Below are 72,089 nucleotides of genomic sequence, written 5' to 3' on the forward strand. Positions count from 1 at the left end.
GAAGCACCGTTTGGTTATTACCTGAAACCATTTTGGGGATGGTAATGAGAAGGTTAAGGCAAGCTTGTGCTGCCATATCTCAATTCAGTTCTGCAGAGGGTAGCTACCCCACCCTGTGGGCATGCTCAAGGTTCTGCAACATTTGAGTCCTCTTCCATTTTTCTTTTATAGATACACGTTTTTATCTTGATATGAGCAAGAGTCTCATTCAGATGGCTTCCCTTGTGCTATAGGTCTCCTCCAACATGCTTCATGCTTGCTCCTGTGGACTCCAAGTAAATGAGTCCATCCTGGGACTTAGGTTCTAGGGCGTAGAGTCTGACTTTGGTGCTTGGTCAGTTTTGAAGATTGGGAGGCCCTATATCATGATTTCTTGAGATGCTAGAGGAACTCATATCCTTGCTGTTGTAGACTCCAGACATAACTTTGGCAGGGTTGCGGGTGTTCCCTATGAGATTTCCTTGGGTGGCACTTTTCCTGGTCAGAAGCGCCCTGATTGGGAGGGAGGACCATAAACATATGCAGGACATGGAGTTCATTCCCTGTCTCCTTTTTGAGACCTGTTTCTTTCTTGGCCTTTCGTGGTAAGATGGATTGGGGGATACTTGTCTTACTCCGGAGTCCAGATGGCTTTTGTAACTGTCACGACAATAGACTATAAAATAGGCCATGGATAATGCTACACTGACTCGCTTCTCAAACTGACTTGGTGAGAGACCCAGGCGGCTACAGTATTAGGTGGAGCTGTGGATCCTCTTGGACCACTCATGTCTATGAGTTAATTTCCACTTCCCCTTTCTAGACAAATAGAAAAGAAAATGATGTACAGCATACTTTTTTTTTAGGCCAACATTTCTCCAGAGATGGCAAGGTTTTCCTATTTCCACTGTAATTTCTAGAGATCTCAATAAACTGTGAGGCCCTGGGTATCATCAGCTCTCTGTGATGTTTGTCATCCTGTGGATAACAGAGTCCTTGCTCAGCATCTTTTACCTATGGGTCAGTAATGACTACAGGACAGGAAGTCCCTTTTCAAGGATAAATGTTAGAATATGTATGTATTATGCTGTCTGTGTCCTCATCTCCTCGTGTTAAGAAACACTATTCATAAGGGATTAGGGCTCTGTCTACCTGGCTTTACCTTGGACAGCTTTTCAAATGCTTCAAGAAGATTGACATTCTGCATGATAACTAACCCTTAAGGAAGAGCCCATGAGAGCACTCCTTGTCATCTTAGTTAACTCTACCTGCTGTGGTAATGGGTATAGCCATGTTGACTACTTCTCATTAATAAGAGGAAAATGAACGGCTTATATGGATGGCCTGCAAGTCCCAATAGATGAGAACTGTGGATTGAGTTGCATTGCCCTCACAAGGACTATTGGATAAAGAAGGTGCTGTCCACATTGGCAACAGAGTATTCCTCAGCCATCAGAGAGGATGAACCCCTGGTACTGGCATTGACATGAATGTCACAGGATGCCAAATGAAAAAGGCAAGGATACAAAGGGAATTATAAATATGGCTTTTCTCATATGTGCCTCAGGATGAATACCATGGGCCTTAGTAGAAAGAAGGAGAAATGGAAGGGGTAGAAGTAACAGAAGGAGACAAACCAGAAGTGACTCAGTACTCTGGGTTACAGAAAAGAAAGACATGCAGGAAATGAGGGAACTGGCTAATGGGTGTTGAGGAGTTGTGGAACATCTTAGAGTTTTAGGATGAACTCTAGGTCATATACGGAACTAAAGCATCCGTGAATACTTGTCAAAATCGAATGATGGTTGATAGGCCTATTTCCTCAACAGAACAAAAAATTAAAATAAAAACAAACTGGCCCTTTCAAAATCAGGTAAAGATAGACAGAGAAAACAAAAAAAAAAAACATATATATATTATCTTTACTTATGAAAATGGCATGGAATTTGTTTCCTATAATGTCCTTATCTGTATTGGGTCTTCATACTTGAAAATTACAGTCTACCCGCCTCCTCCATTTGTGGATTTGATGAGAAGAAACGACATTGCCTTCATCAAATGTCTAGAAATGTTGACCAGAAAAATGATTTGGATCTGACCTTCTGTGTGTTGGGAGGTGTTGGATTACTGCTTCAAACGCTTTAGTCACTACTAGAGAGCTAAGGTTTTGTAGGGTTCCTGACTTAATATGTGTTCCTGATTTGATATGTGTCTTGGAATTTAGCCTTTTTCTCAGTGTTGGAATTTTATCCTTTTTCTCAGTGTTGGATTTGCTGGAATAATTGTGTAGATGTGTCATTTCGGGTATTTTTTTTTCCTTTCTATCAGTTGTCATATGATCTCATAATTTCATCTGTTTGCTAGTCGCCCTGTTTAATCCAGGTAATGGCTATTCCCATTTCTTAAAGTTTTCAAAACTGACAATTGAGTTCTCCAGATTTTTTTCTATTGTTTTGTTTGTATTTCTTTTATTCCAATGATCATATATATTATCTCTCTTTTTCTGTTCACTTTGGATTCCATTTCATCTTTTTCTAGTTCCTTATGCCATCGGTTAGGTTGCTTTTATTCGGTGCTTTGAATTTTTTGAAATAAACGCATTTAGCCCTATATTCTTTCCCCAAAGAATGTTTTGGCATCATCACATAAATTTCTTTACTTTCCTTTGTTGAAAGTACTTTATGACTTTCCTTTTGATTGTCCTTCTTTGAGCCATTGATAGTTTGGGAGTGTTTGTGTTTTCCACCTAATAGTGTGTGGCTGTGTTTCCCATTCATAAGTGATTTCTTTCTTTTTTCATAACTTTGTGGTCATAAGTATGCAGGAAAGGATATGAATTCTCTTCTATTAATTATTACTGGGTTTTTACTTCTGCACAGGATCTGATAGACAATGTTAGGTCTTCTCTTGGGAAGAACTTCTTTTATGGTTCTCCGAGACACAATCTTTTTTTTTTTTTAATTTTTTATTTTTTATAAACATATATTTTTATCCCCAGGGGTACAGGTCTGTGAATCACCAGGTTTACACACTTCACAGCACTCCGAGACACAATCTTATGCATGTTTCTCCTATGCTCAGGTGGTCTAGAGAGCCCATGATGACGTCTGTTATTCCTTCCCACCTATCCCTCTGCATGATTTGTCCTGTGCTAAAAAGTGGATATCATCGTTCTCAAAATATTGGATTGTGGTCCCCAACTCCCTTCTGTTCTGCTAATATGCTTCCAACATTTAGATACAACCAAGTTGGTGGTGTATATGTTGGCAATTCTTCCAAGTTTCTGAAGTTTTGATGCTCAATCAAGACAAAACACCTTCTGGTAATATTTTGTCTCTTGAAGGCATAAAATTTCTCTATCTGCCATAGGCACCAATGGATTGGTTCTCTTATTTTTGCCAATTGTACTACCTATGTTTTCCCAAATCCATAACTTCCAAGCTATTGTATCTTTACAGTCGAAGGATATCCTATGGCTAATATAAGGTCGAGCTGGTTTTGTTTTGTTTGTTCGTCTGTTTGTTGTTTTCTTGTTGGACTTTTTTGCTTTTTTTTTTTTTTCAATTTTCATCCTTCCAACAACGTGTTTATGGGAATAGGAGTATTTAGTCCTGAATACTTCAACTAATTATTGATGGGTACAGACTTAACTTTCTCATTTTCGTTGTTTTTTTTGTCTTGGATTCTCAGTGCCTTTCCCATTTATGGTATTTTCCTTTCGGTTTGCTTACTTCCGTGCGTTTCCTCCCATCTTCCCCATCTTTTGTGTGTCTTATTTGTGTGTGTATGTGTGTGTGTGTATGTTGTCTGTGTGTTTCACATAACATTTATAATGAAATATCAAGTAGTTAGATTTCTTTCCTTTATGGATAGCAATTCAATTTGATATGCCTTGAAAACTCACATTCCATCACTTTCAGCCACATTTCCTGCAAGGAATGTCCCATTAAGTCCTCTTTTATAAACACATATTCTCACTAACTTGCCTTCAAAAAAACACCAAATTTTAAGAGCCTGGTTAGAGTAGTATTGTTTGTCCCCTTTTCCCTTGCATATTCACATGCTTCTTGACTAACATGAGAGAGGAAAATCGTATGTTATTTGTCTTTCTGAGATTGATAGATGTGACATAGCCCTATGCTTTCCACAATTATGCTCCATGAGGCAAGTGGAAAGAATTCATTCTTGCTTATGGCTGGGCAAGAGTCCTTGGTGCTTTTGGAGGACAGTGAGATGTTAGTAATGTCTGGGAACTCCAGGCTTGTCTTTAGCCAGCAACACAACTAAAAGATTACTATATCAAGTGCAACATGGAGGAAGAGGACCTGAAGGCTACAAAGTAAATGCCACAGCAAAAGATAAAAGAAGTCACAGAGACTTTGGGAGAAGACTAGAGACATGGTTAGGGGAGACAGGGTATCGGTGCTTCAGAGGGCAGTGATATAATCCAAGGAAAGAAGGCACTGGAGAGTGCACACTGGCAACCCAAAAGGAGCATGCATCCTTATGCCAGTGGTTTCGACCAGCAGAAAGTCTGAATGGCACGAGTTTTTGCTAACAAATGGTCTTGAGTGCGGAGTATTTAGATCATTAGAATTGGAAGACATCGACTCTAGAGAACACTGTGTTTATCATGGAGAGTACCTCAGCAAGCAACCATGTGCAGACAGCCTGGAAACCATGATAAGAAACAATCAGAGGAGACACAGTGGGAAGAGGGTGGGTTCTGGCAGGGTATCCGTGAAGCAGTGTTTATGGAGATGACTCGATGGGAGTACACGAAATTTTGGGCTCTCGTACCAGCAGCATGAAATGGAGGTACTGGCCAAAGACAGGATGGTGATGACATTAGCTGCCGAAACTGCAAACATGAAGTCCTGACCATGAAAAACAGGGGGTACTGCCGTCCTCAGACCACGTAGCTTTTTCCCAGAATAGAATCTCCCATAGGGGGCTAGAAGAAAGCCCTGCCCACATGATTTCTCCTGACCACAGCATTCTATAGGTCTTCATTCTATTGTTTGGGTTGAAAGTCTCATATCACTGACACACCAGAGCCCACGATGCTAAACCTCACCATATTCATCCATACACCAAACACTCCAAATGACAGGCAAGTAGAGCCTCTTCAGATAACTGGTTTCAAGGATTGGGGACAGCCACAAAACAACAGCAGAGGGCATGCATGCTACACAAATCTGAGACTGCCACAAGGGCCAGACCTTGGGCACTCCATGATCTCGTCATCTTAAAGAATTTACTCTCAGGGTAGAAAACAGAAAGGACTTTTTGAATAAAGAGAATAAGACAGATGCCTAGATCCAATGCAAAGATGGAAGAATCATTTGACAACAAGGAAAAAGTACAAGAAATGATCCTGTCTAGGCAATCAAAGTGAAACGTCTACATGGAACACACCCGGATATGCAGCCAGCATACTCACTGTACATCAGAAAAACACGGAAGACATCAGGGAGTCTCGAACCACAGAGATAAAAGTGATTTAAATAATAAAATGAGGAGTCCCTGATGAAAAGTTTGGAAACAAACGGGATACAAAGGCCAGGAAGGTGGCAGAAGCAGAGGATCAAATTGGTAATCTAGAAGACAAATACTGGAAAATACAGAAGCAAATACAGAGAGAGAAAAATGAATGGTGGAACTTGACTATGAGCTTAGGGAAGACATCAACTCCTCAGAAGGGAAAGAGGTGCCTAATTTAAGAGAACTAAGATTGAGAGAGTAAAAGGAGTGCTGAACATGTCTTTGAGAAATCAGAGCTGAAAATGTCCCTCATCTGGGAGCAGAAACAGAGATCCAGATTCAGAGACACAGAGTGTCCCATCTCTGTCAACGGAAGCAGTGCATCACAAGACATAGTGTCATTCCCCCTGCAAAATATAGCAAGGGAGGTATTCTCTTAACCGAAATATGCTCGGGAGAATAGTTTGTCCATAGCCATGTCACGGTCTTCAAGAAGACAAGATATACCCATTCTTGAATGTGGTTGGATAGAGCATGCAACACCAGCCCAAGGGAAAATATGTATCCCCTGCATTTCTATACTATGACAGAGCACTGGTTCTAGTCTAGAAATAGGATGTATGAAGAAGACAAAGATTGGGTCCTGTGGTGTGTCCATCAGTACAGAGGCCGCCTTCAGCTCAACTCATGAGCCCAGGATTATGGAATCGACTCTGGTCTCAGGTTCCCTGCTCTGGGGCAAGTCAGCTTCACCCTTCCAGCTCCATCCCCTATTGTGATCTCCCTGTCTGTCGGTCGGATACATGCATGCCGATATTTTGGCAAAAAACAAAAACAAATTAACAAACAAAAAACAGTGTACAAGTATTGACTGGGGCCAGGGGATGGTTTATTTAATTTGGATTTAGGTCCCTAAAGAATGAAGCCAGGTACAGAGCAACCCCCACCATCCTGAAATGCCAGACCGTCACTCTGAGCCCCCCTGTTCATTCTGTTATTCTTTGTCCTCCTGTATCTCCTCACCAACCTGTAGCATTTGCTGTCTGTCTCACTCTAGTGTCCCTTTGTTTTCACATTGTTCATCCTCTCCTGGTTCCATTAGAACATGCCCATTTTCCGAAAGAGGCACTGTTTGTTTATCGCATGAACTATTTGGGGGATGGTCATGAGAGGGTTAAGGCAGGCTTGTGCTGCCACATCTCCATTCAATTACCCAGAGGGCAGATGCACCAACCTGTGGGAATGCTCAAGGTTCTGCAACATTCAAATTCTCATCCTTGCTTCCTTTTGGAGATACATGTTGTCATCCTGAAAAGCACGAAAGTATTTCAAATGATTTCACTTGGGTTATGGTTCTCTTCCAACAAGCTCTGTACTTGCTCCTGTGGACTCCAAGTATATGAGTCAGAACTGGGCCTCAGGTTATCGGGTGTAGGGTCTGCCCTTGTGCTTGGTCACTTTTGAAGATTGGGAGACCGTTTTGGCACGGTGTCTGGAGACACTAGATTTACTCGTTTCCTCACTGTTGAAGACTCCAGACGTGTCTTTGGCATGGTTTTGGGTGTTCCCTGGGAATTTTACTTGATGGCACTTTTCCGGGTCAGAAGCTCCCTGATTGAGTGGGAGGACCATAGACATGTGCGGGGCTTGGAGTTCCACCCCTGAGTCATTGATTGACGACTGAATCTTTCTTGTCCTACCATGGGTAAGATGGAATGGTGGATTCTTGCCTTTCTCCAGTGTCCAGAGGCTCGCGGTGATAGTCATGACCAAAGACTACGAATTAGACCATGGAAAACATGACACTGATTTACTTCACAACTGCCTTCGTGAGAGATCCAGGCAGATCCTGTGGTCTGGGAGGGCTTGGGATCCTCTAAGCCCACCCATGACCACTCGATCCTAGTATAGTGATCATGGGTGGGTTGAAAAGGAGTGGTTGCTTTGAGTTTAAACCTTGGTGACATCACAGAAGTTGGATTCACTGAAACAGCAGTCCCTCTCTCATGACATTTGAGTCCTATGGCTTTAGGGACTAAGACCCGGGAAGGACAGAAAAAGAGCCCTCTTAGATTAGTCCAGAACTTAGGTTGTCTTGTGTGTTAGTTTCCCACGTCCCCTTTGTATACAAAGAAATGAGAAATGATGTTAGGTGTAGCATCATTTAGACTAACATTTCTCCAGAGATGGCAAAGTTTTGCTATTTCCATGGAATTTCTAGAGATCTCAAGAAACAGTGAGGCATCTTGGGTATTATCAGCTCTCAGAGGTATGTCATCATGTGGGTGATAGTCCTTTCCCAGCATCTTTTCCTTATGGGTCAGAAAAGACTGACCCATACAAAAAGTCCCTTCTCTATCATTTTACTGGTCAACATTTCTAGACATTTAAGGAAGACAATGTCGTGTCTTCTCATTGATTCCAGAAATGGAGGACTCAGTTAGACTCTAATTTCATGTCATTTTAATAAGTATAGATAATAAAATATAATTATTTCCTTTTCGCTGTAGGTCTTCAACTGCTTTAATGGCCAGTTTTGTTGTTGTTGTTGTTTATTTGTTTGTTTGTTTTTTTAGAATTGTTGATTTATTTTATTGTACATCCAAAACTGATATAACACTGTATATCAATTATATTTAAATAAAAACAACAAAAATAAAATGGGAAGGTATACTAGAATTTTTGGTACACAGATTTTATTTTTATTTAAGTTACCAGTTTATTGTTTACTTTCTATTTTTTTTTAATTTCTTTTCAGTGTGGCGGTATTTATTGTTTTTGCACTACACAAAGTGCTCGATGCAATCCATGCCCTCTCTAATACCCACCAGCTAGTATTCACAATTACAAATCCCACACCCATTCAAAACCCTCAGATTGGTTTTCAGAGTACATAGTCTCTCATGGTTCACTTTCCCTTCCAATTTACCCCAATTCCCTTCTCCCCTACATCCTCCCTTGTTCTCCATGTTATTGGTGATGCTCCACAAATAAGTGAAACCATATATAATTGACTCTCTCTGCTTGATTGTCTCCAGCATAATCTCTTCCTGTCCTGTCCATGGTATTTTGATAGTTGTGTATTCATCCTTTCTGATGGAGGCATAATACTCCACAGTCCATATGGACCACATCTTCCTTATCCATTTGTCCATCTTGTTTCTTTCCACAGTTTGTCAACCGTGGCCATTGCTGCTATAAACATTGTGGTACAAACGGGCCTTCTTTTCACTACATCTGTGCCATTGCGGTAAATACCAAATAGTGTAATGGCAGGGTAATAGGGATGCTCATTTTTAATTTCTTAAGGAATCTCCACACTGTTTTCCAAACTGGCTGCACCAACTTGTATTGCCACCAACAGTGTAAGAGGGTTCCCCTTTCTCCACATTCTCTCCAACACATGTTTGTCCTGTGTTGCTAATTTGGGCCATTATAATTGGTTTAAGATGGTATCTCAATGTGGTTTTCCTTTGAATCCCCCTGAGGGCTAGTGATGATGAACATTTTTTCATGTGTCCGATAGTCATTTGTAGGTCTTCTTTGGAGAAGTGTCTGTTCATATATTCTGTCCATTTTTTACATGATTGTCTGCTTTGTATATGTAGAGTTTGAGGAGTTTTTTATAGATCCTGGATATCAACCTTTTATCTGTATTCTCATTTGCAAATAGCTTCTCCCATTCCGTGGGTTGCCTCTTTGTTTGTTGACTGTTTCTTTTGCTGTGCAGAAGCTTTTAATTTTGATGAAGTCACAAAAGTTCATGTTTCCTTTTGTTTCCTTTGCCTTTGGAGACATATCTTGAAGAAGTTACTGTGGCTGATATCGAAGAGATTACTGCCTATGTTTTCCTCTAGGATATGATGGATTCCTGTCTCATGTTGAGGTCTTTTATCCGTTTTGAACTTGCTTCTGTGTAAGAGAATGGTCGAGTTTTATTCTTCTACAAATGGATGTCCAGTTTTCCCAGCACCATTTATTTATTAAAAAGACTGTCTTTTTTCCACTGTAGTTTTTTTCCTGTTTTGACGAAGATTATTTGCCCATAGAGTTGAGGGTCCATACATGGGTTATCCTCTTTATTCCATTCATCTATGTGTCCGTTTTTATGCCAGGACAATGCTGTTTTGGTGATCACAACTTTGTAGTAAATCTTGAGATAAGGTAGGCAATGTCCAAGTTTTATGTTTTTTTTTTCAACATTTCTTTAGAAATTCTGGGTCTCTTCTGATTCTATACAAATTTTAGGATTATTTGCTCCAGCTCCTTGAAAAATACCGGTGGAATTTTGATAGGAATGGCATTAAAACGATAGATTGCTCTAGGCAGTATAGACATTTTGACAATGTTTTTTCTTCCAATGCGAGATCATGGAATGATCTTCCTTTTTTGTGCATGTCTTCTTCAATTTCTTTAATGTGTTTTCTGTAGTTCCTCAAGTACAGCTCCTTTACCTTTTCAGTTAGGTTTATTCCCAGATATCTTATAGTTCTTGGTACTTTAGTAAATGGAATTGATTCTCTAATTTTCCTTTATTCATTTTCCTTGTTAGTGTATAGAAAGCCACTGATTTCCATATATGACTTTGTGTCCTGCCATGTAGCTAAATTGTTGTATGAGTTCTAGACATTTGGGGATAGAGTCTTTGGGGTTTTCCATATAAAGAATCATGTCATCTGCAAAACGAGAAAGTTTGACTTCTTCATTGCCAATTTAAATACCTTTTATTTCTCTTTGTCTGATATCGAAAGATAAAAAGGGGGAAAGAGCCAGCAGAGTCTACCGATTGGAAAGTAATGCCCCAATACAAGAGTTCCCTGTGTCTTGGGACCATCATTAACTTGGACTCATGTTGAAAGCACTCAAAAACAGCAAAGGATCACGGGGTTAAACTGTGACAATTGAGGCAGCTAAGGACAGGGGCTTATGACCCGGAACAAGTTTAGAAATTTCTGGTGCTGAGCTAAAGAGAGTGTGGCATATTAACCAGCTCTTTGTTCCTGATCCACCAGTGCACCTGAGGTGTGTTGTGTCCAGTTTCTTTAAGGGGTGGGAGCCACACCATACAGCAAATTGCCGAGCCTTGCCTGAGACACGTGCACCCCTCACCTTCCCCTGCCTGAACGCACAGCTTGGTGCTCTTAAACCCTTGACATACTATCAGTGCCTGAGAGGCGCCTGTGACCTACACCCTCCCCTATGAAAGGTGTCACAAGCCTAACACTCTTAGACCCAGAAAGACCAGGTGCTCCAAGACCAGGCCAGTGGGAAAATCTCAGTGTGCAATCACTTCTTGGAACCACTCTGGTGGTCTGGAGCTGCCCACACTGCTGCTGTTGTTTCTAGTAAAAGAAAAAGATCCTGCATCCCCTGGGACCGTATCTCAATAAAAGAACTGCCATTGGCCAAAAGGAATTTATATGTGCCCTGCAGAACCTACAGAGGAGCAGATAGAGGCTTCTCTCTGTCAGAGAGTTCAGGCTGCAGTTTACTTTCCTCTAAAACTCCAAGAACCATGAAAAGCAGTCAAGGCGAGAGAGAAAAAGTGAACAAATATAAAAACCTCCAGAAAACAAAAGCCTGAAAAAACCGGTTTCCTCAGAACCCACCCCCATGAGCAGGGAGGGAGGACTTAAATCAGGTAACATCATTGACTGAAAACACACATGGCATGCCCTTCCCTCAGAAATAAAACCAGCAAAGTAAAAAATTAAAAGACTACAAGAGAACAACCACCACTATTTCATAGATACAACTTTAATTTTAATTCATTCCCAATATTCTGGTTTTTTATATAGATTTTTTAATTAATTTTTTTTTGATTTTCAGCATAACAGTATTCATTATTTTAACACAACACCCAGTGCCCCATGCAAATCATTCCCTATATAATTGCCACCACTTGGTAGCCGGACCTCCCACACCCCCGCTGCTGCAAAATCCTCAGCTTGATTTTCAGAGTCCATAGTCTCTCATGGTTCACTTCCCCTTCCAATATCCTCCATCTCCCTTCTCCTCCCTATCTCCCCATGTCCTCCATGATATATGTGATGCTCCACAAAGAAGTCAAACCATAGGATGATTGACTCTCTCTGCTTGACTTGATTCAGTCAGCATAATCTCTTCCAATCCCATCTATATTGCTACAAAAGTTGAGTATTTGTACATTCTGATGGAGGCATAATAGTCCGTAGGGTATATGGACCACATCTTCTTTATCCATTCGTCCATGTAAGGGCATCTTGGTTCTATCCACAGTTGGGTGACCGTGGCCAATGCTGCTATAAACATTGGGGTAGAAATGGCCCTTATTTTCACTACATCTGTATCTTTGGGGTAAATACCCAGTATTGCAATTGCAGGGTAATAGTGAAGCTCTATTTTTAATTTCTTGAGGAATCTCCATACTGTTCTCCAAGGAGGCTGCATCAACTTGCATTCCCACCAAAAGTGGAAGAGGGTTCCCCATTCTCCACATCCTTTCCAACACATGTTGTTTCCTGTCTTGCTAATTTTGGCCATTCTAACTGGTGTAAGGTGATATCTCAATGTGGTTTTCATTTGAATCTCCCTGATGGCTAGTGATGATGAACATTTTTTCATGTGTCTGATAACCATTTGTATGTCTTCATTGGAGAAGTGTCTGTTCATATCTTTTGCCATTTTTGATATGATTGTCTGTTTTGTGTCTGTTGAGTTTAAAGAGTTCATTATAGATCCTGGATATCAATGTTTTGTCTGTACTGTCATTTGCAGATACCTTCTCCCATTCCGTGGGTTGCCTCTTTGTTTGTTGACTGTTTCTTTTGCTGTGAGGAAGCTTTTGATTTTGATGAAGTTGCAAAAGTTCATATTTGCTTTTGTTTCCTTTGCCTTTGGAGACATATCTTGAAAGAAGTTGCTGTGGCTGATATCGAAGAGATTACTTATGTTCTCCTGTAATATTTTGATGGATTCCTGTCTCACATTGAGGTCTTTAATCCATTTTGAGTTTATCTTTGTGTACGGTGTAAGATAATGGTCCCATTTGATTCTCCTACATATAGCTGCCCAGTTGTCCCAGCACCATTTATTGAAGAGATAGTCTTTTTCTATTGTATATTTTTTTTCTGCGTTGTAAAAGATTAATTGACCATAGAGTTGAGGGTCCATATCCGGGCTCTCTACTCTCTTCCACTTGTCTATGTGTCTGTTTTTATGCCAGTACCATGCTGTCTTGGTGATCACAGCTTTGTAGTAAAGTTTGAAATCAGGTAACGCAATGTCCCCCATTTTATTTTTGTTTTTCAACATTTCCTTAGCGATTCTGGGTCTCTTCTGAGTCCATACAAATATTAGCATTATTTGCTCAGCTCTTTGGAGAGTATTGGAGGAATTTGTATCAGAATAGCATTGAAAGTATAGATTGCTCTAGGCAGTATAGACATTTTAGGAATGTTTATTCTTCTGATCCAAGAACATGAAATGCTCTTCCATCTTTTTTGTGTCTTCTTCAAATGCTTTCATGAGTGTTCTGTAGTTCCTCGAGTACAGATACTTTACCTCTTTCGTTAGTTTTATCCCCAGGTATCTTATGGTTCTTTGTGATATAGTAAATAGAATCGATTCTCTAATTTCCCTTTCTTTATTTTCATTACTAGTGTACAAGACAGCCACAGATTTCTGTAGTGTGTCTTTGAATCCTGCCACTTTGCCGAATTGTATGAGTTCTAGTAGTTTGGAGGTGGAGTGTTTTGGGTTTTCCATATAAAGAATAATGTCATTTGCAAAGAGAGAAGGTTTGACTTCTTCATACCAATTTGAATACCTTTTATTTTTCTTTATTTTCTGATTGATATTGCTAGGAATTTTAATACTATATTGAAAAAGAGTGGTGAGAGTGGGCATCCTTGTCGTGTTCTTTATCTGAATGGGAAGGCTGCAAGCTTTTTCCCATTGAGGATGATATTCACTGTGGGTCTTTCATAGATATATTTTATGAAGATCAGGAATGTTCCCTCTAATCCTATATTTTGAAGCATTTTAATTTGGAACGGGTGCTGGATTTTGTTCAATGCTTTTTCTGCATCAATTGAGAGGACCATGTGGTTCTTGTCTCTTCTCATATTAATTTTTTCTATGACATTGATTGATTAGCGAATGTTGAACCATCCTTGTAGCCCAGGGATGAATCTAACCTGGTCATGGTGGATAATCTTGTTAATGTCCTGTTGGATCCTGTTTGCTAGGATCTTGTTGAGAATCTTAGCATTAATATTTATCAGTGATATTGGTGAAATTCTTTCTGGTAGGGTCTTTGCCTGGTTTGGGGATCTGGGTAATTCTGGCATCAAAAGAGTCTGGAAGTTTTCCTTCTGCTTCAGTTTTTTTTTTTTTTAACACCTTCAGGAGAATATGTGTTATTTCTTCTTTGAAAATTTGGTAGAATTCCTCAGAGAATCCATCAAGTCCTTGGCTCTTGTTTTTTGGGAGGTTTTTGATCACCACTTCAATCTCGTTACTAGATATCGGTCTATACAGGTTGTCAATTTCTTCCTGGTGCAATTTCAGAGTTTATAGTTTTCCAGGAATGCATCCATTTCATTTGGTTGCTTAGCTTATTGTCATTTAACTGTTGATAATGACTTATGAAGATTGTTTCTACTTCCTTGGTGTTCGTTGTGATCTCTCCCTTTTTATTTATAATTCTATGAATTTGAGCTTTCTCTATGTTCATTTGGATTAGTGTCACCAATGATTTATCGATCTTATTGATCCTTTCAAAAAACCAGCTTCTAGTTTCATTGAAACATTCTACTGTATCTCTGGTTTCTAACTCATTGATCTCAGCTCTAATCTTGATTATTTCCCTTCTTATGTGTGGAGTTTGTTTTATTTGTTATTGATTCTACAGTTCTTTAAGGTGTACAGACTTTTGGTGTGTTCTGAATTTTTCAATTTTTTTGAGGTATGCTTCGATGGTTATTTATTTCCACCTTAGAATCGTCTTTGCTCTATTAACATATTTATCATCACAGTGAGATGTCCAGAACATCTAATTATATAATCACCTTCTAATCTGAACTTTTGGTATATACACCTGTGTTCTCTTTCGCATTTTTTCTTTTTCTTTTTTCTTTTTTTAATTTGAGGTTAGTTTAGTCCAGTTTGTTTCATTATAATTTTTATTTTCTAATATAAATATAGAGTTTAACATCATGGCAATCCCCTTTCTCCAATCAATGCTACCCCTATAGGTAAACCAATTTTTAATCCCACTATATCTTAGATAAGTTGAGTTTTTTTTTAACAAAGTTATCAAGATACATCCAGGAAGAATCAGCACAATCTTCCTCGCCCACACTGAAAACTTATAACCAACTCACACCATGTTTCTCTGCCAAAGATTTCATGTTTTCTTGTTTGTCCTAATAATATATAAATCTTATATTTGGGGTTCTTTTCGCCGGGTTTCTTTCTTTATTTGCTTATAAGTTTATCAGTTTTTTGTTTGTCTGTTTCTGTTTGTATACTTCACAAATTTTCCTTGTGGCCCATTTGGGCTGAGCCTTCTCTTTTATCTTTCTATCTCTCTCTATTCTTTCTCTTTTCATTTTTCTCTTGTTTGGGTCGGGAATTCTATTGCTCAAAAGCATCCCAGGGTGTACTTTCACTACACATGGTCGATACATGCACCTGCATCCGTTCAGTCATCTCTCACAAAAATGACTTGGAGGAGGAATGCACAACAGAAGAAAAATGGATGGGCCTTCTGCAACTGACCTAATGGCTATCAACATATTCAGTATGTCGGAAAGAGTATTCAGGCTCACAATAGCTAGGTTGCAGAAAGCCATGCATAATCAAACAAAATTGATTAGAGCAGAACTGAAAGCCACCAGGGATGACTTTCACAATGTAAGGGCAGAACTAAAACCACCAGGGATGAGGTTCACAATGCTCTCAATCAGCTCCAATCTAATCTAAATTCTCTAAAAGCTAGGGTAACCACACAATAAGATAGAATTAATGATCTGTAGGAAAAACAGACAGAGAAAGTATCAGGAGGAAGTCTGGCACAAATTTAGAAGCTACAAAAACAGAATCTGGGAAATAAATGATGCCATGAAATGTACCAATGTCTGAATTATTGGAATTCATGAAGGGGAGGAGAAAGAAAGAAGTCTAGAAGATATAGTGGAACAACATCTTTATAAAAATTTTCCTAATCTCATGAATGGAACCGGTGTTCATGTTCTAGAGGCAGAAAAGTCTCCCCCTAAAATTATAAATTCAAAAAAAAAAATGAAAGGGAACTGATAGTAAAATTGAGAAATCATAAGAATAGCATTGAACAGAAATATAGAAGAAATATACAGAATAAAATCTTCAAAGAAATGCTATGTCAATAAAAACATATCTATCAAGAAACACTCTCCATGTGAAGGGCCTACATGTGCCCATAAAATGACACAGGGTTGCAGATTGGATTAAACGACATGACCTATCCATATGGTGTGTACTAGAGACCCATTATGAACCTAAAAATACACCCAGTCTGAAAGTGAAAGGATGGAGAAACATCTTTCATGACAGTGGCCTCAAAAGATGGCCGGGGTAGCGATTCTCATATCAGATAATTTAGATTTTAAACTAAAGGCAGTAGTCAGAGATACAGAAAGACACTACATCATTCCTAAGGAGACTATCCACGAAGATGATCTAACAATTGTAAATATCTGTGCACCCGATATGGGAGCAACCAATTACATGAGAAAAAAAGGTTAGTCAAGATAAAGAGTCATATTGATATGAATAGATTAATAGTAGGAGATCTTTACATGTTTCTCTCTGAAATTGACAGAGCATCCATGCAGAAAATTCATAAAGAAACAAAATCATTGAATGACACATTGGACCAGATGGACCTCATAGACATATACAGAACACTCCTCCCTAAAAGAGCCAAACACTCGTTCTCAAGTGCACATGAAACCTTCTCAAAAGTAGACCATATACTGGGTCACAAATCAGGACTCCACTGATACTAATCAAAACCACAACGAGATACCACCTCACACCAGTCAGAATGGCTAAATTTAACAAGTCAAGAAATGACAGAGGGTGGTGAGGAAGCAGAGATAGGGAACTCTCCTGCTGTCTTTGTGGGAATTCAAGCTTGTGCAGGCACTCTGGAAAACAGTGTGGAGGTTCCTCAGAAAAATGAAAATAGAGCTAACCTATGGCACAGCAATTGCAGTATTGGGTATATATCCTAAAGACAGAAATGTGGTACTCCAAAGAGGCAAGTGCACTCGAATGTTTATAGCAGCAATGTCCACAATAACCAACCAATGCAAAGAGACTAGATGCCCATCAAAAGATGAATGGATAAAGAAGATGTGGTATATATACACAATAGAATACTATGCAGCCAGCAAAAGAAATGACATCTTGTCATTTTTGACAACGTGAATTTATCTAGATTTATCTACAGCAAAAAAAAAAAAAATATCAGAGAAAGACAACTATCATATGATCTCCTTGATATGAGGAAGTGGAGATGGAATGTGGGGTGATGGGGGTAGGAAAAAAATAAATAAAAGTACATGGGATTGAGAGGGAAACAAACAAAAAAAGACTCAATCTCAAAAAACTGACTGAGGATTGCTGGGGTGTGGGGACTGGAGAGGGTGGTGGGAAAATAGATATTGGGGAGGGTATATGCTAGGATGAGTGCTATAAAATGTATAAACCTGGTGATTCACAGACATTAAACACTGGGGCTAAAAATATTTTATATGTTTATTAAACAAATTAATTTATTATTATTTTTTAAAGAATGCTTGGATCAACCAGGGGATCAAAGAAGAACTGAAACAATTCATGGAAACCGATGAGAATATAGACACCTCAGTCCAAAACCTATGGGATACAACAAAGGCGGTCTGAAGGGAGAAATACATAGCCATTCAAAATTTCCTCAAAAAAAAAAAAAAAAAAGAAAATATCCACAATTCATCAGCTGTCTCTACATGTTAAAGTACTGGAGAATCAACAACAGATAAAACCGTCTCCACACAAAAGAAGAGAAATAATCAAGATTAGAGCAGAGATCAATGAGGTAGAAACCAGAGATACATTAGAATGTATCAATAAAACAAAAGCTGTTATTTTTTTTGAAAGAAGCAATAAGATCGATAAACCATTGGCAACACTATACAAAAGAAAAGAGAGAAAGACCAAATTAATAAAATCATGAATGAAAAGTGAGAGATCACAACTAACACCAGGGAAGTAGAAACCATATTTAGAAGTTATTATGAACAGTTATATGGAAGGATGCTTTCCATGGAAACTATAAAGTCCCAAAATTGAACCAGGAAAAAATTGACAACCTAAATAGACCAATATCGTGTAATAATATTGAAGCAGTGATCAAATACCTCCTCAAAAAATAAGAGCCCAGGACCTGACGGATTCACTTGGGAAATCTACCAAAATTTCAAAAAGAAAAAGAAATAACACCTATTCTCCTGAAGCTGTTTCAAAAAACTGAAGCAAAAGGAAAACTTCCCAACCCTTTCTATGAATGCAGCATTACCATGATACACAACCAGGACAAAGATCCTAACTAAAAGGAGAATTTTAGACAAATATCACTGATGAAAATGGATGCTATGATTTTCAACAAGATATTAGCAAACAGGATTCAACAACACATTAAGAAGATTACCCACCCTGAGCAGGTGGGATTCATCTCTGGGCTACAAGGATTGGTCAGCATTCAAAAATCAATCAATGTCATAGAACAAATCAATAAGAAAAGAGAAAAGAACCCCATGGTCCTCTCAATTGATGCAGAAAAAGCATTTGACAAAATCCAGCATCTGTTCCTGATTAAAATTCTTCAAAGTATAGTAATAGAAGGAACATTCCTGAACTTCATCAAATCCATCTATGGAAGACCCACAGTAAATATCATCCAAAATTGGTAAAAGCTTGTAGATTTCCCATTGAGTTCAGGAACAGATGGATGCCCACTCTCACCACTCTTATTAAACATAGTATAAAGAGTTCTAGCAACAGCAATCCAACAACAAAGAGAAATAAAAGGTATCCAAATTGGCAATAAAAAATTTAAACTATTTTCCTTCGCAGATGAGATGATACTTTATAAGGAAAACCCAAACACCCCACCACCAAACTACTAGAACTCATACAGCAATTCAGCAAACTGGCAGGATACAAAGTCAATGTACATAAATCAGTGGCTTTCTTATACACTAACAATGAACATGCATAAAGGGAATTTAAACAATGTATTCCATTTACTATAGCACCAAGAACCATAAGATAAGTGGGAATAAACCTAACCCAAAAAGTAAAGGATCTGTACTCAAGGAATTGCATAACACTCATGAAAAAATTGAAGAAGACAGAAAAAAAGGAAGACCATTTCATACTATGGGATCGGAAGAATAAACATAGTGAAAATGTCTATACTGTCTAGAGCAATCTATTTTTTTAATGCCATTCCGATCAAAATTCCATCGGTAGTCTTCAAAGAGTTGGAGCAAATAGTCCTAAAATTTGTATGGAATAAGAAGAGACCACAAATTGCTGAGGAAATGTTGAAAAACAAAAATAAACCTTGGGACCTCACGTTAACTGATTCCCGGTTTTACAACAAAGACGTGATCACCAAGACACATTGATACCGGCTTAAAAACGGACACATTGACCTTTAGAACAGAGTAGAGAACCCAGATATGGACCTTGAAATCTATGGGCAAATAATCTTCCACTGTATAGTGGAAAAAATACAGTCTCTTCAATAAATGGTGTTGGGAAAACTAGACAGCTATATATAGAAAAATAAAATTCAATCATTCTCTTACACCCTATACAAAGGTAACTCAGAATGGATGAAAGACTGAAATGTGAGACAGGAATCCATCAGATTCCTAGAGGAGAACATAGGCAGTAACCTCCTCGATATCAGCCACAGCAACTTCATTCTATATATGGCTGCAAAGGCAAAGGAAACAAAGTGAAAATGAACTTTTGGAACTTCATCAAGATCAAAAGCTTATACACAGCAAAGGAAAGAGTCAACAACAACCAAAAAAATGAGGCAAAACGTGGAATGGGAGAAAATATTTCCAAATGACAGTACAGAAAAATGGTTGATATCCAGGATCTATAATGAACTCCTCAAACTCAACACACAAAGAACAGACAATCATATAAAAAAATAGGCAGAAGATATGAACAGACATTTAACCAATGAAGACATAAAAATGGCTATTAGACACGTGAAAAAATGTTCAGCATCACTAGCCATCAGGGAGATTCAAATAAAAACCAATTGAGATCACCAGTTCGAATGGCCATAAAACAAGATGGGAACAGCATGTGTTGGAGAGGATGGGGAGAATGGGGAGGCCTCTTACACTGTTGGTGGGAATACACATTATTGCAGCTACTTTGGAGAATGGTGTAGAGATTCCTCAAGAAGTAGAAAATAGAAATTCCCTATGACTCTGCCATTGCACTACTGGGTCTTTACCAAAGATACAGATGTAGTGAAAAGAAGGGCCATTTGTACCCCAGTGTTTATAGCAGCAATGACCATGGTCGCCAAAATGTAGAGAGACCAAAAGTGCCCTTCAATGGAAGAATGAATAAGAAAGATGTGGTCCATTTACACTAAGGAGTATTATGCTTTCCTCAGAAAGGATAAATACCCAAGTTTTGTAGTAACATGGAGGGGACTGGAAGAGATTATGCTGAATGAAACAAGTCAAGCAGAGAGAATCAATTATCTTATGGTTTCACTTATTTGTGGAGCATCACGAATAACATGGAGGACAAGGGGAGATAGAGAGGAGAAGGGATTTGAGGGAAATTGGAAGGGGAGGTGAACAATGAGAAACTATAGACTCTAAAACAATCTGAGGGTTCTGAAGGGTCGTAGGGTGCGAGGATGAGGGAACCAGGTTGTGGGTATTAGAGAAGGCACGGATTGCATGGAGCAAGATAGGGTTTGAATTCTCTTCTATTAATTGCAATTAATTGCAATTTGGAATACAGCATACGATATGTAATAGACAATGCTGGGTCTGCCCTATGGAACAACTTCTCCTATGGTCCTCAGAGATACATCTTATGCATGTTTCCCCAAAGCTCAGGTGATCTAGAGATCCCGTGATGATGTCAGTTATTCCTTCCCACCTTTCAGTCCCTATGATCTGTCCTGTGCTTAAAGTGGATATTGTAGTCCCCAAGAATATTGGATTTTGGTCCCCATCTCCCTTCCTTTCTGTTAATATGCCTCCAACATCTAGATACGCCCAGGTTGGTGGAATATATGATGGAAATTCTTCCAAGTGTCTTATATTTGGATGCTCCGTCAAGACTAAACAGCTTCTGATAATTTTTGTCTCTGGAAGGCATAAAATCTCTCTATCTGCCATAGGCACATTCGCTATGGCTGTCTTCTCCTTGATAATTGCATATCCTATGTCTCCCCAGTTCTTCCCTTTCAAGCTATTTGCATCTTTATAGCCAAAGGAAATCTCCTATGGCCAACATAAGGTCAAGGTTGGTTTATGTTGTTTTCATGTTGACCTTTTTTGCATATTTTAAAAATTTTCATCCTTACAACAATCTTTTTATAGGGATAGGAAAATTTAGTACTGAATACTTGATCTAATTATTGATAGGTAAGGAGTTAACTTTCTAAGTTTGGTTCATTTCTGACTTGTATTCTCTGTGCCTTTCACCTTTATGATATTTTCTTTGGGATTTGCTTCCTTTATTGTGATTCCTCACTTGCTCCCCATCTTTTGTGTGTCTTATCTGTGGGGTGTGTGTGTTTTGTCTGTGTTTGTTTCATATAACACTTAAAATTAAATTTCAAGAGTTAATAACTCGGTCAATAATGCATAACAATTCAATTTGATATGCCTTGAAAACTCATATTCCATCACTTTCAGCCAAATTTCGTACAAGTTATGTCCCACTTATGCCTCTTTAATAAACACATATTCTCACTAACCGGCCTTCAGGCAAACACACAACTTTGTGTGCCTGGTTAGAGTCATATTGTTTGTACTTTTCCCCCTGATTTTTCAAATGTTCCTTGACTACGATGAGATGGTAAAATTGTTATTTGTATTTCTGAGACTGAGAGATGTGATGTAGCCCAATGCTCAACAAAACTCTACCACATGAAGCTAGTGGCAAGAATTCGTTCTTGATTATAACTGTAAGAATCTGTGGTGCCTATGGAGGACAGATTTGGTAGTATTTTCTGAGAACTCCAGGCTTGTCTTCAGCCATGAACACAAACTGCAGATTACCACATATAATGAAATATGGTGGAAAATGACCTGAAGCATACCAAACTCCACAGTAAAAGGAAAAGTAATCACAGAGTATATGTGAGAAGATTTGAGACATGGCTTAGGGGATATGTTGTCGTTGGTACATCAGAGTGCAGTGAGCCAATGGAAAAGGTAAAGCCACAGGAGAGAGGAGTACACATTGGGAACCCACATGATGCATATATCCCAAAGCCATTGCCTTTGACCAGCCGAGGGTCTGAATGGCACAAGTTCTTGCCAACAAAGAATCTTATTGCCCAGAGATTTCAGATCAGCCTGCTTGGCAGACATCGACTCAATAGCACATTGTGTTTCTATTGGACAGGACACCACCAAACTACCAGGTGCAGACAGCCAAGAAACGATGATCAGAGACAATGCCAGAAAACATAGTGGGAAAATGGTGGGTTCTGACGGTGCATCCATGAGAGGCAGGGTTTGTAGAGATGACCTGATGGGGGCATAATAAATTTTGGATTCTTGCACCAAGAGTATAAAGACTGAGTTAATGGCCAAAGACAGGACGGTGAGGACATTTCCTGCCTAACCTTCAAGCAAGAATTTCCAACTGTGGAACACTGGGGGGACAGCCTTCCTCAGTCCAAGTTGCTTAGTCCAAGGGGAACAGACTCTCCCATAGAAGACTAGAAGAAAGCCCTGCCCACATGCTCTCTCATGACCACAACATTCTGCAGGCTTCATTCTGTTGTGTTGGCTGAATGTTTCCTTTCACAGGCACACCAGAGCCCACCAAGCTAATCCTCACCCTATTCAGCCTAGACTTCAAACACTCTGAACATCAGGCAGAAGAGTCTCTGCGTATGACTGGCTTCAAGGACAGGGGACAGCAACAACACAACATCAGAGGGTATGCATGAAACACCCACCTGAGACTCCCAAAAGGGCCAGCCCTTGGGCACTCCATGATCTCTTCTTTTAAAGATATTACGCTCAGGCTATAAAAGAGAATGGGCTTTTCAAATTCTGAGAAGAAGACAGAGACCTGTATCTAATGCAAAGATGGAAAAATCAATTGATGACGAGGTAAAAGAACAAGAAATGACCATGTCCAGGCAGTCAAGGGAAACATTTGCATGTAATGTGCATGATGGAGGATTGATAACAGCAGCCAGAATACTCACTATACATCAGAAAAAGCAGAAGTCATCAGGGAGTCTTGAACCACACAAATATAAAGTGATAAAAATAATAAAATAAAATAAAATAAAATAAAATAAAATAAAATAAAATAAAATAAAATAAAATAAAATAAAATAAAATAAAATAAAAAAGAGTCCTGGATGAAAAGATTGATAGCAGATTGAATTGAATTCAAATACGTAAAGATATGTAAAGATAATTAAAATACACTTTTTTCCTTTTCTCTGTCTGTCTTCATCTGGTTTTGAAAGGTACAGATTGTTTTTCTTTCAATTTATTTGTTATTTGAGGAAGCAAGCCTATCATCCATCATCCGTTTTTCACAGAATATCATGAATGCTTTCATTCCATATACAACCTAGTGATCATGCTAATATATGCCACAACTCCTCAACACCAGTTCCCTCATTCCTTACATGTCATTCTTTTCTGCAACCCTCAGCTTGGTTCTCAGAGTCCTGAGTCACTGCTGGTTTGTCTCCTTCTCTGACTTATTCCCCTTCTGGTTTCCCTTCCTTTCTAAGGGCTATGGCATTCCTCCTAGGGCTCATGCAAGAGAAGTCATATGATATTTCCATTTGTCTGCTTGCTTTTTTCATTTTGCATCACCCAGTCATGTGGCATTCATGTCAATGCAAGTACCAGGGTTTCATTGTCCCTGAGGGCAAAAGAATACTGTGTTGTCAACATGGCCCACACCTTCTTTATCCAATAGTCATGCAAGAGCATTGTGGCTCATTCCACAGTTCTGCTAGAGTGGGCATTGCATGCCATTGATATAGACCATTCCACTTTCTCAGATTAAGATATTTGGTCAACATGGGTATAGCCAATGCCACAGCAGATAGAGTTAACTAATGATGACAAGGTGTGCTGTCCAAGGCTCTTCCTTAAGCGTTAGTTCTCATGCAGAATGTCACTCTACTTGAAGCCTTTGTAAAAGTGTTTAAATTAAAGCCGAGTAGACAGAAGCCTATTCCCTTATGACTAGTGTTTCAGAACACTAGGAGATTAGGACAGGCATCACAATACATCCATGCCCTAACATATTTTCTTGAAAACAGATTTTCCGTCTCTTAGTCTTCACTGACTCATAGGGGAAAGACACAGACAAAGGACCCTTCACGCACAGGATCACAAACCCCACGAAAGGCTATTGATAGCCAAGATGCTTCACTGTTTCTTGAGATCTCTAGAAATTGAAGTGGAAATTGTGACACCTGGCCATTTCTGGAGAAATATTGGCCTTAAGGATGGTATACCGAAGATCATTATCTTTACTCTTTGTCTAGAAAGGGAAAGTGGGACATTAACACAAAGGCAACCTGAGTTTTTGATAAGGCTCAGAGGACTGTTTTTTAGTTCTTCCCGGGCTTCCTACCTAAAGCCATAGGACTCAAAGGTCATGAAACAGGGACTGCTGCTTCAGTGAAGCCAGCTTCTGTGATGTCACAAAGCTTTGAAGACATAGAAAACACTCCTGATAACTACACTTTCCTTTAGTAGTCATGTGTGGTCCAAAATTATCCCAAGCACTCACAAACCACTGGAGCCGCCTGGGTGTCTCACCAAGGCAGTTTGCAAAGCGAGTTGTTGCATGGCCGAATTTGTAGTTTGGTCATGACTATCAGCACCGGCCCTCTGGACTCTGAAGAAATGCAAGGATTCAGCATTCCATCTTACCCATGAAAGACCAAGAAACAATCAGGCTGCAATCAAAGCCTAAGGGTTAGAACTCTGCACCCTGCACATGGGTATGTTCCTCCAACCCAATCAGGGCACTTCTGTCCAGGAAATGGGCCACCCAAGGAAAGTTTAAATGGAATGTCTGCAACCATGCCAACGACAGGTCTGAAGTCTTCAACAGTGAGGACTTGAGTACTTCTAGCGTTTCAAGAAATCATGCTAAAACTACCTCCCAAACTTCAAAACTGACCAAGCACCAAAGACAGACTCTACACACTCGGACCTTAGGTCCAAGAAGGACTCATGCACTTGGTGTTACAGGAGCAAACATGGAGGATGTTGGAAGAGAGCCATAGCCCTATTAGAGCCATCTGAAAGACTTTAATGCCTGTTTCAGGATGACAACTTGTATCTCCAAAAGGACACATTGAATAGATGTCGAATTTCTAATGTCTAAGAATCTTGAGCATTCCCACAGGGTGGTTCAGTTACACTCTGGGGAGCTGCATGGAGATGTGGCAGGTCAAGCCTGCCTTAACCCTCCAATTACCATCCAACAAATGGTATAAAGTGATTAGCAAACAGTGCCTCTTGCAGAATATAGGGATAACCTAATGGATCAAGGAGAAGAGGAACAATGTATAAACAAGGGGCCATTACACCAGGTCAGACTACAATGCTACAGGTTTGTGAGAAGATACAGGAAGACAAAAACAAAACAAAACACACACACACACACACACACACACACACACACACACACACACACAAACAATAAGAACAAAAAAGCTCAAAGCCAAAGTCTGGCATTTTATGATGGTCCTCTGTACCAGGCTACATTCCATAGGGACCTAGGTCCAAATTAAATAAAACCTCCTCTGGCCCCATTGAATCCTTGTACCCTGGTTCTGTTTTTGTTTTTCCTAATGATGCACGTGCACGTATTTGACAGAGAAACAGAGAGATCAGAATTAGGTGGTGGAGCTTGAGAGAGAGAACCTGACTTGCCCCTGAGAAGGGAACCTGAGACCAGAGTCAATGCCATGGCCCTGGGATCATGAGATGAGAGAAGGCCATCTCTGAAATGATGGACACACTCTGGACCCAGTCTTTCTCTTCTGAATACCTCCTAGTTCTAGGCAAGAACCACAGCTCTGTCTTTTTCAGCAATTCAGGGGATGCAGATTTTGGCTTGGGCTGGTGTTGCTTGAGTTTTCTGACCTGCTTTGAAGCTGGTGTAGCTTTTTCCCTTGAAGTCAGTGATTGACTATGGACAAACTACTCTCCCACGCATATTTGGGTACATAAAATTCCTCCATTGTAGATTTTTTTGGGGAATGATACTATGTCTTGTGTTGCTCTGCTTCAGTGGATGGGAGTCCTCTTTGCCCCTGAATCTGGATCACTGCTTCTCATCCCAGAAGAGGGACATTTTCTGAGTGATTTATCAAAAAAAAAAATGTTCAGCCGTCTTCATTTCTCTTGCTCCTAGTTCTCATAAAATAGGCACATCTGTCCATTCCTTGGAATAGATGATTCCCCTAAGCTCATTGTCATGTTCAATCATTCTTCCTTCTCTCTTTGGATTTGCTTTCTTATTTTCCAGTATTATTCTTTCAAGTCAATAATTTTATCCTCAGATTCTGTCAGCTTTTTTGACTTTACATCCAATCCGCTACCCATCTTTTCATCATGAACTCTTTATTTTATCTTTTTTTAATCAGTTTTATCTCTGTGGTTAAAGACTTCCTGATGTCTTCTGTCTTTTTTTTTTTTTTTATGTACAGGGAGTATCCTGGCTATAGAGTTCGATCCTCCATTGGGCGTGACACTTGTAGAGGTTTCACTCGTATTGCATGGCCATGATCATTTTTTTGTTCCTTTTCCTTAGCATCAATTGATACTTCCATCTTTGAATAGAATCTAAATCTTTGTCTTCTTCTCTGTACTCAAAATCAAATTCTGTTTTCTAGCCTGAGAGTAATTTATTTAGGAAGAAGAGGTGGTGGAGTGCCCAAGGGCTGGCCATTGAGAGAGTCTAAGGTGTGTGTGGCATGCATGCCCTTTGATGTTGTGTTGTTGCTTTCCCCCTGTATTAGAGGCCAGTTATCTGCAGGGGCTCTAGTTTCCTGCCATTTGATGTGTTTGGGGTCTGGGCTGAATATGCTGAGGTTTAGCTTGCTGGGCTCTGGTGTGCCCGTAAAAGGAGACATTTATCCAACTCAACAGAATAAAGGCTTACAGAGTGTAATGTCCATAAAAGAGGTTGAGGGCAGGGCTTTCTTCCAGTCCACTACAGTAGAGTCTGCTTTCCTGGGACTAAGCACTTGGACTGAGGAAAGCATCCCAAAGTGTTCCGGTGCTTCAGATTTCGTGTTTACAGGTTAGGCAGCTAATATCCTCACCGTCCATTTTCCCACTGTTTCTCCTGGTATTGTCTTTGATTATGGTTTCCAGTCTGTCTGCATATGGTTCCTTGTTGGTGTCCTCTCCAGGAGAAACCCAGTGTTCTCTTGAGTCGATGTCTGCCAAGCCTGCTGATATGAAATCTCGAGGATTCAAGAACCTTTGTTGGCAAGATGCATGCAATGCAGACCCTCTGCTGGTCACAACCAATGACATTCGTAAATATGCTCCTTGTGAGTTCCCAGTATGCTCCACTCTCCTGTGCCTTTGTCCTTTGCATTGGCTCACTGCCCTCTGAAGCACCAACTGCCCATGTCTTCTTAAGCCATGTCTCCAATCGTCTCCCCTAGTTTCTGCAACTTATTTTCTCTTTTGCCATAGAGTTTAGTTTGTAGGCTTCAGTTCAGTTTCCACCAAGTTGTAGATGATGTGGTAATCCTCCACTTGTGTTCATGACTGAAGAGAGCGTTGAGTTCTCAGACACTACTACCATCTCACTGTCCTCCAAAGGTACCTCGGATTCTTACTGAGTAGTTAGAAAGAATGAATTCTTGCCACTTGCCCCATGTAGCAGTGTTATGGAGAGCATTGGGCTATGTCACACCTATCAGTCTCAGAATGACAAATAACATACGATTTTACTCTCTCATATTAGTCAAGAAATGTGTGAAAAAGCATAGGAAAAATGTACAAACAAGACAACTCTAAACAGGCACACAAAATATGGCGTTTGTTTGAAGGTAGGTTTCTTAGAATATGTGTTTATAAGAGAGGACTACCTGGTACATACTTTGTAGGATATGTGGCTGAAAGTGATGGATTCTGAATTTTCAAAGCATGTCAAATTGGATTGTTATCGAAAGAAGACCAACTTACTACCTCTTGAAATTTAATTATAAATGTTATATGAAACACACACAGACAAATACACACACACACTCACACACAGATAAGATGCACAAATGATGGGGACAAAGAGACGAATCACAATAAAGGGAGCAAACACCAAATAAAATGATATACAGGGGAAAGGCACAGAGAATCCAAGTCAGAAATCAACCAAAATGAGAATGTCTATTCCTTACCTATCAATAATTAGTTCAACTATTCAGGACTAAATTCTCCCATCACTACAAACAGATTGTTGAACTGGATAAAAATTTAAAAAAAAAAAAGAAGAAATAAAGGATAAAAAAAAAAAAAGGCCAAACTGTCCACAAGAAAACAACAAAAAGTAAACGAGCTCGACCTTCAGTTACCCATAGAAGATTTCCAAATAAAATGAAGATACACATATCTTGAAAATGAAGGAATTGGGAAGATATAGGTTATGAAAATGACAAAGAGAAGGAAGCCAAAGAGATTGTGCCTATGGCAGATAGAGAGATTTTATGACTTTGAGAGACAAAAGATTACCGGAAGGTGTTTTGTCTTGATGGAGCATCAAGACATCAGAAACTTGAAAGAATTGCCAATATATACACCACCAACATGGATGTATCTAAATGTTAAAACCATATTAAAAGAAAGGAAGGGATACGGGGTCCTCAATCCAATATTGTTGGGAACTACGATATCCTATTTCAACACAGTACAGATCATCCAGACGCAAAGATGGTAAGGAGTAACAGACATCATCATGGAGTCTCTAGACCACCTGACCACATGCATAAAATTTTGTCTCTGAGGACCATAAGAGATGTTCTTCCAAAGAGCAGATCTAACTTTGTGTATCACAGATAGTGTGCTGGAGTCCAAATCAAGTAATAATTAATGGAAGTATATTAAGTGAAAGAATGGAAGAATAAGTATCTTGTATACTTATGACCATGACGGTATGAAAACGGAAAAAAATCACTTATGAATGTGAAACAAACCCAGACACTAGTAGGTGGAAAACACAACACACTACTAAACTAGCAATAAATCAAAGAAAGAACATCCAAAGGAAGATCAGACAGTGCCATGAAATAAGAAAAGCTAAGAAACTTAACCTATATTGTTTCCCCATAAAAAGTTTTCGGGATGATGTGAAAACATTTTATGGGGAAACAATATAGGTTAAATGCGTGTATTTCCAAAAATTAAAAACTCGGGAAAATAGCGACCTAACTGGATGCCATACGGAATAATAATAAGAAGAAGAACCAAACAGAAAAAATGAAATACTACATTTGATTATAGAAATAAAGGAAACACAAACAAACCAAAAGGAAAAAATCAAAAGAACTCAAACGTCACTTTTGAAAACTTTAATAAACTAGGGAAGCCATTACCTGAATAAAACAGGGAGATAAGCACACAGCTGAAAGTATAAATCCACATGACAGCAGATAGAAAAAAAAAAAAAAAACCCTGAAATAGCCCTCTACACAATTATGCCAGCAAATCCAAGAACTGAGAGAAAAGAATTTATTCCAAGACACATATCAACTCCCAAGTTTAGGTCAGTAAATCTACAAAATCTGAGCTCTCTAGTAGTAACTAAAGCATTTGAAGCAGTAATCAAACCTCTGCCCCAAACAGAAGGCCAGGTCCAAATCATTTTCCTGAGCAACTCTTCTAGACATTTAATGAAGGGAAGGTTGTTTCTTCTATTGATTCCAGAAATGGAGGCAGGGAGACTCTAGTTTACAAGTATAAGGACCCATTTCATTTAAAGACACTATAGAAAATAAATTATATGCCATTTAAATAAGTAAATATAATAAAATTATAATTCTTTCCTTTTCTCTTCTCTAATGATCTGGTTTTGCAAAGGCCAGATTGTTTTTCTTTTAATATTTTTTTGTTCTGTTGAAACCAGCCTATCTACTGTCATTCGTTTTTGACTGAGTATTAACGGATATTTCAGTTCCATATATGACCTAGTGCTCCTTTTAATATATGCCATACTCCTCAACAACCATTAACCAGTTCCCTCATTCCCTAAATGACTATCTTTTCTGTAATCCATAGCTCGGTTCTCAGAACCTGAGTCACCCCTGGTTTGTCTACTTCTCTGACTTCTTCCCCATCAGTTTTCCTTTCTTTACTAAGGGCCATGGTATTCCTCCTGGGGACATACGAGGGAAGCCATATGATATGATATTTTCCTTTTTTTTTTTTTTTTTTTGCTTCCCTTTTTCATTTCACATGACCCAGTTCTGTGTCATTCATGTAAAGGCAAGTACCAGGGTTTCATCCTCCCTGATGGCTGAAAAATAATCTGTTGACAATATGGACCACACTTTCTTTATCCAAGAATCTTTGCAAGGACATTGTGTTTAAATCCACAGCTCTGCTGGAGTGGGGATTGCAGGCCATCAATATAGGCCGTTCCTTTTCCGATGATTAAAGGGACTTTGTCAACATGGCTATTCCCTTACCACAGCAAGTAGAGCTAACTAAAGATCATAAAAAGTGCTCTCCAGGGCTCTAAAATAAGAGTTAGCTCTGATGCAGAATACCACTCTTCATGAAGCCTTTGCAAATGTGTTTAAGTTAAAGACATGTAGATATAGCCCTAATCCCTTATGACTAGTGTTTGAGAACACTAGGAGATGAGGAAACAGAAAGAAAAATACATCTATGCCCTAACACTTTTCTTTGGAAATGGACTTTCCATCCCTTAGTTATCACGGACCCATAGGGAAAAGATGCTGTGAAAGGACTCTCACCCACAGGATGACAAAACCCATGGAGAGCGTTGATACACAAAATGCCTCACTGTTTATTGAGATCTCAAGAAATTGCAGTGGAAATAATTAAATCTAACCAATCTTGAGAAATTCTGGCCCTAAAGAATAGTATACTAAATGTTATTTCCTTTTCTCTTTGTGTAGAAAGGGGAAGTGGGACATTAAAACCCAAGACTACCTGAGTTCTTGATCAGGCTCAGAGGGCTCTCTTTCTCTTTCCCAGGACTTCCTACCTAAAGCCATAGGACTCAACGGTTATCAGAGAGGGACTGCGCTCCAGTGAAGCCACTTTCTGTAATGTCACAAAGGTCATAGCAAGCACTTATCATCAATCCACGCCTGAGCAGTATACTTGGCTGGATTAGTCATGGGAGGGCCAAGGGGATCCCAAGCCTCTCAAACCGCTGAAGGCACCTGGGTCTCTCACCAAGGCTGTTTGTGAAGGGAGTTTTTGTCACCTTCTCCATTTCCAAATTGGTAGTCTTTGGGGGGTGATTGTCAGCACCAGCCCTATGGACACCGGAAAAGACAAGAATCCGCCATTCTACATTAGCCGCCAAAGGTCAAGAAGCAATCAGGTCTCAAACAAAGCCTTAGTGAAGTAATTCCACGCCCTGTATATGGGTATGGTTCTCCCACCCAATCAGGGCGCTTCTGACCAGGAAAAGGGCCACCCATGGAAACCTTAAAGGAAACACCCACAACCATGCCAAAGACATGTCTGGAGTCTTCAACAGTGAAGACACGAGTACCTACAGTTTATATGGTAATTTTGCCAAAACAGCCTCCCAATCTTCAAAACTGACCAAGCACCAAAGGCATACTCTATACCCTAGACCCTTAGGTCCAGGAAGGACTCATGTACTTTATGTCCACAGGAGCAAGCACGAGGCATGTTGGGAGAGACCCATAGCCCAAGTGAAGCTATTTGAAAGACGTTCATGCCCATATCATTATGACTACCTTTATATCCAAAAGGCCGCATTTGAGAGGAATTGAATGTTGAAGAACCTTGTGCATTCCCACAGACTGGTGCAGCTACACTCTGGGGAACTGAATGGAGATGTGGCAACACAAGCCTGCCCTAAAACTCTCATGACCAACCCCCAAGTGGTTTCATGCGTTAAGGAAATAGAGCTTCTTGCCTATAATGGGCATGTTCTCATGGAGCCAGGAGAGGATGAATAATGTGTCAACAAGGGGCAGCTACTGGGGGACATACAATGGATGCTACAGGTTGGTGAGGAGATCCAGGAAGACAAAGAGCAGGAGAATGAACAAGGAAGCTCCGAGCAAAAGTCTGGCATTTTAGTATGGGAGGAGTTGCTCTGTACCTGGCTGCATTCCATAGGAAATGGGTCCAAATTAAATAAAACGTCCTCTGGCCCAAGTCAATCCTTGAACACTGGATTTTGTTTTCTTTTTGTTTTTTTTTGTTTTTTTGTTTTTTGTTTTTTTTTTGTTTTTTTTTTTTTTTTTTTTTTTGTCAAATGATGCACATGCACGTATTTGACAGAGAGACAGAGAGATCACAATGAGAGGGTGGAGCTAGAGAGTGAAAGCTGACTTGCCCCTGATATGGGAACCTGAGACCAGAGTCGATGCCATGGCCCTTGATCATGACTTGAGCTTAAGCCTGCCTCTGAACTGATGGAAACACCCCGGCACCCAATTTTGCTTCTTTATACCTCCTAGTTCTACACAAGTACCACTGCTTTGTCATTGTTCAGAAATTCAGGCGATTCAGATTTTGGCTTGGCCAGGTGTTGCTTGAGCTATCTGACCTGCTTCAAGAGATGATCTAGCTTGTCCTCTTCTAGTCAGTGCCTTTGCTATGGACAAACTATTCTCCCACGCATATTTGGGTAAAGAGAATTCCTCCATTGCTATCTTTTGCAGGGGCAATAACACTAAGTCTTGTGGTGCTCTTCTTCTGTGGATGGTAATGGGAATCCTCTGTGCATCTGAATTTGGATCTCTGTTTCTGCTACCAGATGAGGGGCATTTACAGCACAGATTTCTCAAAGACAAGTTGAGCCCTCTTTTTATCTGTCACTCCTATTCTCCTTCAATAGGCACCTCTTTCTTGGAGTAAGATGACCTCCTTAAGCTAATTGTCATGTTCCACCATCCTTTCTTGTCTCTTCAAATTTGCTTCCATATTTTCCCGTTTTTTCTTCCAGGTCACTATTTGGATGCTCTGCTTCTGCCAGCTTCCTGGACTATGCACCCAATCAGCTACAAATCATTTCACCAGTGACTCTTTAAATTTTTAATCACGTTTAGCTCTGTGGTTTGAGACTCCTTGATGTCTTCTGTGTTTTTCTGATAAAATGAGTCTCCTGGCTGCTGATTTCAATCTTCCAATGGGCGTGTTACATGTCGAAGTTTAACTTCAATTGCCTGCACATGATCATTTCTTGTTCTTTTTCCTCGACATCAAATGATTCTTCTATCTTTGCATTGGATCTAGGTCTCTTTCTTCTTTTCATTAGTTGAAAAGCCTATTTTGTTTTCTCTCCTGGGTGTAATTTTTTTAGGATAATGAGATCTTGGCATACCCAGGAGCTGCCCCTGAGGGAGTCTCCCATATGTGTGGCATGCATGCCCCATGCTGTGTGTTGTGGCTGTCCCTGGTCCTTGGAGCCAGTCATCTGCAGAGGCTCTCCTTGCCTACCATTTGGAGTGTTTGGGGTCTGGGCTGAATATGATGAGGTTTAGCTTGGTGTGCACTGGTGTTTTTGTGAATGGAAATGTTCAGGCAACTCAATGGAATAAACGCCTGTTGAATGCTGTGGTCAGGGGAGAGCATATAGGTAGCGCTTTTTTCTAGTCCCCCACGGTAGAGTCTGTTCTCCTGGGTCTAAGCAACTGGGACTGCAGAAGGGAGTTCCCTAAGTGTTCCATGGTTGGGATTTTGTGTTTGCAGATTAGGCCGCTAATGACCTCACTGACCTGTCTTTGGCCAGTAGCTCAGTCTTTATGTTACTGGGGCAAGAGCCCAAAATTTCTTCTGTCCCCATCGAGTCATCTCCATGACCACTGGCTCTCACAGATGCATTAGCAGAACCAACCATATTCTTACTGTGTCTCCTGGGATTGTCTCTGATTATGGTTTCCATGCTGTCTGAATCTGTTTGCTTGTTGGTGTCATCTCCAGGAGCAGCACAGTGTTCTCTTGAGTCTATGTCTTCCAAGAGTGCTGATCCGAAAACTCTGGACCCAAGACACTTTGTTGGCAAGAACTCGTGACATTCAGACCCTCTGCTGGTCGCAGCCACTGGCTTCAGGAAACATGATTATGTGAGTTACCAGTGTATTCCTCGCTCCTGTGCCTTTGCCCTTTGCATTGTCTCACTGCCCTCTGAAGCACTCGCCATATCTCCCAAAACCATGTTCCCAGGCTTCTGGCAAAGTTTCTTTGAATTCTTTTCTCTTTTCCTGTGGAGTTTGCTTTGTATGCTTCAGGTTCATTTCTGCCATATTGCACTTAATGTTGTAATACTCCTGTTGTGTTCCTGGATGAAGACAAGCCTGGAGATCTCAGATACTATTACCATCTCACTGTCTTCCAAAAGCACCGCAGACTCTTACCCAGCTATAAGCAAGAATGAATTCTTGCCACTTGCCCATGCGGCAGTGTTGTGGAGAGCATTGGACTACATCTATCAGTCTCAGAAAGACAAAAAATATACAATTTTATTCTCTAATGGTAGTCAAGGAACATGGTAAAAATCAAGTGAAAAGGGGACAAAAAACATGACTCTAACCAGGCACCCACAATTTGGTGTTTGTTTGAAGGCAGATTAGTGAGAATATGTGTTTATAGAAGAAGACTACCTGGGAAATTCTTTGCAGGAATTGTGGCTGATAGTGATCGAATGTGAGCTTTCAAGGCATATCAAATTGAATTGCTATCCTTAAAAGACCGACTTCTTATCTCCTGAAATTTTCTTAGTGTTATGTGAAACACAAACAGACAACATACACACACACACACACACACACACACACACACACACACACACACACACCAATAGGACACACAAAATATGGGGTGGAGGTGAGGAATTGCTCTAAAGGAATCAAACTCCAAAAAAATACCATAAAGGGGAAAAGAACAGTGAATCCAAGTTGGAGAAAAACGAAAATGAGAACATTAACTATTTACCTATCAATAATTATTTAAAGTATTCAGGACTAAATTCTCATTTTCCTATAAACAGATTTTTGGAAAGAGGAATATTTAAAAGTTAAAAAAAAAAAGGCAAAAACGGTCCACAAGAAAACAGCAAAAACTAAACAGGCTTGTCCTTCTGTTGCCCATAGGAGATTTCTTTCCACTAAAGATACACATAGCTTGGAAGAGACCTATAGCACAAGTGAAGCCATCAGAAAGACAATAATTCCCATTTCAAGATGAAAACGTGTATCTCCAAAAGGATGTATTGAAGAGGATTCAATTGTTAAGAATCTTGAGCATTCCCACCAGGTTTTGCAGCTACCTCTGAGAAACTGAATGGAGAAATGGCAGCAGAAGATTGCATTAAACCTCTCAGTACTATCTCCAAATGGCTTCAGATGATAAGCAAACAGTAACTCTTAAGAAAGATGGGCATGTCCTCATGGAGCCCCTAGAGGATGAACAAAGTGACAACAAAAGGTCATTACATTGGGACAGACAGTCCCACTGTATGCTACAGTCCCACCATATGCTACAGGTTGGAGGGGAGATCCAGGAAGACAAATAATAGGAGAATGAACAAGGGAGCTCAGACCTAAGTTCTAGCATTTTAGCATGGTGGGAAGTACTCTATATCTGGCTGCATTCCATGGGGACCTAGCTCTAAATTAAATAAACCATCCTCTGGCCTCAATCAATCCTTGTAAAATGTTTTTGTTTTTGTATTTGTTTTTTATCAAATGATGCACATGCACGTATTTGACAGAGAAACAGAGAGATTATCGTCAGGTAGTGGCACTGGAGAGGGGGGATCAGACTTGTCTCTTAGCATACTCTGAAACCAAAATCGAGGCCAGGACCCTTGGATCATGAGATGAGTAAAGCCCGCCTCTGAACTGATGGACACACAGTGGCCCAAACTTTTGTCTTTTTAATACCTCATAGTTCTAGACAAGAACCACTTCTCTTTATTGTTCAGAAAATGCTTGGTCAGGTGTTGATTGCTCTATATGACCTGCTTCTAGACCTGCTATAACTTGTTTTGTAGTAAGTGACTTGGCTATGTACACACTACTTCCCCACGCATAATTGGGTAAAGAGTATCCCACCATTGCTAGCTTGGCAGGGGAAATGGCACTATGCACTATGTCTTCTGTTGCTCTACTTCTGTTGATGGTTATGGGACACCTCTCTGACTCTTAATATGGATCTCAGTTTCTGCTAGCAGATGAGGGACAATTTCAGTTCTGATTTCTCAAAGAAATATTTGGCCCTTTTTCTTCTCTCGCTCCTAGGTCTCCTACAATAAACACCTTTTTCCATTCCTTGGAGCTGATGATTTCCCTACTCTCATTGTCATGTTCCATCATTCTTCACTTTTTCATTGACTTTGCTTCCTTATTTTCCAGTGTTTGTCATCCAGGACACTAATTTGATCTTCTGCTTCTTCCAGGTTCTTGAGATTTCCCTGCAGTCTGTAACCAATTCTTTAATCAGAGACTCTTTATTTTATTTTATTAATTTATATAATTTTATTTTTATCACTTTTATCTCTGTGGTTGAAGACTCCCTAATGCCTTCTGCGTTTTTCTGGTGTACAGTGAGTATCCTGGCTGCTGCTTTCCATCTTTTTGCGGTCGTGTTACATGTACAGGTTCCACTTCGATTGCCTGGTCATGATAATTTTTCTTTGCCTTCGGCATCAGTTGATTCTTCCATTTTGCATTGGATCTAGATATCCCTCTTCTTATCTGTATTCAAAAAGCCCATTCTTTTTTCTATTTTTTTTTAAATTTTCAGCATAACAGTATTCATTATTTTTGCACCACACCCAGTGCTGCATGTAATACATGGCCTCTATAATATCCACCACCTGGTTCCCCCAACCTCACACCCCCTGCCACTTCAAACCCCAAAGATTGTTTTTCAGAGTCCATAGTATCTCATGGTTCACGTCCCCTTATTTCCCTCAACTCCCTTCTACTCTCTAACTCCTCAAGTCCTTCATGTTATGTGTTGTGCTCCAGAAGTAAGTGAAACCATATGATACTTGACTCTCTCTGCTTGAGTTACTTCACTAGAATGATTTCTTCCAGTCCAGTCCATGTTGCTATCAAAGTTGGGTATTAATCCTTTCTGATGGAGGCATAATACTGCATACTGTATATGAACCATTTCTTCCTTATCTATTCATCCCTTGAAGGTATCTTGGTTTTTTCCACAGTTTGGCGACCGTCGGAATTGCTGCTATAAACTTTGGGTTACAGATGACCCTTCTTTTTACTGCAGAGTCACAGGGAAGCTCCATTTTTTATTACTTGAGAAATCTCAATACCGTTCTCCAAAGAGGCTGCACCAATTTGCATTCCCATCAACAGTGTAAGAGAGTTCCCCTTTCTCCACATCCCCTCCAACACACGTTTCTGATATTGCTAATTTTGGTCATTCAACTGGTGTAAGGTAATATCTCAATGTGCTTTTCATTTGAATCTCCCTGATGACTGGTGATGATGAACATTTTTTCATGTGTCTGACAGCTCTCTGTATGTCTCCATTGGAGAAATGTCTGTTCATATCATTTGCCCATTTTTTTTATATGATTGTCTGTTTTGTGCGAGTTGAGGTTGAGGAGTTCTTCATATATCGGGGATATCAAACTTTTCTCTGTACTGTCAATTCCAAATATCTTCTCCCACTCCGTGGGTTGCCTCTTTGTTCCTTGTCTGTGCAGAAGCTTTTGATTTTGACCCCTTTCCCTCTAACTACCCATGTCCTCCATGCTTTTAGTTATGCTTCACAAATAAGTGAAACCATATGATAATTGACTCTCTCTGCTTGACTTATTTCACTCAGCATAATCTCTTCCAGTCAAATCCATGTTGATAAAAAAGTTGGGTATTCGTCCCTCTGATGGAGTCCTAATACTCCATAGTGTATATGGACCACATCTTCCTTATCTATTTGTCTGTTGAAGGGCACCTTGGTTCTTTCCACAGTTTGGCAACCCACCATTGCTGCTATAAACATTGGTGTAGAGATGGCCATTCTTTTCACTACATCTATATCTTTGAGGTAAATACCCAGGAGTGCAATGGCAGAGTCATAGGGAAGTTCCATTTTTAATTTCTTGAAGAAACTCCACACTGTTCTCCAGAGAGGCTGCACCAACTTGCATTCCCACCAACAGTGGAAGAGGGTTCTTCTTTCTCCACATACCCTCCAACACATTTTGTTTCCTGTCTTGCTAATTTTGGCCATTCTAACTGGTGTAAGTTGATATCTCAATGTATATCTTGAAAGAAGTTGCTGTGGCTCATATCAGAGAGATTACTGCCTATATTCTCCTCTAGGATGCTGATGGATTCCTGTCTCACGTTGAGGACTTTTATCCATTTTGAGTTTATCTTTGTGTATGGTGTAAGAGAATGGTGGAGTTTCATTCTCCTACATATAGCTTTCCAGTTTCCATCACCATTTATTGAAGTGACTGTATTTTTACCACTGTATATTTTTTTCTGTTTTGTCGAAGATTATTTGCCCATAGAGTTGAGGGTCCATATTTGGGCTATCTATTCTATTCCACTGGTCTATGTGTCTATTTTTTATGTCAAGATCATTCTGTCTTAGTGATCACAGCTTTGTAGTAAAGCTTGAAATCAAGTAATGTGATGCCCCCAGTTTTATTTTTGTTTTTTATCATTTCCTTAGCAATTCAGGGTCTCTTCTGATTCCATTCAAAATTTGTTGCATCACTTTGAAGAATACCACAGGAATTTTGATTGGAATGGCATTAAAAGAATACATTGCTCTAGGCAGTATAGACAATTTCACACTGTTTATTCTTTTGATGCAAGAGCATGGAATGGTCTTCCATCTTTCTGTGTCTTATTCAATTATTTTCATGAGTGTTCTGTAGTTCCTCGAGTACAATTCCTTTACCTCTTTGGTTAGGTTTATTCCCAGGTACCTTATGGTTCTTAGTGCGATACTAAATGAATTGATACTCTAATTTATTTTTCTGTATTTTCATTGTTAGTGTACAAGAAAAGCACTGATTTCTTCACATTGACTTTGTATCCTGCCAAGTTGATGAATTGATGTATGAGATCTAGTGGTTTGGGGTGGAGTCTCTTGGGTTTTCCATATAAAGAATCATGTTATCTGCAAAGAGAAAGAGTTTGAATTCTTTATTTCCAATTTGGATACCTTTTATTTCTCTTTGTTGTCTGACTGCTGTTGCTAGGACTTTTAATACTATGGTGAACAAACAGCTTAGAAACCATGAAAAAGAATGAGGGAAATAAATGATGCCATGAAACGTTCCAACGTCAGAATTTTTGAAATCCCTGAAGGGAAGGATAAAGAAAGAAGTCTCAAAGATCTAGTCAAACAAGTTCTTCATGAAAAATTTCCCAATCTCACATATTGAACCAGCAATCATGTACTAGAGGCCTAACGGTCTCCTCCCAAGATTATAGATAAAAAAAACAAACCATCAAGAAAACTGATAGTCAAAATGAGGAATCATAATCGAAGGTATAATCTTTTGAAAGCCACTAGTATATAGAGGTTCCATACTTACAGAGGAAAGCCCATCAGAATCACGTCAGACCTCTCCACAGAGACGTCTCAAGCAAGATAGGCCTGGAAAGATATATTCAGGGCACTAAATGAGAAGAACATGCAGCCAGGAATACTTTATCCAGAAAGACTGAGATTCAAAATGGATGGAGAGATAAAGAGTTTCCAAGACCGGCAAGGCTTAAAAGACAATGCAACTACCAAGCCGACACTGAATGAATATCAATGGGGGTTCTATAAAAGAGGAAAAAATCCTAAGAATAGCATTGAACAGAAATATAGAGACAATTACAGAAAGATAGACTTCAAACGTCACACAATGTCAATAAAAACATATCTATCAATAATCACTCTCAATGTGAAAGCCTAAATGTGCTCCCCCAAAATGGCACAGTGTTGCAGGTTGGATAAAATGACAGGATCTGTCCATACGTTATCTACGTGAGACTTTGAACCTAAAGATACACCCAGACTAAAAGTGACAAGACGGAGAAACATCTTTTATGCCAATGTACTCTATAGAATGCTGGCATAGTAATTCTCATATGCGATAAGTTAGATTTTAAACTAACGACTATAGTCAGAGATACAGAAGGACATTACATAGTTCTTAAAGGGACTATCAACCAAGATGATCTAACAACTGTAAATAGCTCTGCCCCCAATATGGGTGCAGCCAATTACATAAGAAAACTGTTAATCAAGATAAAAAGTCATATTAATATCAATGCATTAATAGTAGGAGATCTTAACACACCTCTTTTATAAATAGACAGATCATCCAAGAAGAAAATCCATAAAGAAACAATAGCATTTACTGACACATTGGACCAGATGGACCTCATAAATATATACAGAACATTCCTCCCTAAAACAACAGAACACTCATTCTCTCAAGTGCACATGGATCTCAATCACTATCCACCAAGACGATCTAACAATTGTAAATATCTATGCCCCCTATATAGGAGCAGCCAATTACATAAGAAACTGTTAGTCAAGATAAAGAGTCATATTGACATGAATACATTATTGTAGGAGATCGTAACCTGCCTATCATCATCCAAGCAGAAAATCCATAAAGAAAGCATTTAATGACACATTGGGCCACATAGACCTCATAGATATATACAGAATATTCCACCCTAAAACCACAGAATACTCATTTTCTCAAGTGCACATAGAACATTCACAAGAATAGACCACATACTGGCTCACAAATCAGGACTCAACCTATACCAAAAGAATGGGAATATTCCCTGCATATTCTCAGATCACAATGCTTAGAAACTGGAGATCAATCACATGAAAAAGTTCCTAAGGAACTCAAATACCTGGAAGCTAAAGAGCTCCTTGGTTAAGAATGCTTGAATCACCACACAAAATAATAGACTCCGTTTGGATGAAAGACCTCAATGTGAGAAAGGATTTCATCAAAATCCTTGAGGAGAACAGAGGCAGCATCCTCTTTGACCTCAACTGCAGCAACATCTTTCTCAGATAATCAATAAAGTCAAAAGAAGCAAGGAAACAAATGAACTATTGTGATTTCATCAAGATCAAAAGGAGACAGTGAGCAAGACCAAAAGACAACTGACAGACTGGGAGAAGATATTGCAAATGACATATCCAATAAAGGGCTAGTATCCAATATGTATAAAGAGCTTGGAAAACTCAACACACAAAAAACAATGTAATACTCTGCAACCATCAAAAGAAAAGCAATATTGCCATTTGCAATGACGTGAATGGAACTAGAGGGTATTATGCTTAACGAAATAAGCCAATCAGAAAAAGATAACTATCATAGGATCTTCTTGAAATGAGGAATTGGAGAATCAATGTGGGGAGTTTGGGGAGTACGAAAAGAACAAATGAAAGAAGATGGGATTGGTAGGGAGACAAAAAATAAAGGACTCAATCTCAAAAACTAGACTGAGGGTAGCTGGGTGAGGGGGGAGAGGAGAGGGTGGTGAGGATATGGACTGCGGAGAGAGTATATGCTATGGTTAGTCCTGTAGATTGTGTAAACTTGGCGATTCACACACCTGCATCACTGGGGATAAAAATAAGTTATATATTGATAAAATAATGAATTAATTACTTTAAAAATTTTTTAAGAAATAGAAATCTTGAATCAACCAGAGATCAAAGAAGTTTGGGTCCATTTCGGCACCTGAGTATTCTTCTGCCAGCGAAGTGAATGAACCCCTGGACCTTGCCTTGACATGAATGTCCCATGACCTGCTGATGGGAAATGGAAAAGGCAAGCAGACAAAGGAAAATGTCATCTGGCTTCCAGCAATATGTGCCTCAGAGGAATACCTTGACACTTAGTAAAGGAAGGCAATACTGAAGGGCAAGAAGTCTGAGAAGGAGACCCACCAGGAGTGCTCAGGACTCTGAGAATACAGCTGAGGGTAACCGAAAAGAGAACTGCTTAATGGGTGGTCAGCAGTTGTGGCATATATTAGGAGAAGCACTAGGACGTCCATGCAACTAAAGCATACGTGAATACTCATGGAAAAACAGATGATGGATGATAGGCAGGCTTTCTCAACAGAACAGCAAGAACAACAACATCAATTCACAGGAAAACAATGTGGCCCTCTCAAAACCAAAGGCAGTTACAGGGAGAAAAGAAAAGAATTATATTGTTTATTATCTTTCCTTATTGAAATGACATGAGTGGGTTTCCTAAAATGTCCTTCTTTGAATTGGGTCTTTATCCTTCTGACTTAGAGTATCCTTAAAAATTAGAACCCGCCTCTTCCAACTCTGGATTTGATGAGAGGACATGACAATGCCTTCACTAAATACCTAGAAGAGTGGCACAAGGAAATGCCTTGACCCGGCCTTCTGTGTGTTGGCAGGGGTTGAATTACTGCTTCAAATACTTCTGTCACTACTAGAGAGCTGAGATTTTGTAGGTTTCCTAATCTAATCTTGGAAGATTCTATGTGTCTGCGAATTTATCCTTTTCTCTCAGTTCTTGGATTTGCTAGCATAAATGTGTGAATGTGCCTCTTCAGTTATTCTTTTTTCATTGCTACCAGTTGTCATGTGGTTTCATAGTTGAAGCTGTGTGCTTGTCTCCCTGTTTTATCCCAGTAATGGCTTCTGCGGGTTGTTCGTGTTGTCAAAACTCAAGTGTGAGATCTCCTGATTTTTTTCCTATTGGTTTCTTGTATTACCTTAATTTTGATAATCACATGTATGATTTCAATTTTTCTGTTACCTTTGGAGTTCGGTTTATTTTCATCTTGTTCCTTCAGTCATCCTTTTAGATGGCTTTATTTCACGGTGTTTTTAAATTTTGGCAATACATGCATTTATCCATATATGGTTTCCCCATAAAATGTTTTGGCATCATCCTCTAAATTTCTTAGAATTTCTTCGTTCATGGCTCTTTCTGCTTTTCCTTTGGATTTTCTTTCCTACATTCATTGGTAGTCGTGGGTTGGTTGTGTTTTCCAACTTTTACTGTCTGGCTGTATTTCCAATTTGAAAGTGATATCTTCCTGGTTTCATACCTTCGTGATCATAAGTGCACTGTATAGGTTTTGACTTCTCTTCCATGAATTACGACTGGATTTGGCCTTGAGCTCATGACCTGAGATATACAAAGTTAGGTCTGCTGCTGGGACGATCATATCATATTGTCCTCAGAGACGCAATCTTTCTCATGGATCCCCAAAGTTCAGGTGGTCTCGAGAGCCCATGTGGACATCTGTTATTCCTTAGCACCTTCCCATCCAGATGATCTGTCCTGTGCTTAACGTGGATATCATAGTTGCGAACAGTATTGGATAAAAAGTCGCCATCTCCGTTCCTGTGTGTTCATAGGCTTTTAAGTTTAGATACACCATTGTTCGTTTTGTATATGTTGGCAATTCTTCCAGATTTCTGTTGTTTTGATGCTCCATCAAGACAAAACACCTTCCGCTTAGCTTTTGTCTCTCAAAGGCATAAAATCACTCTCGCTGACTTCGGCACAAACACTTTGGCTCTCTTCTCCTTGGAAATAGCATAACCTACGTCTTCCCGATTTCTTCACTTGCAAGCTAAGATTATCTTTATAGTTGAAGGAAATCTCCAATGGGCATCAGAAGGATTAGCTTGTTTAATATTTGCTGTTTTTTTATAATGTTTTCTAACTTTTTTTGTTTTGTTTTGTTTTGGAATTTCAACCACTGCTACCAACTGTTTGTATAGATGGGAGACTTTAGTCCTGAGTACTGAATGTATTATTGATAGGTAATAGTTCACTTTCTCATTTCGATTGGCTTCTCACTTGGATTCTATTTCCTTTTCACCTATATGGTATTTTCTTCGGGTTGCTTTATTGGTACGATTCCTCGCTTTCTCACCATTTTTGCATGTCTTTTCTTTGTGTGTGTTCATGTGTGGGTGCATGTGAATCTGTTAATGTTGTGTGGTGTGTGTGTGTTTCAATCACAATTATTATTAATATACGAGAGAATGGAATTTGGTCTCTTGTGGGTAGCAATTCAATTTGACATGCCTTGAAAACTCACATTGCATCGGTTTCAGGAAATCTCCTGCAAGGAATGTCATCTCTTGTCCTCTTCAAGAAACTTGTGTTCTCACAAACTGCCTTCCAACAAAGACCACCATTTGAATTTCTCATTAGAATCATAGTGTTTGTCCCAATACCCTTTCTTTTTCGTATGTTTCTTGACTGTCATGAGTTAGTGAAGTCGTCTGTTGTCTTTCTGAGAATGATAGATGTGACAAAGCCCATGCTCTCCGCAAGACTGCCATAAAAGACAAGTGGAAGAATTCCTTCTTGCTTATGTCTCAGTACGACTTGTGGTGACATGGAAGACAGTGAGATGGTAGAAGTGTCTAATAACCTCATGTTTCTTCAGCCATGAAGGCAACAGGAAGATGACCACAACAACTGCAGTGGAGTGGAAATTGACCTGAAGCCTACAAGGTAAACTCCCCAGTGAAAGAGAACGGAAGTTGCAGAGATGATGGGAGAAGGTTGAAGACATGGCTCAGGGGAGATTTGTTTGGTTCGTGGATCAGAGGGCTGGTCCCCATGCAGAGGACCAAAGCACAGGAGAGCAGGGCACACTGGGAACGCACAAGGAACCTGTTTCCCAGTGCCGGTGACTGTGACACGCAGAGGGTCTTAAGGGCACAAGTACTTGACAACAAAGTATTGAGGGCTGAAGTTTTTCTATCAGCAGGCTTGGCAGACATCGACTTGAAAGAACACTATCTTTTTCCTGCATATGACACCAACAAGCGACCAGGAGCACACAGCCTGGAGACAATGATCAGAGAGACACAATACCAAGAGACGCAGTGGGAAGATGATGAGTCGTGGGAGTGATTCCGTGAAACGCAGTATTCGTGGAGATGACTCAATGTGGACATAATAAATTTTGGGCTCTCGCAACAGCAACATCAAAACAGAGCTACTGGCCAAGACAGGTATGTGAAGACAGAGGCTGCCTAGCCAGCCAACAAGAAATCCCAACAGTGGTACACTTGGAGGACTGCCTTCCTCAGTCCAAGTGCTTAGTCCATAGGGGACGAGAAGAAAGCTTTGACCACATGTTCTCTTCTGAACACAGCATTCTGCAGGCTTGTGTTCTGTTGAGTTGATAGAGCTTCTCCTTTCACAGGCACACCAGAGGCCACCAAGGTAAACCTCAGCATATTCAGCCCGGACCCTAAAAACAACAAACGGCCGGAAAGGAGAGCTACTGAAAATGACTGGCCTCCAGGACAGGTTCAGTCACAACACAAACAGCAGGTGGCATGCATGCCACATACACACTCACAAACACACACACACGCACGCACTCAACAAATCTTAAGGGCCAGCACTGGGTCACTTACGGAATACTTCCTCCTAAATAAATTAACCTCAGGTTACAAAACAGAATGAGTTTAACGAATACAGAGAGGTGACAGAGACTTAGATCCAATGCAAAGATGGAAGAATCAATTGATTCTCAGGTAAATGAAGAAGGTGTGATTACGACTAGGCAATCAGAGTGGACCTCTACATAGAGCACGCCTGATGTGGGATATTAAGCAGCGGCCTGGATACTCGCTGTACATCAGAAAACATGGGAGATATCAGAGAGTCTCGAAACACAGAGATAAAACTGATAAATATAAAAGCACCAAAAGTACTCCTGAAGAGAAGATTGGCAGGAGATTGGATGCAAATTTCGGGAACATGGTAGAAGTGGAGGATCCAATTAGAGACCGGGAAGAACAAGCCTAGAAAATAAGGACGGAAATTCTAAGAGAGAAAGGGAAATGATGGAACATGATAGTGAGCTTAGGGAATCTCTAAGGAAAATAAAGAGGTGCCTCTTGTAGGTGAAGTAAGAGTGAGAGAAAGAAAAGAGGGATGATCCTAGATTGGAGAACTCGGGGCAGAAAAGGACCCTCATCTGTGAGCAGAGATCATGGTCCAGAATCAGAGGCACAGAGGACTCCCAGCACCTTCCACAGAAGCATAGCACCTAAGACATAGTGCCATTCCCCCTGGCAAATCTAGGCATGGAAGTATTCTCTTTTGGCAAATAGGCATCGGAGAATAGTTTGTCCATAGCCCAATCAGTGACTTCAAGGGGAAAAGCTATACCAGCTCTTGAAGAAGGCCAGATAGCTCAAGCAAAAGCAGACATGCCAAAATCCTTATCCCCTGCATTTCTGAACAATGACAGAGCAGCGGTTCTGTCTAGAACCAGGAGGTATTCAGAACTCAATGGTTGGGTCCCGGGTTGTGTCCATCCATTCAGAGGCACCCTTCAGATCAACTCATGATTCCAGAGCCTTGGCTCTGACTCTGTTCTCAGGTTCTCTTCTCAGGGGCAAGTAAGTTTCTCCCTCTCCAGCTCCACCCCCTGTTCGGGATCTCTCTGCCTCTCTGTCCAAACGTGCATGTGCACGTTGGATAAGATAACAAAGACAAAAACAGTGCACAATAATTGGCTGGGGCCAAAGGATGTTTTATTGAATTAGACCTAGGTTCCTATGGAGGGCAGCCAGGTACAGAGAACCTCCCACCATCCTAAAATGCCCGACCTTCGCTCGGAGCTCCCTTGTTCATTCTCCTGTTCTTTGCCTTCCTGGATCTCCTCACCAACCTGCAGCATCCGCTGTCTGTCGTGCTGTACATACCCCTTGTTAACACATTGTGCATCCTCTCGGGGCTCCATTGGAACATGCCCATATTCCTCAAGAGGCACTGTTTGCTTATTGCATGTAACCATTTTGGGGATTGTCTTGAGATGGTGAAGGCAGGCTTATTCTGCCACATCTCCATGCAGTTTCACAGAGGGTATCTGCTCCACCCTGAGGGAGTGCTCAAGGTTCTTCCACATTCGAATCCTCTTCAATGCGTCCTTTTGCGCATACAAGTTGTCTTCGTGAAACAGGCACGGAAGTCTTTCAGATGGCTTCACTTGGGATATGGGTCTTTTCCAACATGCTCTCCGTTTGCTACTGTGAACTCCAAGAACATGAGTCCGTCCTGGACCTAAGATTCTAGGGAGTAGTGTCTGCCTTGGATGCATGGTCTTTTTGGAAGATTGGGAGGCCTTGTTGGCACCGTTTCTGGAGATGCTCGAGGTACTCATGTGCTTGCTGTGGAATACTCCAGACATGTCTTTGGCACGGTTGCGGGGGTTCACTTGGAGCTTCCCTTGGGTGGTCCTTTTCCTGTTGAGATGCTCCGTGATTTGGTGGGAGGGTCTCACCCTTACGCAGGGCTCGGTTTTCCTCCCCTGAGGCTTTGCTTGCGGTCTGTTTCTTGGCTGTCGTGGCTAAGATGGAATGAGTGATCCTTGCCTTTCTCCGAGGTCCAGAGGCTGGTGCTGACACTCACGACCAAACACTACGAATTGGGCCATGGAGAAGGTAACACTGACTCGTGTCGCAAACTGCGTTGGTGAGAGACCCAGGCGGCTCCAGGGGGTTGGGACGGCTTGGGGTCCTCTTGGCCCACCCATGACTACTCCAGTCAAGTGTGTGGTCAGGCCTTGGTTGATGAGGAGTGGTTGCTATGACCTCAAATCTTTGTGACATCACAGATGCTGGCTTCACTGAAGCAGCTGTCCCTCTCCCATGACCTTGGTGTCCTATGGCTTTAAGTAGGAAGCCCTGGGAAGGACAGAACAAGAGCCCTCTGAACCTGATCAAGAACTCAGGATGTCTTGTGGGTTAATATTCAACTTGCCTTTTCTGGAGACCTAGAGGAAGGAAAATGGCATTCAGTATACCTTCCTTTAGGCCAACATATCCCCGGAGACGTCAAGGTGTCCTTTTCCACTACAATTTCTAGATATCTCAAGAAAAGGTGAAGCCTCGTGTGTATGAGCAGCTCTCCATGGGGTTTGTCTTGCTGTGGGTGAGAGTGTTCTTTGTCAGCGTCTTTTGCCTATGGTTCAGTGATGACTAAGTTACGGAAATTTCCTTTAAGAGGTAAATGGTGAGGGCATCGATATATGGTACCATCTGTGGCCTCGTCTTCTAGTGTTCTGAAACACGCGGCTAAGGAATGAGGCCTCTGTCTACCTGGCTTTCCCTTAAATGCCTTTGCAAAGTCCTCGAGGAGAGTGACCTTCTGCATCAGAGCTAACTCTCAATGAAGAGGCCTGGATCCAACCCGTTGTCATTATTTTTTAACTGTACTTGTTTTGGTAACCGGTATAGACATGTGGAACAAGTCTCCTTAGTCAGAAGGAAAGGAACGGCGTATACCGAGGGCTTGCAAGGCCCATTCGAGCAGACCGTTGGAGTGAGCCGCAATGCCCTTGCAAGGACTAGTGGATCAGGAAGTTTGGGTCCATTTCAGCACCATATTATTCCTCTGCCCTCGAAGTGAATGAACCCCTGGATCTTGCCTTGACATGAATGTCCAATGCCCTGCTGTTGGGAAAGGGAAAAGGCAAGCAGACAAAGGGAAATATCATATCGCTTCCCACAATATGTGCCTCTGGAGGAATACCTTGGCCCTAGTAAAGGGAGGGAATACTGAAGGGCAAGAAGTCAGAGAAGGAGACCCACCAGTAGTGACTTAGGATTCTTAGAATCCAGCTGAGCGGTACAGAAAAGAGAACTGCTTAATGGGTGGTCAGGAGTTGTGGCATATATTAGGAGGAGCACTAGGATGTCCATACAACTAAAGCATCCATGAGCACTCTGTCTAAAAAGGATGATGGATGATAGGCAGGCTTTCTTACAGAACAGCAACAACAACAACATAATTTCACAGGAAAAACATGTGGTCCTCTGAAAACCAAAGGAAGTCACAGGGATCAAAGGAAAGAATTATATTGTTTATTATCTTTCCTTATTGAAATGACATGGGTGGGTTTCCTAAAATGTTCGTCTGTGAATTGGGTCTTTTTCCTTGTGAATTAGAGTTTACCCGTCTCTTCCATCTCTGGATTTGATGAGAGGACATGACATTGTATTCACTAAATACCTAGAAGAGTGGCCCAGGAAAATGATATTTTAGGCCAACCTTTCTCCAGAGATGGCAAAGTTTTCCTAATCTTCTAAAATTTCTAGTGATATCAGAAACAACAAGGCCTCTTGTATATCATCCCATCTCTCTGAGGTTTTCATCCTTTGGATGAGAGAGTGACATTATACATAATAGCTAATCCTTAAGGATGAGCAATGGACAGCATTCCTTCTTACCATTATTTATCTCTACCTACTGTGTTAATGGGTATAATCCTGTTGACCAAGTCTCTTTAATCAAAGGAAAATTAATGTCCTACATCGATGGCCTGCAAGGCTCATTTGAACAGAACTGAGGATTGAGATCAATGTCCTTGCAAAACTAGTGGATAAAGAAGGTGTGGTCCATATTGGCAACAGATTATTCCTCAGCCATTAGGGAGGATGAACTCTTGGTTCTTGCACTGACATGAATGCCACAGGACTGGGTTTGTGAAATGAAACGGGCAAGGAGACAAAGGGAAATATCACATGGCTTCTCTCATATGTGCCCTAGGAGGGATACCACGGCCCTTAGGAGAAAGAAGGAAAAACTGAAGGGGGATAAGTCAGAGAAGGAGACAAACCACGAGTAACTCAGAACTCTGTGGAATCAAGCTGCGAGTCTCCTGAGTCAAGGAGACATGCAGGGAATGAGGGAACTGGCTAATGGATGTTGAAGTGTTCTGGCATATCTTAGGAGGAGTATTAGGTCATTTATGGAACTAAAGCATCAGTGAATACTCTGTCAAAAATGGATGATGGATGAGAGGTTGGCTTCCTTAACAGTACAAAATAATAAAACAAAAACAAGCTGGCCCTTTCAAATGCAGGTGAAGACAGACAGAGAAAAGGAAAGAATTATATTTTTATTATGTTTAATTATTGAAATAGAATATAATTTATTTCCTAAAATGTCATTATTTGAATTGGGTCTTTATACTAGTAAATTAGAGTTCATCCACCTCCTCCATTTGTGGAATCGATGAGAAGAAAATGGCATTGCCTTCCCTAAATGTCTAGAAGAGTTGAACAGGAAATGATTTGCACCTCACCATCTGTGTGTTGACAGGGGGTTGATTATTGCTTCAAACGCTTTAGTCACTACTACAGAGCTGAGATTTTGCAGCTTTCCTGACATAATATTTGGAGTGAATATGTGTCTTGGAATTTATCCTTTTCTCTCAGTTCTTTTCTTTTGGGTTTGCTTCATTAGTGCTATTCTTCACTTCCTCTCCATCTTTTGGATGTCTTATCTGTGAGTGTGTGTGTGTGTGTGTGTGTGTGTGTGTGTGTGCTGTCTGAATGTGTTTCAAATAACAATTATAATTAAATTGATGGAGATAGGAAGTCGGTATTTAATGGATAGCAATTCAATATGACATGCCTTGAAAACTCACATTCCCTCTCTTTCAGCCACATTTCCTACAAAGAATGTCATCTTTTGTCCTCTTTGATAAACACATATTCTCTCAAACCTGTCCTCAACAAACACCACATTTTGTGTGCCTGGTTAGTGTCATATTGTTTGTACCTTTTTCCCTTGATTTTTCATATGTCTCTTGACAGTCAGGAGAGTGAAATTATATGTTATTTGTCTTTCTGGGACTGATAGATGGGACATAGGCTAATGCTCTCCCCAATTCTGCCACATGAGGCAAGTGGCAAGAATTCATTCTTGCTTATGGCTGGGTAAGATTCTGTGGGGCTTTTTCAGGACAGTGAGATGGAAGTAGTGTCTGGGAACTACAGACTTGTATTTAGCCAAGAACACAACAGGAAGATTACCACATCAACTTCAACATGGCAGAAATAAACTGGAGTCTACAAAGCAAACCCCATATCAAAAGAGAGAATAAGTTGCAAACACTATGGGAGAAGATTGGAGACATGGTTTAGGGGGAAAGTGGGAAGTTGGTAATTCAGAAGGCAGTGAGACAATGCAATGGACAAAGCCACAAGAGATCGGAGCACACTTGGAACCCACAAGGTGTACGTTCTCCAATTCCATTGATTCTGAGCATCAGGGGGTCTGAAACGTACTATTTCATGCCAACAAAGGGCCTTGAGGCCTGGAGATTTTAGATCATCAGCCTTGGCATATCAACTCAAAAGAACACTGTATTTCTCTGGCAAAGAACACCAACAAATAGCCAGGTGAAGACAGCCTGGAAACCACGATTAGAGACAATACCAGGTGATACAGTGGGAAGAATTCTGGCTGTACATCAGTGAGAGGCAATGTTCTTAGAGATGATTTGATGGGGGCAAAAGAAATTTGGGGCTCTCGCACAGGCAGCATCAAGACCGAGCTAATTGCCCAAGAGAGGATGGTGAGGGCTTTAATTGCCTCTCCTGAAAACATGAAATTCTAACATGGAACACATAGGGTACTGTATTCTTCAGTCCAACTTGCTTCATTTTAAGAGACCAGATTCTCCCATAGGGGACTAGAAGAAAGCCCTTTCCACAGGCTATCCCCTGACCACAGAATGCTACAGGCCTTCATTCTGTTGTGTAGGTTGAATTTCTCCTTTCACAGGTGCACCAGATCCCACCAAGCTAAACCTCAGCCTATTCAGCCCAGACACCACACACACCAAAAGTCTGGCAAAGAGAGCTTCTGCAGATGACTGGTCTCAAGGACAGAAGACAGCTATGATACAACAGCAGAGGGCATGCATGCCACACACACATACCCGAGACTCCCTCAAGGGCCATCCCTTGGGCACTCCATTAACTCTTATTTCTAAAGAAATTACCATCAGGATAAAAAACAGAATTGATTTTTCAAATGCTGAGAAAAAGTCAGAGACCTATATCCAAGACAAAATTGGAAGAATCAATTGTTGCCAAAGAAGAAAAAATGATCATGGCCAGATAATCAGAGTGAAACCTCACATATAACACGCCCAATGAAGGATTGAAAGCAGAAAGATATCAGGGAGTCTCAAACCACATAGATTAAACTGATAGAAATAAAATAAAATAAAATAAAATAAAATAAAATAAAATAAAATAAAATAAAATAAAATAAAATAAAATAAAATAAAATAAAATAAAACAAAATAAAATAAAATAGAGATCCTGAAGAAAAGATTGGTAGCAGACTGAAGGAAAAGTCCAAGAAGCTGGCAGAAGCAAAGGACTAAATTTTTGACCTGGCAGAAAAGGATTGTTAAATAAGGAAGCAAATCCGAAGAAAGAAGGAAGAATGATGAAACATGACAATGAGCTTAGGAAAGTCACCGACTCCAAGGAATAGAAAGAGGTGCTTATTGTAGGAGAAGTAGGAGTGAGAGAAAAAAAAAAGAGGGCTGAACATGGATTTGAGAATTCAGAGCTAAAACTGTTTCTCATGTGGGAGCAGAAGCAGAGATATAGATTCAGAGGCAAGGAGGACTGAGATCACCATCCACAAAAGCATAGAACTACAAGACATAGTTTCATTCCCCCTGCAAAAGCTATCAATGGAGGAATTCTCTTTACCTAAATATGCTTGGGATTGTAGTTTGTACATAGCCAGGTACTTACCCTTAGAGGACAAACAATACCAGCTCTCAAAGCAGGCCAGATAGCTCAAGCAACACCAGCCCAAGCCAAAATCCATTGCCCCTGCATTTGTGAACAATAACAGAGCAGTGGTTCACGTCTAGAACTAGGATGTAATCAGAAGTCAAAGATTGTGTCATGGATTGTGTCTATCAGTTCAGAGGCGGCCTTCAGCTCAACTCATGATTTCAGATTCTTGTCATCGACTCTGGTCTCAGGTTCCCTGCTCAGGGGTAAGTCAGCTTTTTCCTATACAGCTCTACACCCTGATTGTGATCTCTCTGTCTCTCTGTCAAATATGTGCATGTGCATTGCTTGACAAAATGACAAAAAGATAACCAGGGTACAAGGATTGACTGTGGCCAGGGGATGTTTTCTTTAATTTGGACCTTGATGTCTATGGAAGGAAGCCAGGTTCAAAGAACCTCCCACCATCCTTAAATGCCAGACCTTCGCTCAGAGCTCCAATGTTCATGCTCCAGTTCCTTGTCTTCCTGAATATCCTACCAACCTGTAGAATACGCTGTCTGTGGCTCTGAAATGGCCCTTTGTTGACCCACTGTTTATCTTCTGCTGGCTCCATTAGAACACGCCCATCTTCCACAAGAGGCACTGTTTGCTTAACCCATAAAACCATTTGGGGGATGTTCATGAGAGGGTGAAGGCCGGCTTGTGCTGTCACATCTACATGTACTTCTCCAGAGGTTATCTGAAGGACCCTGTGGGAATGCTCCAGGTTCTTTGACATTTGAATCCTCTTCAATGCGTCCTTTTGAAGATACAAGTTGTCTTCTTGAAACGGGCACAGAAGTCTTTCAGATGGCTTCACTTGGACTATGGGTCTTTTCCAACATGCTCCATGCTTGCTCCTGTGGACTCCAAGTACATGAGTCCATTCTGGACCTAAGGTTCTAGGATGTAGAATCTGCCTTTGGTACATCGTCAGTTTTGAAGATTTGGAAGTCATTTTGGCTCGATTTCTAGACACGCTAGAAATCGTTATAAGGGCCGCTAGGCCAGAGGGAGTCATTTTGTGTTTCTGAGGTAAACTTATATTGAACCCATGCAGTAAACTAAATTGACCCTACTCCTCCAAGAGGAGCTTACTCTCAAAGCCTAGATACAAGGGTGAATCAGGCCAGGTGAAGACATCCCATTAGAGGAGCACGCATTTATGTACCAGGGTAACTTGAAATCCAATTGTCCACCCATGTGTTACCTAGCATTTTTGTTTTTGTGGTGTAGCAGACTTAGCACGACTATGCAGTTTTTTCTGTATTGTTATCTCATTGGCCACCTCTGTATAGCCTGGCTAAACTACTGCTATAAATGTTAGTCTGTGAGGCTGGGAGGGGTCTCCTCTTTGCAAGAGAAGGCCCTGACCGGTCAATATGATACTCGATGCTTTGTGCAAAATTAACGTTTGCTTGACCTTCACTTTGTATCAGTCTCGCTCCTTTGAATAAGGACCCTATCTTTGGAGGGCCACCCGAATTCAAATGATGAGAACAGAGCCATCATTGGAATTTTGGGAAAAGCCTCTGGAGGTAAGATCATGGGATCCTGCATGGAGCTGCAGGGTATGGCCCACTGGTAGAAGCTGGCAGCAGCCATGCTCCCCAGAGCTGGTGTGGATGTGGAGATGCCCCATCCTCTTCTGGTAGATCATATGGGGGTTTATGTCCCCCTGGGTGGTCAGGGGATTCAAGTCCCCCTAGATGGTCAGGGGGCTCGAGTTCCCCTTGGCGTTTAGAGGGGGTTCAAATACCCCTAGGCAAACTCCAGGGTGTTCGAGTCCCCTTGGACAGTCAGGGGGGTTTGAGTCCCCCTAGACATTCAGGAGGTTCAAGTCCCCGTGGGCGGTTTGGGTGTTCGAGTCCTCCTAGGCGATCAGGCGATAAAGAAAGCCCCCACCAGTGTAAGGTTATTGGTAAGAATCGTTGGGCCTACGGTTGTCTTTGCCTGGTCCTTTTGTTTTCTGTTGTATTGTTTATTATGATTGAAGGAATGGGGAAAGCAGAGAGTAAACAGACTCTGACTTTCATCTCTCTGTTCTTCATAATAGATGTGAGGCTTCTCACTCACTCATTTCATGTGTTAAGGGCTATGACTGTAGCCAACTGGGGTTAGTCTAAGAGTGACTTAAGGTGCCCAATGCTGATGCTCATTGGAGCTGAGCGTGGAATATGAGTGCCTAATGGACCACTTTTGGTAAGCAGAACTGGCACTGTGGGATGAACCGACCTTGACCCCAAGACTTTAAAAAATATTCCCAAGCAGCTGCCGAAACCCCATTTGTTGTGGGGAATTCTGTGCCTTCTCTGGCCTGATGTGGACTGCCTAGCCGTTCCCCCTTGTTGGCAGGAGAGCATGGAATCTGAAGAGGAGATAGTTTTTGTCTGTCTCAAGGTTTTAATGGGTAATTGTTAAAGTGGCTTCTAACCTGAAACTGTGAAGGGTTGCTTGAATGACAAATGGAATTAAATTTGTTGGACATGTAGGTCTTAAACAAATGATATATAATGCTAGACCATTAGGTCATGATCTCATCTTTACCACCACACACGCTATCATGAACCTTCATAGACTCCAACCTACTGATGATAGTGAACACCGGAGTGACAGGGTATCAGGCCCTCCTCCTCAACAAACCAAGAGTGATCTCACAGCCACCAGTGGTGCTAAATCCAGCCACACTGCTCCCAGAGGAGCTGGCTGACCATCCACACAACTGTGGGGAGATCCTAAACCAAGTCACAGGAATAAGACTGGATCTCAGAGACATGCCCTTCCCAGATGCAGAGATGACTCTGTTCATGGAAAGAGGTATGTGAGGTATGTGAGGTCTGTGGTAGTTTATCCTGAGCAGGAATTTTGGGCAGCACCCTGCCACATGGAACTTCAGCACAACAAGCAGGACCGATTGAAATCACTAAGGCACTGCAGATGGCTAAAGGTAAAACCACCAACATCAATACGAACCACAGGTATATCTTTGCTACACTCCTATACATGGAGCTACTTACAAAGGAAGGAGCCTATTAACAGCAGAAGGAAAAGGAATTAAAACAGAAGAGAACTATTGGGACCCAAAAGAGGTGGCTGTTATACATTTCTTGGGACACCAAAAGGGGACTGATGTTATTTCAAAAGGAAACCAATTTCAGATCGAGATTTAAAGCAAGCAGCCTGAGAAACAATGCAAGAGCTGGTTACACACCTGGATATATCCCTACCAGATAAACTGGAGTATTCAGAGAAAGATTTAAAGTATTTACAAAAATGGCTAAATTATATTATAAAGGGGACTGGGCTAAGACTAAAAGAGGAAATTTAATTCTTCCTCGAAGACTAGGAAAGAAGTTAGTAGACCAGATACATTAGGGTACTCACCTGGGGTCACTCAAACTCAAAGAACTTAAAGGCAAGCAGTTGAAGGCTTCTAAATTACGGCATATGGTTCAGGTTATAGTTGATAATGTGCTCAGTGCCAGGCAGTTAATGTGAGAGGAACTAGTATTGGAAGAGGGAAAAGAGAAAGAGGTAGTGTACCAGGAATTTATAGGAAAATAGATATTACAGAAATAAAACCCAGAAAATATGGGGACAAGTTTATGTTAGTTTTTGTAGATACTATTTCAGGCCAGGTTGAGGCTTTTTCCGAGAAACATGAGACGGCAGGAGTGGTATCCAGAAAGCTACAAGAAAAATAATTCCTAGGTCTGGGCTGCCTCTCACGATTGGGTCAGACAATGGCCTTGCATTTTGAGTTCAGTCTCACAGGAATTGGCCAAGGCCATGGGTACAAATTGGAAACTACGTTGTGCCTATCAGACCCAGAGTCCTGGGCATGTAGAGAGAATGAACCAGACTCTTAAAGAGACCTTGAGAAAACTAACCCTGGAGACGGGCAGTGGATGGGTGGATCTCCTTCCTTTCACCCTGCTCAGGGCAAGATGTACACACTATTTAAACAGGGTGGCCTCATTGGAAATGTTTGGGAGAACCCCTGCTCCCGCTCTATCCTCGGCTACAAAAGGTTGCCCTAACAGAAATGACTGATCAGTCTGTACTCCAGTCACTGCAGGCATTACAGTCTGTATTAAAAAAAAAAATGCAGGGATCCAGACTGCCCACACTGGTATGGAGACGGAGGTGGAACCACATCCTTTCCAACCCAATCACTTGGTTTGGATATGACATTATCAAGTAAAGAGCTTGGAGCCTCGCTGGATGGGACCTTTTACTGTTACCCTGACCACACCACAGCAGTAAAAGTACAACATATTAGGGCCTGGATTCACGCATGTCACATCAGTCGAGCCAAGGATGAAGATGACCCCCAAGGTGGAAGAAGCAGCCAAAGATCCCGCTTACCGTGGACTAAATCTAAGACTGAAAAGACTATGAGTTTGTTGTTGCTCCTATTTTTACCTGTTTATGTAAAGTATAGGTAGTTAATTAGATAAAGGAAATTAGAAAAAAATGGAAAGGGTTCTATGAAGCGGTAAATGGGTAACTCATCAGCCGACTGTGCACTAGTGTCATTTACACTAGTGTAAATATACAGCCGACTGTACACTAGTGTCATGTACAAAATAAAATGAGAGCGATAAAAATGTTAGAATTACATGCTCAATAAACCCTTTATAACCAAAGAATGTAGAACTGGATGAAAAGTCAAAGATTGGACTAATCTGCAAAGAATAGTGAGGAATGTAAGAGCCTGGGTGGCCAGAGGGAATCATTTTGTGTTTATGCAGTATACATAGATTGACCTCATGCAGTAAATTTAGATTGATACTGCCCCTCCCAAAGGTATATACTCTCAAAGCCTAGATAAGGGCAGGTCAGGCCAGATGAAGATATCCACTCAGTGGGGAGCTTATATCTACTAGGTAAATGGAGATTCACTTGTCCATCCGTGTGTTACTAGCAGTTCTTTTCTATGTCTGGAAGACCTAGCACCACTGTGAAGTTTTCTCTGTGTAATGCAATCTCAAGGCCACCTGTGTATAGCCCAGCTAAACTATATCTATACATGTTAGTCTGTGATGCTGGAGGGGGTCGATTTTGAAAGAGAAGACCCTGACCAGTCAGTATGTTTCTCGATGTTTAGAATGAAATTAAGCTTTCCTTGACCTTCGCTTTGTATCAGTCTTGCTCCTTTGATTAAAATCTCTAACACTTGTGTCTGCATTGTTGAAGACTCCATACATGTATATGTCATGATTGGGGGTGTTAGCCTTGAGCTTTCCTTGGGTGGCAATTCTCCTTTTCAGAAGATTGGGTGGGAGAGCCTAACCCTTGTGCAGGGCTCAGATTCCCTCCCCTGAGGTTTGCTTGAGGCCTGATTATTACTTGACCTTTACTGTCTAAGATGGAATGGTGGATTCTTGCCTTTCTCCGAAATCCAGAGGGCTGGTGCTGACAGTCAGGGCCAAACACTACGAATCGGGCCATGGAGAAGGTGATACCGACTCGCTTTACAAATTGCCTTGGTGAGAGACCCAGGCGGCTCCAGTGGTTTGGGACTTCTAGGGGTCCTATTGGCACACCCATAAATACTCCAACCAAGTGTAGTGATCAGGCATGGGTTTATGAGGATTGGTTGCTATGACCTCAAAGCTTTGTGACATCACAGATGCTGCTTCACTGAAGCAGCTGACCCTCTCCCATGACCTTGGTATCCTATGGCTTTAGGTAGGAAGCCCCGGGAAGGACAAAACAAGAGCCCTCTGAGCCTGATCAGGAACTCAGGTTGTCTTGTGGGTTAATGTCCCACTCCCCATTTCTAAATGAATAGGAAAATATGATGTTTATTATACCTTTCATTAGGCCAACATTTCTCCAGAGACAGCGAGGTGACCTATTTCCACTACAATTTCTAGATCTCAAGAAACAGTGAGGCATCTTTGTAACCAACAGCTCTCCATGGGGTTTGTCATCTTGTGGGTGAGCAAGTCCATTGTCAGTGTCTTTTCCCAACGGGTCAGTGATGACTAACGGAGAGAAAGTCCCTTTTTGAGGAAAAAGGTGAGGGCATGGATATATGGTGCTGCCTTTGTCCTCATCTCCTAGAGTTCTGAAACATAAGGTTAAGGGATTAGGACCTCTGTCTACCTGGTTTTCCCTTAGCTTTGCAAAGTCTTTGAGGAAAGTGACCCACTGAATCAGAGCTAACTCTTCAGGAAGAGGCCTGAATTACACCTGTTGTCATCATTAGTTAACTTGTAGTGGAACGGGTATAGACATGTTGACCATGTCTCTTTAGTCAAAAGTAAAGGGACGGCCTATATCAATGGCTTGCAAAGCCCACTTGATCAGAACTGTGGACTGAGCCTCAAGGTCCTTGCAGACTAGTAATGAAGAAGGTGTGGTCCATCTTGGTACAGAGTATTCCTCAGCCATCGGGAAGGATGAACCCCTGGACCTTACATTGACATGAAAGTCCCATATCTGGGTGATGGGAAATGAAAAGACAGGCAGACCGTGGAAATATCATATAGCTTTCCACAAGATGTTCCTCAGGAGGAATACCTTGGCCCCTAGTAAAGGAAAGGAAAACTGAATGGGAAGAATGCAGAGCAGGAGACCCACCAAGAGTGACTCAGGACTCTGAGAACCAAGCTGAGGTTTACAGAGAAGGGACACATGCAGGAAATAAGGGAACTGCTTAATGGGTGTTCAGGAGCTGTGGCATATATTAGGAAAAGCACTAGGTCGCATATGAAACTAAAAGATCCATGAATACTGTGTCAAATAAATAACAAAAAATTTCCAGAAGAATTCTAAGATTTTCAACTAAAAAATTCAGAGAAAAACAATGTGACCCTTTCAAACCTAAAGAAGGCACAGGGAGAAAAGGAAAGAATTATATTTTGTATTATCTTTTCTTATTGAAATGGCATGGGATTTGTTTCCTAAAATGTCCTTATCTGAATTGGGTCTTTATCCTTGTAAATTAGAGTCTACCCGCCTGTTCCATCTCTGAAGTTGATGAGAGGACATGACATTGACTTCGCTAAATAACTAGAAGAGTGGCCCAGGAAAATAACTTGGACCTGGCCCTCTGTGTGCTGGCATGTGTTTCATTTCTGCTTCATATGCTTCAGTCACTACTAAAGAGCTGAGATTTTGTAGGTTTCCTGCCTAATCGTGGGAGTTTCTATGTGTCTGAAAATTTAACCTTTCTCTCCGGTCTTGGATTTGCTAGCATAAATGTGTGTATGTGCCTCTTAGGTTATTCTTTTTTCCTTTCTACCAGTTGTCATGTGGTTTCATACTTTCAGCTGTGTACTTGTCTCCCTGCTATATCCCATTAATTACTTCTGCAGTTTGTTCCTGTTTTCAGAACTGAAGTGTGATATCTCCGTTGTTTTTTCTATTGGTTTGTTTGTATTTCCTTTATTTCGATAATCATATGTATGATTTCATTTCTTCTGTTAGCTTTGGAGTTCGGCTCTTCTTCTACTTGTTCCTTCAGGCGGCCAGTTAGTTTCCATTTTTTTTCATTGTTTTTAAATTTTGGAAATGCATACGTTTAACCCTTTATGGTTTCCCAATAAAATGTTTTGACATCACTGCTTATGTTTCTTGACATTCCTTTGTTCATAGCTCTTTCTGCATTTCCTTTGGATTTTCTCTCTTGCATTCATTGCTAGTTCGTGAGTGTGTTGTGTTTTCCAACCTTTAGGGTATGGCAGTATTTCCAATTTGAAAGTGATATCTTGGGTCGCCTGGGTGGCTCAGTGGGTTGAAGCCTCTGCCTTCTGCTCAGGTCATGATCTCAGGGTCCTGGGATTGAGCCCCACATCGGGCTCTCTGCTCAGTGGGGAGCCTGCTTCTCTCCTCTCTCTGACTGCTTCTCTGCCTACTTGTGATTTCTCTCTGTCAAATAAATAAATAAATTCTTTAAAAAAAAAAGAAAAAAAAAAGAAAGTGATATCTTCCCGTGTTCATACCTTCATGATTATAAGTGCCCAGGATAGGTTTTGACTTCTCTTTCATGTATTACTACTGGATTTGGACTCGAGCTCATGACCTGCGATAGACAAAGTTAGATCTGCCGCTGGGAAGAACATATCTTGCTGTCCTCAGAGACACAATCTTACTCATGGATCCCCAAAGATCAGGTGGTCTCGAGAGCCCATGTGGACATCTGTTATTTCTTACCACCATTCCATCCTAATGATCTGGCTGTGTTTAACCTGGATATCATAGTCCCCAACAATATTGGATTAAAGTCCCCATCTCCCTTTCTCTGTTCATATGCTTCCAACGTTTAGATACAGCCATGTGTTGGTATATATGTTGGCAGTTTTTCCAGGTTTCTGATGTTTTGATGCTCCATCATGACAAAACACCTTCAGCTCTCTTTTGTCTCTCAAAGGCATAAAATCACTCTAGATGTCTTAGACACAATCACTTTGGCTCTCTTCACCTTGGCAAGAGCATAACCTACGTTTCCAAATTTCTTCAATTTCAAGTTATGTGTATCTTTATAGTCAAAGGAAATCTCCTATAGGCAACAGAGGTCGAGCCTATTTAATATTTGTTGTTTTCTAATGGATCTTTTCTCGTTTTTTTTCTTTTTTTGTTTTGTTTTATTTTATTTTATTTTAATATTTTTATTTTATTTTATTTTATTTTTTAAATTTCAACCACACCTACCAAATCTTTGTATTGACGGGAGACTTTTGTCCTGAATGCTGAATGAATTATTTTAGGTAAGAAGTTCACTTTCTCATTTCGGTTGACTTCTGACTTGAATTCTCTGTGCCTTTCCCTTTTTTGGTATTTTCTTTGAGGATGCTTCATTAGTGCGATTTCTCACTTCCTCCCCCTCTTCCGCGTGTCTTCTCTGTGTGTGTGTTCGTGTGTGTGTGCATGTGCATGTCTTAATGTGTGCGTGGTCTGTGTGTGTTTCACACAAAACTTATAATTAAATTTCAAGAGGAAAGAATTGGGTCTCTTAAGGTTGGCAATTCATTTTGACATGCCTTGAAAACTCAGATTCCATCCGTTTCAAGAACATCTTCTGCAAGGAATGTCATCATTTGTACTCTACCATAAACACGTATTCTCACAAAACTGCCTTCAAACAAACACCACATATTGTGTGCTCATTAGAAACGTATTGTTTGTCCCTATACCCCTTGGTATTTCATATGTTTCTTGACTGTCTTGAGGGAGTGAAATCGTCAGTTTTCATTCTGAGAATGATAGATATTACAGAGCCCAAAGCTCTCTGCCAGCCTGTCACATGAGACATGTGGAAGAATTCATTCTTGCTTAAGTCTCAGTAAGAATTTGCGGTGACATGGAGGACGGTGAGTTGGTAGGAGTGTCTAATAACCTCGTGCTTGTCTTCAACCATGAAGGCAAAAGGAAGATGACAACAATAACGGAAGCGGGATGGAAATTGACCTGAAGCCTACTCAGGAAATTGCACAGAGTAAGAAATCGGAGGTCGCAGAAACGATGGGAGAGTTTGGAGACATGGCTCAAGGGAGATTTGGGTGGTTCGTGCCTCAGAGGGCAGTGATCCCATGCAAAGGACAAAGGCACCGGAGAACAGGGCACACTGGGAACCCACAAGGAACCTGATTCCCAGTGCAATTGGCTGTGGCGAACAGAGAGTCTGAGTTCTTGACAACACAATTCTTGAGGGCTGGAGTTTTCAGATCAGCAGGCTTGGCAGAAATCGACTGGAAAGAACACCGTGTTTTTCTTGCAGGGAACACCAACAAGCAACCAGGTGCAGACAGCCTGGAGACCATGATCAGAAACAATACCAGAAGATGTAGTTGGAGGAGAGTGGGTACTCGCAGTGCATCCATGAGAGGCAGTGTTTGTGGAAATTATTCAATGGTTGCATAAGAAATGTTCGGCTCTCAAACCAGTAGCAACAAACCGAGCTACCTGCCAAGACAGGATAATGAGGCTTTTGCTGCCTACCCTGCCAACATGAAAACCCAACCGTGGAACAATTGGAGGACTGCCTTCCTCAGTCCAAGATGCTTAGTTCAAGGAGAACAAATTCTCCCATAGGGGACAAGAAGAATGCCTTGACCACATGCTCTCTTCTGAACACAGCTTTCTGCAGGCCTGCATTCTATTGGATTGTGGAATGTCTCCTTTCACACGCACACAAGATCCTACTAAGAGAAACCTCAGCATATTCAACCCGGGCCCCAAAAACACCAAAAGCAAGGTTAGGAGGGCCCTTGCAGGTGACTGGTCTCAAGGACAGGGTCAGCCACAACACAACAGCAGATGGCATGATCACACACACACACACGCACACACACACACACACACACACACACAAACAAACCCCCATCATCCCTTAAGGTCCAGCACTTGGTCACTCCCGGATTTCCACTTCTTAAAACATTAACCTCAGGATGGAAAAAGAATGAGCATTCAGAATTCGGAGATGAAGACAGAGAATTATATCCAAGACAATGATGGAAGAATCCACTGATGCCAAGTTAAAAGAACAAGAACAGATCACGGCTAGGCAATCAGAGAGAAACTTCTACATAGATCATGCCCGATGGGGTATAGAATTCAGCAGCCTGGATACTTCCTGTACATCAGAAAACATAGAAGATATCAGAGAGTCTCGAAACACAGAGATAAACTGATAAAGATAAACGAACATAAATATCTCCTGAAGAGAAGTTTGGTAGGAGACTGGATGCAAAGTCCGGGAACATGGCAGAAGTAGAGGATCCAATTAGTGACCTGGAAAAACTAGTCCAGAAAATAAGGAAGCAAATTCTAAAAGAGAAGGAAGAATGATGGGACATGTCAATGAGCTTAGGGAATCATCACTCCAGGAATTGAAAGAGGAGCCTCTTGTAGGAGAAGTAAGAGTGAGTGAACAAAAGAGGGCTGAACATGGACTTGAGAAATCTGGGCTAGAAATGACCCTCATCTGGTAGCACAAACAGAGGTCCACAATCAGAGTCACAGAGGACTCCCATCACGTTCCACAGAAGCAGAGCACAAAAAGACATAGTGTCATTTCCCCCTGGAAAATCTAGGCATGGAGGAATTCACTTTAGCAAATAGTTATGGGAGAATAGTTTGTCCATAGCCCAGTCACTGAATTCAAGAGGAAATGCTATACCAGCTCTCGAAGAAAGCCGGATAGCTCAAGCAACACCAGCCCTGGCCAAAATCTTATCCCCTGCATTTCTGAACAATGACTGAGCAGCGGTTCTTGTCTGGAACCACGAGGTTCTCAGAAGTCAATGGTTGGGTCCCAGGATGTGTCAATCAGTTCAGAGGCAGCCTTCAGATCAACTCATGATTCCAGGGTCTTGGCAATGACTGTGGTCTCAGGTTCTCTTCTCAGGGTAAAGTAAGCGTCTCCCTCGCCAATTCTACCCCCTGATTGTGAACTCTTGGTTTCTCTGTCTAATAAGTGCAAGTGCATCGTTTGACAAGATAGCAAAAACAAAACCAGGCACAATAATTGACTGGTGGCAGTGGATGATTTATTGAATTTGGACCAAGGTTCCTATGGATAGCATCTAGGTACAGAGAACCTCCCACCATCCTAAAATACCAGACCTTCGCTTGGAGCTCCAATGTTCATTCTCCTGTTCTTTGTTTTCCTGGATTTCCTAACCAACCTGAAGCATCCGCTGTGTGTCACGTTGTACTGACCCCTTGTTGACCCATGTTCATTCCCTTCTGGCTCCATTATAACATGCCCATCTTCTACAACAGGCACTGTTTGCTTATCACATGACATCATTTGGCTGAGGTTCATGAGAAGTAGAAGGCAGGCTTGTGCTTCCACATCTCCATGCTGTTCCACAGGGGTAGCTGCTCCACGCTGAGGGAGTGCTCAAGGTTCTTCCACATTCGAATCCTCTTCAATGCGTCCTTTTGGATATAAAAGTTGTCTTCATGAAACGGGCATGGAAGTCTTTCAGATGGCTTCATTTGGGCTACGAGTCTCTTTCAAAATGCTCTCCGTTTGCTCCTGTGGACTCCAAGTACCTGAGTCCATCCTTGACCTAAGGTTAAGGGTGTAGAGTCTGCCTTGATGCATGGTCATTTTTGAAGATTGGGAGGCCTTATTGGCACCATTTCTGGAGACGCTCGAGGTACTCGTGTCCTCGCTGTGGAAGACTTCAGACATATCTTTGGCACAGTTACGGGTGTTCAGTTTTCTTTCATTGGGTGGCTCTTCTCCTGTTCAGAAGCTCCGTGATTGTGTGGGAGGGCCTTATCCTTGTGCTGGGCTCAGATTTCCTCCCCGGAGGCTTTGCTTGAGGCCTGATTGTTTCTTGGCCTGTCCTGGTTAAGATGGAATGGTGGAGGCTTGTCTTTCTCTGGAATCCAGAGGTCTGGTGCTGATAATCATGACCAAACACTATGAATTGGGCCATGTAGAAGGTGACTCCGACTCGCTTCGCAAACTGTCTTGGTGAGAGACCCAGACAGATCCAGCAGTTCGGGACGGTGTGAGGTGCTCTTGACCCCCCCCACGACTACTCTAGCAAATTATAGTGATCAGGCGTGATGTAATGAGGAGTGGTTGCTATGAACTCAAAACATTGTGACATCACAAATGCTGGCTTCACTGAAGCAGCTGTCCCTCTCCCATGACCTTGGTGTCCTAAGGCTTTAGGTGGGAAGCCACCGAAGGAAAGAACAAGAGCCCCCTGAGTCTGATCAAGAACTCGGGTGTCTTGTGGGTTAGTGTCCCACTTCCCGTTTCTGAAAAAAGGGAAAAAAAATGATGTTCACTATACCTTCCTTTAGGCCAACATTTTCCCAGAGAAGGCAAGGTGTCCTATTTCCACTCCAATTTCTAGAGATCTCAAGAAACGGTGAGGCCTCATTGGTATCAACAACTCTCCATGGGGTTGGTAATCCTGTGTGTGAGAGCGTCCATTCTCAGCGTCTTTTGCCTATGGCTCAGTGATGACTAAGGGTGGGAACGTCCCCTTTCGAGGAAAAAGGTGAGGGCATAGATATATGGTGCTGTCTGTGGTCATCTCTTAGTTTTCTGAAACACACTGCGCTTCCCTTACACACCTTTCCAAAGTCTTAGAGGAGAGTGTCATTCTGCATCAGGGCTAAACCTAGGGAAGCGACCCGGACCACATCCGTTGTCATTATTAGTTGTCCTTGTTGCAGTAACGGGTATAATCATGTTGACCATGTCTCTTTAGTCAGAAGGATAGGTACGGCTAATATCGATGGCTTGCAAGGCCCATTCGAGCAGACCTTTGCAGTGAGCCGCCACACCCTTGCAAGGACTAGTGGATAAGGAAGGCTTGGTCCATTTTGGCTTGACAGTATTCCTCGGCCATCGAAGAGAATGAACGCCCTGGACCTTGCCTTGACATGAATGTCCCAAACCTGGCTGATGTGAAATGAAAAGGCAAGCAGAAAAAGGGAAATATCATATGGCTTCCCACAATATGTGCCTCATAAGGAATACCTTGGCGTTTTGTCCTCTTCAATAAACACGTATTCTCATAAAACTGCCTTCACACAATCACCACGATTGGGTGCCTCAGTGTCATATTGTTAGTCTCTATACCCCTTGCTTTATCACATGTTTCTTGACTGTCATGAGGGAGTGAAATCATCTGTTTGTTGTCTTTCTGAGAATGATAGATGTGACGAAGCCCATGCTCTCCGCAACACTGCCACATGAGGCAAGTGGAAGAATTCATTCTTTCTTATGTCTCAGTAAGAATTTGTGGTGACATGGAGGATAGTGAGATGGTAGTAGTGTCTAATAACCTCGTGCTTGTCTTCAGCCAAGTGGGCAACAGGAAGATGACCACAACAACTGCAACGGAGTGGAAATGGACAGGAAGCCTACAAGATAAAATCGACAAAGAAAAAAGGTAGTCGCAGAGACTAAGGGAGAAGGTTAGAGACATGGCTTATAGGAGATTTCGTTGTTTCATGCATCAGATGGCAGATGGCAGTGATCCCTTGCAAAGGACAAAGGCACAGGAGAGCAGGGCACTCTGGAAAACCACAAGGCACCTGTTTCCCAGTGTCATTGGCTGTGATAAGAAGAGGGTCTGAAGGGCATGAGTTCTTGACAACACAAGTCTTGAGTGCTGGAGTTTTCAGATCAGCAGGCTTGGCAGATATAACTCAAAAGAACATCGTGTTTTTCCTGCATAGGTCACCAACAAGCAACCATGTGCAGACAACCTGGAGACAATGATCAGCGACAATACCAAGACACCCAGTGGGAAGATGGTGGGCCTGGCAGTGCTTCCATGAGAGGCAGTGTTCGTGGAGTTGTCTCAATGGGGGCATAAGAAATATTGGGATCCCACACGAGGAGCATCAAGACAGAGCTACTGGCCAATACAGGATGGTGAGGACATTAGATGCCTACTCTGGCCACACGAAATCCCAACCGTGGAACACTTGAGGGACAGCCTTCCTCAATCCAAGTTGTTTATTCCAAGAAAAACAGACTCTCCTATAGGGGACGAGAAGAATGCCTTGACCACATGATCTCTTCTGAACATAGCATTCTGTAGGCCTGAGTTGTAATGAGTTTGTGAAATTTTCCTTTCACGGCCACACCAGTGCCCACCAAGGTAAACTCAGTATATTCAGCCCAGGCTCCAAACACACCAAACAGCAGGAAAGGGGAGCCACTGCAGATATCTGGTCTCAAGGACAGCGTCCGCCACAACACAAACATCTGATGGCATTCATGACACACACACACACACACACACACACACACACATACACACACACACACACACACACACACACACACTCACATACGACAAACCTTAAGGGCCCTCCCGTGGTCACTCAATAATCTCTTCTACCTAAATAAATTACCCACAGGATAGAACACAGAATAAGTATTTCGAATACAGAGAGGAGACAGAGATCTAGATCTAATACAAGATGGAAGAATCAATAGATGCCAAGGAAAAAGAACAAGAAAGGATCACGGTTAGGAAATCAGAGTAAAGTTTCTACATATAACACGCCCGATGTGGGTTTGGAAACAGCGGCCTGGATCCTCCCTATACATCAGAAATCATAGAAGATACCAGAGTCTCAAACCACAGAAATAAAACTGATAAAGATAAATGAACCTAAAGAGCTCCTGAAGAGAAGATTGGTAGGAGTCTGGATGCAAAGACTGGGAACAGGACAGAAGTACAGGATCCAATTAGTGACCTGGAAGAAGAAGCCTAGAAAATAAGGAAGCAAATTATAAGGAAGGAAGAATGACGGAACATGACAATGAAATTAGGGAATCATCATCCAAAAAGAAAGGAAATAGGTGCCTATTGTAGGATAAGTGAGATTGAGAGAAAGTATAGAGGGCTGAACATGGATTTGAGAATCGGGGCTGTCAATGACGCTCATCTGGGAGCTGAAACAGAAGTCCAGAATCAGAGGCAGAGAGGACTCCCAACACCTTCCACAGAAGCAGAGCACCAAAAGACATTTCCCCCCTGGAAAATCTAGGCATGGAGGAATTCTCTTTAGGCAAATAGGCATCGGAGAATAGTTTGTCCATAGCCCAGTCACTGACTTCAAGAGGAAAAGCTATACCAACTCTCAAAGCAGGCCGGATAGCTCAAGCAATACCCGACCAAGCCAAAATCCTTATCCCCTGCTTTTCTGAACAATGACAGAGCAGCGGTTATTGTCTAGAACCAGGAGATATTCAGAAGTCAAAGGTTGGGTCCCTTGTTGTGTCCATCAGTTCAGAGGCAGCCTTCAGATCAACTCATGATTCCAGGGTCTTGGCTATGTCTCTGGTCTCAGGTTCTCTGCTCAGGGGCAAGTAAGCTTCTCCCTCTCCAGCTCCAAACCCTGATTGCGATCTCTCTGTCTATCTGTCCAATACGTGCATGTGCATCATTTGACAAGATAACAAAAACAAAACCAGGGTACATTAATTGATTCATGCCAGAGGATGTTTTCTTGAATTTGGACCTAGGTTCCTGTGGAGGTTAGCCAGGTACAGAGATCCTCTCACCATCCTAAAATGCCCGACCTTCTCTTTGAGCTCCCTCATTTATTCTACTGTTCTTTGTCTCCCTGGATCTCCTCACCAACCTGAAGCATCTGCTTTCTGTCGCACTGTACTGACCCCTTGATAACAATTGTGCATCTTCTCGGGGCTCCATTAGAACATGCCCATCTTCCGCAAGAGGCACTGTTTGCTTATCTCATGAAACAATTTGGGGGATGATCATGAGAGGGTGAAGGAAGGTTTGTGCTGCCACATTTCCATGCAGTTCCTCAGAGGTAGCTGCTCCAACCTGAGGGAGTGCACAAGGTTTTTCCACATTTGAATCCTCTTCAATGCGTCCTTTTGGACATAAAAGTTGTCTTCCTGAAACGGTTAGGTATTCTTTCAGATGGCTTTACTTGGGTTTTGTGTGTATTTCAACATGCTCTCCGTTTGCTCCTGTGGACACCAAGTACATGAATCCATCCTGGACCTAAGGTTAAGGGTGTAGAGTCTGCCTTTGATGCATGGTCATTTTTGAAGATTGGGGGGCCTTGTTGGCACCGTTTCTGGAGACACTCGAAGTACTCATGTCCTCGCTGTGGAAGACTCCAGACATTTCTTTGGCACGGTTGCGTGGGTTCACTTTGAGCTCTCCTTGGGTGGCCATTTTCCTGTTCAGAAGCACCGTGTTTGGGTGGGAAGGCCTGACCCTTGTGCCTGGCTCAGATTTCCTCCCCTGAGGCTTCACTTGAGGCCTCATTGTTTCTTGGCCTGTCTTGGTTAAGATGGAATGGTGGATGCTTGCCTTTCTCTGGAGTCCAGAGGACTGGAGCTGACAGTCATGACCAAACACTACGAAATGGGCCATGGAGAAGGTGACACCAAATTGCATTGCAAACGGCCTTGATTTGAGACACAAGCGGCTCCAGCAGTTTGGGACGGCTTGGTGTCCTCTGTCCCACCCATGACTACTCCAGCCATAGGTAGTGATCAGGCCTGGGTTGATGAGAAGTGGTTGCTATGACCTCAAAGCTTTGTGACATCACAGATGATGGCTTCACTGAAGCGGCTGTCCCTCTCCAATGACCTTGGCGTCTTATGGCTTTAGGTAGGTATCCCCGGGAAAGACAGATCAAGAGCCCTCTGAGTCTGATGAAATACTCAGGTTGTCTTGGGGTTTAATGTCCCACTTCCCCTTTCTAGACTAAGAGGAAAGAAAATGACGTTCAGTATTCCTTCCTTTAAGCCAACATTTCGCCAGATACGAAAAGGTGTCCTATTTCCACTAAAATTTCTAGAGAGCTCAAGACACAGGAGACCCTGTGTGTATCAACAGCTCTCCGTGGGTTTTGTCATCCTGTGGGTGAGAGCGTCCATTGTCAGCGTCTTTTGCCTATGGGTCAGTGATGAGTAAGGTTGGAAAGTCCCTTATTGAGGAAAAGGTGAGGGCTTCGAATTCGGTGCTCTATATGGCCTCATCTCCTAGTGTTCTGAAATGCACGGCCAGAAATTAGGGCTCTGTCTCCCTGGTTTTCCCTTAATCACCTTTACAAAGTCTTCATGGAGACTGACTTCGGCATCACAGCTAACTCTTAAGGGAGAGGCCTGGACTGCACCCGTTGTTATCATTAGTTTACTATACTTGTTGTGGTACCGGGTATAGACACACAGACCAAGTCTCTTTAGTCAGAATGAAAGGGACGGCCTATACCGACGACTTGCAAGGCACATTCGAGCAGACCTTTGGAGGGAGCTGCAATGCCCTTACAAGGCCTGGTGGATAAGGAAGGTTTGGTCCATTTTGGCAACACAGTTTTCCTCAGGCGTCGAAGAAAATGAACCCCTGGACCTTGTCTTGACTTAAATGTCCCATGCCCTGCTGATGGGAAATGCAAAAGGCAGACAAATGGAAATGTCCTATGGCTTCCCACAATATGTGCCTCGGGAGGAATACCTTGGCCCTTAGTAAAGGAAGGGAAAACTGAAGTGCAAGAAGTCAGAGAATGAAACCCACCAGGAATGACTCAGGACTCTGAGAACCAAGCTGAGGGTTACAGAAAAGACAACTGTTAAAGGGGTGTTCAGGAGATGTGGCTTATATTAGGAGGAGCACTGGGACGTACATGCAACTAAAGCATCCGTGAATACTCTGTCAAAAACGGATGATGGATGATAGGCGGGTTTTCTCAACACAATAGCAACAACAACAACAAAAATTCAAAGGAAAACAGCCTGGCCCTTTCACAACCAAAGGAAGTCACATGGAGAAAAGGAAAGCATTATAGTATTTATTATCTTTCCTTATTGAAATGGCATGGGATTGCTTTACTAAAATGTCCTTCTCTGAATTGTGTCTTCATCCTTGTGACTTATAGTCTACCCGCCTCTTCCATCTCTGGAATCGATGAGAGGACATGCCAATGCCTTCGCTCAATACCTAGAGTGGCCCAGGAAAATGACTTGGACCTGGCCTTCTGTGTGTTGGCAGGTGTTGGATTACTGATTCAAACTCTTCAGTCACTATTAGAGTGCTGAGATTTTGTAGGTTTCCTGGCCTAATCTTGGGAGTTGCTATGTGTCTGATAATTTATCCTCTTCTCTCAGGTCTTGGACTTGCTAGCACAAATGTGTGGATGTGTCTCTTAGTTTATTCTTTTTTTCTTTTCAACCAGTTCTCAGGGTGTTTTACACTTTCAGCTGTGTTCTTGTCTCCCTGTTTTATCCCATTTATGGCTTCTGCAGTTTGTACCTGATTAAGACACTGAATTGTGAGACCTCCAGATTTTTTTTCCTATTGGTTTGTTTGTATTTCCTTTATTTCGATAACTATATGTATGATTTCATTTTTTCTGTTAACTTTGGAATTTGGTTCTTCTTGTTCCTTCAGCATCGAGGTAGGTTGCTTTATTATTATTTTTTTGGTGTTTTTAAATTTTGGAAATGCACGCATTACCCCTATATGGTTTCCCCATAAAATGTTTTGGCATCACCCCATAAGTTTCTTGACATTCCTTTGTTCATGTCTCTCTGTGCTTTTCCTTTGGAATTTCTTTCTTGCATTCTTTGCTAGTTCGTGACATGTGTTTTCCAACTTTTAGTGTCTGGCTGTATGTCCAATTTGAAAGTGATATCTTCCCGTTATCAAACCTTCATGATCATAAGTGCACAGGATAGGTTTTGACTACTCTTCCATTAATTACCCCTGGATTTTGACTCCAGCTCATGACCTGTGATATAGAAACTTTTGTCTACCTTTGGGAAGAACATATCTTATGCTCCTTAGATACGCAATCCTACTCATGGATCCCCAAAGCTCAGGAGGTCTAGAGAGCCTATGTGGACGTCTGTTATTCCTTACCACCTTTCCATCCAGATGATCTGTGCTGTGCTTAACGTGGATATTATAGTCCCCAACAATATTGGATTAAAGTCCCCAACTCCCTTCCTCTCTATTCACATGCTTCCAACGTTTAGATACAGCAGTGTCCTGGTATATATGTTGG

Source organism: Mustela nivalis (assembly GCF_964662115.1).
Source record: "Mustela nivalis genome assembly, chromosome: Y".
Lineage (NCBI taxonomy): Eukaryota > Metazoa > Chordata > Mammalia > Carnivora > Mustelidae > Mustela > Mustela nivalis.